General features: G+C 35.5%; 5 protein-coding genes and 1 long non-coding RNA gene across 6 annotated transcripts; 5 read left to right on the top strand and 1 right to left on the bottom strand.

Moving 5' to 3' along the window:
* Positions 1-17,244: 17,244 nt before the first annotated feature.
* On the bottom strand, positions 17,245-18,244 carry LOC139431545 (uncharacterized). The gene is made up of 3 exons (XR_011641627.1): positions 17,475-18,244; positions 17,324-17,421; positions 17,245-17,270 (listed from the first exon to the last, which is right to left on the bottom strand). It is a non-coding gene; the product is annotated as an uncharacterized lncRNA (long non-coding RNA).
* A 147-nt stretch (positions 18,245-18,391) lies between these two features.
* Positions 18,392-20,788, top strand: LOC139431608 (uncharacterized). Its single transcript, XM_071199608.1, has one exon. The coding sequence runs from the start codon at positions 18,392-18,394 to the stop codon at positions 20,786-20,788; it is 2,397 nt and encodes a 798-aa protein (XP_071055709.1).
* A 168-nt stretch (positions 20,789-20,956) lies between these two features.
* LOC139431607 (uncharacterized) lies at positions 20,957-21,736 on the top strand. The gene has a single exon (XM_071199607.1). The coding sequence runs from the start codon at positions 20,957-20,959 to the stop codon at positions 21,734-21,736; it is 780 nt and encodes a 259-aa protein (XP_071055708.1).
* Positions 21,737-26,286: 4,550 nt separating this feature from the next.
* On the top strand, positions 26,287-37,630 carry LOC111421154 (uncharacterized). The gene is made up of 3 exons (XM_071199606.1): positions 26,287-26,410; positions 34,956-35,379; positions 35,425-37,630. The coding sequence occupies exons 1-3, from the start codon at positions 26,287-26,289 to the stop codon at positions 37,628-37,630; spliced, it is 2,754 nt and encodes a 917-aa protein (XP_071055707.1).
* A 1,295-nt stretch (positions 37,631-38,925) lies between these two features.
* On the top strand, positions 38,926-39,723 carry LOC139431606 (uncharacterized). The gene has a single exon (XM_071199605.1). The coding sequence runs from the start codon at positions 38,926-38,928 to the stop codon at positions 39,721-39,723; it is 798 nt and encodes a 265-aa protein (XP_071055706.1).
* An 18,292-nt stretch (positions 39,724-58,015) lies between these two features.
* Positions 58,016-59,639, top strand: LOC139431605 (dynactin subunit 1-like). The gene is made up of 2 exons (XM_071199604.1): positions 58,016-58,021; positions 59,139-59,639. The coding sequence occupies exons 1-2, from the start codon at positions 58,016-58,018 to the stop codon at positions 59,637-59,639; spliced, it is 507 nt and encodes a 168-aa protein (XP_071055705.1).
* The last annotated feature ends 4,615 nt before the right edge of the window (positions 59,640-64,254 follow it).

Here is a 64,254-nt window from a genome sequence, read left to right as displayed (position 1 = left end):
GTATGAACTATTGGCGACTTCAGCTTCCTTGGGGAGCTACGCCCCTCCAAGAATGGCGAAAAATTTTGTTTTAATTATTTTTCTCGACTACTATAAACACCAGGAAAATGAAATTTGGGGAATAAGTTAAGCTCATAATAGGGCACACCTATTCTAAAACTTTTTTGTCTTTCTAATGTTCTTCGAAAATTTAATAATTTTTGATAAAAAGAATAATTAAGCAAACACTAACTGTTAAGCTGTTCGGTTATTAATCGAAATTTGGAATGAATTTTTAATGATAAAACCTTAGAAGGCTTTGCAATTATTTTCAGAAATACTATTATTATTGTTTTATTTCAAATTTTGAAACGTCGAGTGAACGAGCGTTAATGCGATAGAATTTTATTCAAAAATTAATTTACTAAAAAGTTAAAATAATAATAATTACTTGCTCCGCCACGATTTGTAATGCACTGGTTTAGTCGGCGTGGCATGCTATCAATCAAGGGATCTATAGCTGCCTGTGCTATATCAACCCAAGCCTCTTGAATCCGTAGCCGGAGATCTTGTAATTTACCTGGAGGGTGTGGTAAATTACCCAGTCGCCTGCCGATCTCATCCCATACATATTCAATAGGCGACAAATCATGCGACCGAGCACGCCATGGGAGGACGGCAATGTTAGCTTCTTGCCGTATGAGGGCACGCATTATACTGTTGGGAAATGGGATTTGCCAGCTCCTGAAAATATGGAAGCGCAACGGGTTCTAGCACATTGGCAATATAACGAGCGGCGTTTAAGTTATCATCAATAAAGACCAAGGATGAACTGCTACCGTAATATATTGTACCCCATATCATCACTCCTTGTGTGAGTTTTTACGTTCTCCACGCATCCGTCTGACCCTCCAAGAGAGGTATTGATAAAGATTGATACACAAACTTAATTCTTATAGAAATACAAACTCTTCACAGAAATATTACTATTCTTCCAATTGAAACAGGAAAAAGCTATTATACATTCTTCTGAGTAAAAAGAAATTAAGGCTGGAGTACCACAGGGAAGAGTGTTGGGATCAGTCCCACATATGTTGTACACTTGTGATATTTCCCAATTAGAAAATAATTCAATGCCACAATTGCGATGACAATTACCATGTTTGATTTTATTACATTTTTTAATTACTACACATTGCTATAATCGTTTCCAGTACATATTCGTTATATTCGTTATTAAGCGCTTCTGATGAATCTGTTCATCAGATTGCTGCGCCTCGGCCTCAAGCAGCCCAGAGTTTGATTAAAATTAGATATGTTTCATTTTATCCAATTAAGGCGAGGTCACTTGCAAACGGAGAATTATGTCAACCGGATACTGATAATCACATTGCTGTCATCATTTCCTGCACAGATTTTCCGATGAAACTGATCATCACATTGCTGCTTCTCGGCCACAAGTAGCATCGGCCGAGGTTACCCGACATTAAGCCCTTGCCTACTACACCAACGAAATAATTGACTATTATAGTCTGGATGAGTATTAACTAACTAGTCTAATGTGGATTCTATTAATAAAATAAAAAATTGCTTCATTTTTCGCTTTATAACTAAAAAACTTGTTAAAATATAAAATACGTTAAAATTGGTTGTTTAATTTATTATTCCTATAATAAAAATTGGTAATAAACATTTAAACGTGTACCATAATTTTGTGATGAAAATGTTTAAAAGTTTCTTTTCTTCAAAACTGTTAATATCCAATTAAAGAAAACGTACACTTTCTTGCATTCCTTAAAAATAGCAATATTTATTATCACCAAACATATCAAAACAAAAATGTTTACATTTGCAGCCGCTGCGTGCGAGAATTCGCGAACCACAGGAAACTCCACTTTAATTTCCTTCTGAGACATACAAAGTAAAATTAAAACATCTTTTCGTGTTGATACATCTGCTTCGTACCAATTTAAATTATACACAGCATCCGCCACACTACCAGCCTATTTAAAACAAGAAAATCTTTTTATAAAATTATACAGGGTTTACAGAAATTCAACGTCAAGCTTAACGTTGAGTTTCGGAACACCTGTATATAAGATGAGTTATACATACAACTGTAGTAAGTTGCTGTCCGATTGTATGATTACGAAAGAAGCCCTCAAAGTTTATTGCAATTACGAAAAAACTAGCTAAATCTTTTCTCTAAAAACAATTGTATTAATTAAATAAGACAAATTAAATAAAGATTCAAACCAGAACAAATTCAGTGATCCCCACAGATAAACAAATTGCAACAAAAATTTTTGCAGGAATTAGAAAAGAGGTGTAAAAAGTATTTGCGAAGCGGTACATTCTGAAATCATTAACATTTCTCCGTTGATACATTAAAATAAATTTTAAGATTAGAATACCTAAATATTTCATGGTGATACATAACAACACGTTTCAATTTTTTTAAATTTCTTTTCTTATTTCTCGTTAATTTTATACCATCAATTATTTCAATAAGATGTTGTAAACGTGCAACCAATAATTCCCCTGAATAGCTACACAATATTCGTATGCCGAGGATAACATAAATAATAGTACTGATTGTATACATTTGAAATAACATTATTAATGTTATTTGCCAGTGTTTTAATTGATATGGGATGTAATATTCAAACATTAAACAATTTTTAGTATTTTTAAATTTAACGCAATTCGCCTCAAAGCAAATAGAGTACGTAATTAGGTACGCCATAACAAGTCCTTTGTAATGCAACGTTTTAAACATCTTCTTAACGTTTTTATCAATGACTTTGATTCTTTGCGGAACACCAAATTGGCTGAAATCGCTCAATAAATCGGTTGTTTGGATTAAATGATGTCGACACCGCAATAATTGAATATTGAAAGATAGGAATAATATTACCATCGAAGTTAACTCCACGTGAAACAATAATTTTTCAAAATTCGTTTTATAATCTAAAATCATAAAGAGAACAATGATAAGAAATATCTCGAGTAATTTTATGCAACACCCACTTGCAATTTCTATCATAAACGGGTAAATTATCCAAATTACGTTTATAACAATCAAAACTGTTGGTGCAAGACCGCGAAGTCCTTGCGCGGAGGGCCAAAACTGATATTTTCGGAAATATGTTTCTACAACGTAAAAACCGAGCGTTTTCGACATCTTAACCACAACTACTGAAGTAATCAAATCAAACAGGAAGCAAAGTATTGAACGGAATCGTTGGTTGAGCATTAAAAATAGAATTATGAGAATTGATTTGCAATCAACGATGTTTTTAAATGGAAGAAGAAGTCGGAAGTGGATTAAATAGAATTCAAAAAATCGCAATAAAACGGGATTTCAATAAATCTTTAAAAACCTAACGACGACGACTACGTAAAACGCGAGTTATGGAGCATCATCTATGCTAAATTCCTGGAAATAAAGGAAGAATGTCGCACCACCAGACATCTCATTAGAGAAGGGATTGTTAGATTATAAGTTTTAAATGACATAATTTGTTTGAGGCAACGTTTAAAAGATGGCGTTAGCGTATAGATTAATTGTGTGAAGCGACCGGCGTAGGTTAAGTAGAATGCGATATTATCTTGAGTGTGTTTTTATACGATTGTTAATTGGCGTGCGTTTTTTATTTTCAATAAATCATAAAGACTCAACTTATAATTTCTTCAACTCAACAAGTAAACTTCCGTTATTTCCATTTAACTCATCAGGGATTAGCAATAAGCATTTATTATAAAAACACCTCGACGCCGTTTTAAGTTAAGTTACTTTTTATCCGTCACATTGTCATTGTCGTTTGAATAAAAAATTAATAAATTAGTTTAAAGTTTCTTTTTAAAACTTTGGTTTTATTGAAAGAACCTTAACTGGCGCAGTCAGTAGTATTATTTCGTCTCAACAGTGCTCGAAACTAATCGAAGAAAATTGGGACTGGTGAATTTTAATTCTAAGTGACGCGAACCTACACAAGTGAAAGTGATCTGTAACGGAAGCTAACCCAAGATCCCGAAGTGTACTCAAAGAAATACACAACATCCCGGAGAGAGTATCAACTTGTACCAGAGCCAACACCGAAAAGAAAACGAAACGAAGCAACACCGCAACAGAGAAGAATGAAAATTTTAGCGTAAGTTGTTTTAAGATTATTTTTAAGTGATTTTGTGAAGGTTTGGGAAGTTCTCTGGCGCCCAAATGTTCGCCACAGAGACCCCCTGCCAGTGTTTGACCGTGGGTTGGAAAACACGACACTAGAGACCTGAATGGAAATGGCCAGGGAATCTAACGCGTCTCCCATATCGCGTTGTTGGCGGAGTAGGGTCTGTCTGCTGGAGTCCTGGAGCATTCCGCCTAGCCTCTGGGCGTTGTGGATTCTCCTGGCGTTGTTCCTCTCCGGATAGGATGTAGGCTGGTTTTAAGCGGTCGATTGAAACGGTAATTTGTTTCACTTTCTTCTCCATGGTGAACGTCCTGTCGTTCCGGTTGGTGACGGGATATGGGCCCTCGTATGGGACTTCTAACGACGCGTGGTGTTCTCCATCCAAGCGAATCCAAACATGTCTACAGGTGGATAGGTCTCTGAAGACGAAGATCTTTTTACTTCCGTGCCTGGTTCCGTGAATCAGTTGAAGCTGTTGAAAGTGCTTTTTCAATTCTTGGCTGAAGTTCGTCGCACCTTCCTCGTTCCCGCTCGATTCTCTAGGTGGCAAGAATTCGCCCGGGACCCTGAGAGGTTCGCCGTACACTAGTTCCGCTGTCGTTGCCGAGAGATCGTCTCACCAGGCTGACCTGATGCCCAGCAGGACCACGGGTAAGATATCGACCCATTTTACAGTAACTTGGCATCGAATGGCGCCTTTGAGTTGACCGTGGAATCTTTCCACGAGACCGTTGGCAGCGGGGTGGTAAGCGGTCGTCCGAAAATGCTTGGTTCCTAGCGTAGCGTTAAGTTCCATGAAAAGCTGTGACTGGAATTGCCTGCCTTGATCAGTTGTTATTCGCAACGGAGTTCCGAATCGGGATACCCATCCGGTCACGAAAACTTTTGCGATGGCGGATGCCTCTATATTCTCGACGGGGATCACTTCGGGCTAGCGCGAGAAACGGTCCACACACGTTAAAGCGTACCTGTATCCTCTTGACAAAGGCGGTGGACCCACCAGGTCAATGTGGATGTGCTCGAACCTGCCACTGGGTAATGTAAAGTTTCCTTTGGGGGCTGACGTATGTCGGCTCGCTGACAATCAAAACAGTGCCGGTCCCACCTCCTACAATCCGCCTTAATCAACGGCCACACGAAACGTTGAGTTACGAGCTTGACCGTGGCGTTAATTCCGGGGTGTGATAGTTGATGTAGGGAATTGAACGCTGCCCGGCTCAATTCGCTGGTGACGAAAGGTCGGGCATTAGGCATAGAGATATCGAAGTTCACATTTTCGCTGGTTACTGGGATTGTTATCTTCTTTAAGTTGAAAACAGAATCTGATTCCAGGAATTGAGATAGCTAATCGTCGTTTGTTTGAGCCCGTGCTAATGCCTCGAAATCCAATGCGGGTGACAACTCTTCCACTCGCGATAGTGCGTCGGCCAGCACATTGTCTTTTCCCGCCCTCTGTCCAGACGATTGGTGCTTTCCCTTTTAGGTTCCCCTTTAACAAATCGTTCAGGGGCGATTGTAGTTCGGCCGCTGAATCTCCGCAGTTCCTTTGCCGTCTTAGGTCACGGGTGCGGGCACTTGATGGCCTGGATCCTTTCAGGTAAAGGTTTTACCCCTCCGCAGGCGACGCTAAATCCCAGGAAATTTACTTGCGGTTTCCCGAAAACGCACTTCAAAGGGTTTATCAGGATTCCGTATTCCTTTAAGCGCTGAAAAATCTGCTTCAGGTGTTCCAGGTGCTCTTCTTCCGAGGCCGAGGCGATGGGGATATCGTCGATATACACGTAGGCGAAATCCAGACCATGTAGAACTTCGTCCATTAGTCCCTGGCAGGTTTGTGCCGCGTTGCGAAGACCAAAGGACATGAACGTGAATTCGAGAAGCCGTAGGGTGTGCTTATCGCCGTTTTAGGGATATCTTCCTTGGCGACCGAAATTTGGTTGTAGGCACGCACCAGATTGATGGTGGAAAAGTTTTTCTTCCAATGTAGGGACTGCGAGAAGTCCTGCATGTGAGGTATCGGATATTTGTCCGGCACCGTTCTCGCGTTTAATGCGCGGTAATCTCCGCAGGGCCTCTAATGGTCGCCTTTCTTGGAGACCATGTGCAGGGGCGATGACCAACTACTTTTGGATGGACGGATTATCTTCATCTGCAGCATGATATCGAACTCCCTTTTTGGCAGCCTCGTACCTTTGGGGGTTTAGGCGTCGAAATCGGCTCGCGACCGATTGTCCAGGGGTCGTGTGCATATGGTGTTCTACTCCGTGTTTCGGGTTATATTCGGCGAGGAGATTGTGAAAAATGAATCCGCCCGCCACAACCCGGATGTGAGCCCCTTCGCCAGCCGTTTCGCGTCCCTGGACTTTCAGCGATGTTATGCTGTCCACCAGCCGTCAATTGCGCACGTCGACCAGCAAGTCGTAGTGGTCCAGGAAGTCGACTCCGATGATGGGTTTCGACACGTCGGCGACAATAAAGCGACACGTGAAATCGCGGCGAAGTCCTAGGGCGAGAGTAAGGGTCTCGTATCCATAGGTCGCGATCACCGAATCGTTTGCCGCGTAAAGGTTAAAGGATAACCTCGGGCGTCGTCCGATTACTTGTTGAATAATAATGATAAACCTGTTGAATATTGTTTTACAATTTTCCAAAATTCTCATAATCTTTACAAAATCTCCACTCAATAAATTTGATATTACTTCTGGACGTTTTGAACATATCCACATTGACTTTGTAGGCCCCCTTATGCCTTCGCTTGGTTATTCTTTTGTTCTTACAGTCATTGACCGTTTTACAAAGTGGCTAGAAGTTTATCCTCTCAAAAATACGTCAAGTTCTACTGTTGCGACTACTCTGTTGACGCATTACATTTCAAGGTTTGGTATACCACACACGATTACGCACGATCACGGCAGACAACTTGAATCACAACTTTTTGCAAAATTTAATCGATTGTTCAGCTCAAAACAAATCCACACTTCCTGTTACCATCCTCAAAGTAATGGCATCTTAGAGAGATTTCACAGAACTTTGAAAACTGCCATTATTGCTAGGTGTAAAACTGATAGGTGGAAACAAGATCTTCCTATAATATTATTAGGTCTAAGGTCTTCATTGAAAGAACATTTAGGTTGTTCTTCAGCAGAACTGGTTTACGGTCAACCGTTACGTTTACCAGGTGAATTTTTCGTAAAGTCTCACAACTGAACAGATGTTAACCCTTGATCAGCCTACAACAAACATTTTCCAATTTGAAAGCACAATCGGAGTGTTCTAAAGTGGTATGGGTGGTTAAAATGGAATTGTATGGCTCAACGACTGCTGTGGAAACCTGTGAAGCTGGGTAGATCGCAAATTCCTGAATTGATCTGTTTCCATAATCAACAGACAAACGTTCCATGAACAGGGATGTGAATGGAAAATTGGAAATGAATGGAAAATTAAGAAACATTAAAGACCGGAACAATGATCAGCCAATTTACGAACCCTGTTTAAAACCATATTGACAATTCCCTTTCCAATTGAATAACGACCCCTGGCATAGTTATTAGCAGCATTAGAATCAACTTATATATTAAAAATCATTAGAATCAACTTACCTATTAAAAATCATTAGAAACAACTTACATATTGAAAATCATTAGAATCAACTTACATATTAAAAATCATTAGAATCAACCTACATATTGAAAATCATTACAATCAACTTACATATTGAAAATCATTAGAATCAACTTACATATTGACAATCATTTGAATCAACTTACATGTTAAAAATCATTAGAATCAACTTACATATTAAAAATCATTAGAGTCAACTTAGATATTAAAAATCATTAGAGTCAACTTAGATATTAAAAACCATTAGAATCAACATACATACATATTAAAAATCATTAGCATCAACTTACATATTGAAAATCATTAGAATCAACTAATATATTAAAAATCATTAGAATCAACTTACCTATTAAAAATCATTAGAAACAACTTACATATTGAAAATCATTAGAATCAACCTACATATTGAAAATCATTAAAATCAACAGACATACATATTAAAAATCATTACAATCAACTTACATATTGACAATCATTTGAATCAACTTACATGTTAAAAATCATTAGAATCAACTTACATATTAAAAATCATTAGAATCAACTTACATATTGAAAATCATTAGAATCAACTTACATATTGACAATCATTTGAATCAACTTACATGTTAAAAATCATTAGAATCAACTTACATATTAAAAATCATTAGAGTCAACTTAGATATTAAAAATCATTAGGGTCAACTTAGATATTAAAAACCATTAGAATCAACATACATACATATTAAAAATCATTAGCATCAACTTACATATTGAAAATCATTAGAATCAACTAATATATTAAAAATCATTAGAATCAACTTACGTATTAAAAATCATTAGAAACAACTTACATATTGAAAATCATTAGAATCAACTTAGATATTAAAAATCATTAGAGTCAACTTAGATATTAAAAACCATTAGAATCAACATACATACATATTATAAATCAGTAGCATCAACTTACATATTAAAAATCATTAGAATCAACCTACATATTGAAAATCATTAAAATCAACAGACATACATATTAAAAATCATTAGAATCAACTTACATATTGAAAATCATTAGAATCAACTTACATATTGACAATCATTTGAATCAACTTACATGTTAAAAATCATTAGAATCAACTTACATATTAAAAATCATTAAAATCAACATGCATACATATTAAAAATCATTAGAATCAAGGTATGTATAATAATTAAATAAAAATATGTATTTATCATGTCGTCAACGGCGTTTGATATAACACAATTATTAAATATCCATTATTTATATGAATGTTTTAGTACTTTGATGAATTGTCCTGCTATCATTAAAATTCGAGTTACTAAAGAAGGTGATGAATGCCTACAAATTAAACAATTATTAGGGAAACATGAAAATCATGATATGTCATCAGTAAGTAGGTATGATTATGTATATTTTATAGTGTATTCAATGTTTCCATATTATCTAACCATGTTGCTTATACACCCATCACTTTTAGGTGGTGTTTAATCATTTACCATCTAATCGTAAATTAACTTCTGATAAAAAATGTATGGTCGAGGGTTTGTTGCATGTTTGTGGAAATAAAAAGCTGATTCAGCAAGAAATATTGAATATAACTGGAAAATTAAGTACATTAAAAGATTTATCAAATATTTCATATAGTATGAAAAACGTTAGCAACGATTTGATACATGTTGTGAAAGAATTGAAAGACATTCACAGTGAGTATATAGATAACTATTAGAAATATAACGTAGAATAGTAACAATGCAATAAAATTGTTATAAACCACTTTTTTTGCATAATGTAACATATACATCTTACATGATTCTGAAAATCATTTTAAAGTCCTCTACTTTTCAACTGAGTCCATGAGAAGAGCAATGACATTATGGCCAGAATTTGTGTCAATAGATGGTACTTACAAGTTATTAAATATAGGATTTACAGTATTTATAAGGATTGTAGAGGATTCAAATGGTCAAAGTGAAATAGTAGTAGTTGTTATAACAGCGCACGAGGACAAAGAAACATTTTCTTGGTTGTTGAACATCTTTAAAGAAGAGAATTCTGATTGTGAAAATTAAATAAAATGTTTCATGGGTGATAAGGATCTACTACAAAGAAATGTGATAAAAGACAGTTTTCCTCAAGCCTAAGTATATATTTGTTTGTTCCATACTAAAGACAATGAAGAGAGAAGTATCTAAAGAAAAAATGCATATCACAAATCAGGAAAGAATTGACGCTCTAAAACTATTGGAAAGGCTTGCTTACAGCCAAAGTGAAGAAGAATACGAGAAAATGTATCAATTACTGCAGGAGATCGATTCACAATCATTAATTAACTACTACAACAAAAACTGGCATAATATAAGACATGAATAGACTGTTTATAGTATGTGCCACGGTAATTTGTTAAATATAACAAACATGTTAGAATCAATGAATGCTAAAATAAAGCAAGTAGTAACGAAAAACAGCAGTTTCTTGTAATTTGTGAAAGATTTTTTTTATTTTTTTGTATTCTCACGAACATGAAAGAAACAACCGAACAGCTCGATTAATATTAACAAGGCTTATTACGTTGTTTAGTAAAGATAGTTGCGAATTTAAGTATGAAGAATATCTAACACCTTATGCCAGCCGATATATCCAGTTTCAAATTGTAGCCTCAAAAGAAGTAAAAGTGACTTTGAAAGCTTACAAGATACATATACTTAGGTATATGGAGTGGAATTAAATGGAAACAATTCGATGTATTTGCATCAACTTTACATCAATGTTCCTACCCTGTAAACACATTTTTGCTGTTAGAAAATTGGAAAAAAGGAGTTATTTGAGGAGGTTAATTACTAAATTCCAAACGTGGCATTTCTTGAGAACAAATCACTACAAAAAGTAACCTAGTCATCACACCAACAGAAATAAACCATAGCTTTAGCAAATGTTAAACTGTTTATTTTTCCCTTACTGATCCTCCGATAATACATAAACACCACAACAATTTTTCTAGAAAAATACGAATAACTCGAGAACGGCCGAATCAAATTGCAAAAAGTAAAGTTATTCATAAACCTTGAAAACAGAAAAAATATGTAAAAATATACAGGATGTTCCATTTAAAAAAATAAAGTAGATGGCGACTTCCGGCATAACCGGAAGTGCTAGATATCTGAAATATTTTAGTCGAAGAGAACGCAATTGATAATACTTAAATCTATATTTTCAAATTTTTATTTTGGCTAGAATCCTGTATAGTTCTAATCCACGATGACCATCCACATCGTGGATGACCCTGTATTATTTACATTATTTATAACTTATTACGACAAAATTATACCTATTTATTATTGCTGATACAGAAATCTGACAGACAGTTTATTATTACATATGGGAAAAACGGTGAACAACTCAAAAGTATTCATTTTGTGTTATGCGTAAAAACTATAAATTGATAAAGAATGAATTTTTATAATTTTTTTGATAGTGCGACTATTCTCGCCGGGGTGCGATGTAATATGCTCTTTTGTTGAAAGTGAATGATTAAATTATTAACTTAAGATACTAGGAACAAAACCGACAATACTTACACAAGCTTAAAACTTCTAAGTTATTAACGTGTACCGAATAATATTCAGTATACGCACGCTAAACGTGACGTCATAGTTGTGATGACGTTTCGCGTGTATATAATTTTTTAATTTGCGTACACGTTAGCGTGTACCTAGACACAGCGATTATTAAATCCTTGTAAAAAAAAAGTCCCGACCACATTTTAGTATACAATATGATGGTGAAGTAATTCAGGCCGGAACAGCTGATTGATGGAATATTAGTTTGATTTGTCAGCCACTAAACAGCCCTGACTTTAATGTTCTTGATTTAGGCTTTTTTAATGCAATTCAGTCTATACAATATAAAAACTCGATACATAATATAAATGAATTAATTGCTGCTGTTTTGAAGGCATGGGATGATACACCTGCATATAAATTAAACAATGTTTTTATGCAGAAATGTATAGAGTCCTCCATGTTTCATAAAGGAGGTAACAATTACAAAATCACTCATACAGAGAAAGAAAAATTACGGTTTACTGGATAATTACAAAGAAATGTAATTTTTTCAAAAGAAGCTGTTGAAACTGCACGGATGGCATTAAATAGTTTATAATTTTTATTTAAACTATACTATAAAAAATTTTGTTCAATTATAATTTAATACAGTTCTGTTAATAAATTAAAATATAGTAGTACTTATATTTCATTTTTTAAAAGTTTTTAAAAGTTGACACTTATTTTGGAACAAATAAAATATATAAATCGGACACTTATTTTGGAACGGAGGTAGTATTAATTAATTGTTCAAAGTTTTTAATGGTAAATTTAAAAGTAAGGTTAAAGTGTTGATATAGGAATTTATGAAAAAGCTTTGCTATTTTTTCCGTAGATGTGTTAGTGTTACTTATGATGGGTCTAGTGTTGTGATCTGCTTTATGTAATTTTATCAGACTCTTTAGACAGGGAATCAAAGGATTCATTTCAAAAATGTTGTAAGTGTTGATATTAAATTTATTTAGACTGGGTTTATATTTGTTAACTAGTTGTTTCAGTTTATTGTTGAACGTAAAAGTGGGGTTATTGTTAATCTCTGAAATATTGTTTTGTTCGAAAAATTGCAAAGTTTTTGTAATGTAAGCATCTTTATTCAAAATAACTAAGCTGGCGTTTTTGTCACCCACGGTTACCATCAAGTTCTCAACCTCGGATTTTCTGTCTGAGAGAGTTAACATTGATAAAATGAAATTTATGAAAATTAGTAAGAAGATTCGATTTGTTGATATTTTCTATGAGTTTATGGTTATCTCTAGTAAGATCTGTGAAAGACGGATGTGTATTAAGTTGAGCCTCTAGACTGATAGCTAGATCTATGGGTTTGAATTTATTAGGCAAAGAGAATTTGTGGCGTAGATCAAAAGTACTGGTCTCATCTTGAGAGAATTGCGTGTCGCTAAGATTGGTGTATTTAGGGCCGAAGGTGAAATTATCTTTAGAAAAGTTAACAGGTATGGAAATGATTTTTTTTTTATTTTTGTTTTTGGTATACAGCCAAATAGTTATTTTTATTTTTACTAATTACAGTCGTGCCTAATGACGATTTTTAAAAAATCGAAACATATGTAGCACCGAATTGAATATATTATTCTTCATCATAACCACTCTGCCTTTTAATTTATTCAATTTTATATGATGAATCTAGAGAAATCATTAGCTATTTTTAAGATAAATTGGGTTAAATCTTAGTAATTTAACGTAACGAATTCACTGTTGCTCTGTTTACCATTACTAATGGACCATCCTGTATAATTAACAACTTCATCATAAACTGGAGGGGTAGGTGATCGAGGAGGTACAGTCGTGTTCACGGGAAATGCGCACTCAAGGTCAAGCGGCGAGCTTGAGTGCGCATTTCCCTTGAACACGACGGTACATAATTAGGATACAGAGAATAACAAGGACGCCGAACGTATTACAATGATGGCTGTGAAAGCGAATAAGGTTATGTAATAAGATATGTTTGGGGGCGGGGAGAGACGATATTTGGGAGTAATGTAGAAAAAAGGAAGATAATATTTGATTGCTTCATAAAAAGCGTTATAATGTACGGGGTGGCGATACGGGAATGGAAGGAACAAGGGCTGTTAGGATGTGTGCAGATCAGGTGCTGGTGGTTGGTGTTGGGGTTGGCTAGGGAGACTTTAAAGAAGAAATAAACGTGGCTAAGATGTAGCTGGAAACAGGTAAGCTAGCGATGCATTTTGAGTAGATAGTAGAAGGAACGGTGTACTCAACGGAAGAGCTGAATAAGAAAAGAGGAAAGGGGTTTGAGATGTGGAGACAGCTGGAGGGCAGGGATAAGTATGTGGGAACGAAAGAGCGAAGGACTGAGATAAGGGAGAGTAAATATAATCCAGAACACGGAGATTGTAATGGAAGGGCTACCAAAGTACTTTATGGCGGACGAGCATATAATTTTGATCAAATAATCATTACATTATTTGACTTACATTATTTGACCGATGTTCAACCTTTACGGTTCTCACATGGTTTGAGTGTACGTTGCAGCTGATTTTATTAATTATTTCGCCCTTTTCAAAATAATTTAAATTCAAACCCTGAAGAAGCTTTAATAAACAAAGCGAAGTATTGGTGAATGAAAAAATAATTGTTCTTTAGTGTCCTCAATCCTATCCTGGATTAGCGTGTCATTTCGAGTTGCTAACGGGATTGAAGAAACAAAGCTCCTGCTTAAGTAGTAATTTAATTCCTCGTTCCTCCAAATCCTATTGAAGGCTTTAAGAAATTTCTATATAATACTGTCTGTTACCTTCAGCCATGCCTGATACTGTAATCCATCGTCCGCTGCCGCCTTTCCTCTCTGCAAGCGCATCAGTACACTTACCAATACCTTCTTCTCTATCATTCCCACATCTTTTGTCCCCACCTTTTCCCTACTTTCCACTTTCTTCCCTTTTTGGTTGCTCTACATACATACATTTTTATATTTCCCCTTTGATTCCTTGTATTAAGCCTTCACGTTTTACCTTTGCTCTTACATCTTCCACTTTCCCAAATTAAGGAAATATATAGAAAAATATTGTTTAACAGTCATAATTCTCATAGTATAGTTTGTAAATGACTCAAAATTAAGTGGGTGCTCGGAATTGAAACCAGTATGACTCATTTTTATGGTACAGTTTTAACTTTACATAACACGAAATAGTCAAAATTTTTAAATATAACTAACATTTGTAAAACGTCCAACGATAAATGATTATAAGTACGAAGGCTTTCACGGCCGGTGTAAATGATTATATTATTACATCATAAAACGAATGAAAAAAATATTGCAAATGCGGGTTTAATGGATCAATTTCAATTCACTTGACATTGTTTTACTCTCGATGAATATTTCATGTTTATGACCCAAACAACAGCAAAAAGAAAACGCCTTCGATTAAAAATCAATTGTTTTTACTTACTGGAAAGATGTTTGTGAAAATTTCATATTTAACCGACTTTGAGTGGAAAGGGAGGCCTGGAAACATTCTAATTGTTGCAACTATAATTTGCGAAATTTATCCTTTGATAATACTAATTAAAAGTAAGTAATTAGAATATGCAGGTGATGTATATCAAAACATCACTTTAATCATTATAGATTACAAAAGGCGCTTTACAAACCTATTATTTAATTTGGAATTTATTAGTTTAAAGATTGTAGTTTATGATACAACATATCAAAACTATAAGATAATATTATTGTAATTTTCTGGAATCAATTATTAAAGAGAGATTAATAAAGAGATTATTGTTTTAAATTTAGCATAATTTTTCTTCTGCATTCATAATTTGCATGAAAAATGGTTGTGTTGATGCAGTCAAATCGGTTGTTATAAGAATGATAAACAATTCATTCTATTGTTCACTATGTTCAATGAAAAAGTTTGAAATTATAATTATAGTTAAACTAAAACTGGAACTAACACTACAACTATCACAGAAACTAACACTGGACCTAGAACTAGAAACTGTCGGATTAAGCCGTGCGATTATTGAAAAAATGTGTAACGTTTCGAATGCCATGTTGCAAACTTCTTCAGAAACAAGTTCGAAGAAGCACTTCGAACACGAAAGTTTCTAGTTGTAGCTCTAGAGTTTGTTCTAGTGATAGTGCTAGTGTTAGTTCTAGTATTAGTTTAATTAACACCGACCGTGGAAGCCTTCGTACTTATATAATTTTAGTTGACTTAAATTATTCTAATTGTACGATATACAGAGTCTTCTACTTAAGCTGATAGCAAATATTAATTATTTATTGCATAAGTTTTATATTTAATATCAGTATTTCCTGTTACAAAAAATTTTAATTATTAAAATATACCAGGTGTCTCACGTAACTGGTTCGTTAGAAGTTTTTCAGGTTCCACTATTCACAGAGATTTGAAATTTTGATAGGATGGGTTGTTCATATGGAACTTTCGGTCTAAAACATTTTCAAGATGGCCTCCACTCACCGGAAGTAGACCATAACTTCGTTATTTTAAATGGAATGCTGTAGTTTTCATTGCACCTTTAAATTATACGTAAAAAAATATGTTGACTTTGACAAAAGTTATTGGTACCTAGCGTTTCCATTGTAACAACCCTGGCGGGGAAGTGACCAGAAGTCGTTATCAAAATTTTAAATGAAAAAAAAAAACTAAAAATTTAAATGAGCCAATATGAATTACTGCCGGCGCTGCTTCCCCATGGAGGCGTTTCTCCCCTTTTAAACGGAGTTAGGATTAATAAAAAAAATATTTAAAAAAAACAAAAGAAAACATGCTGAAGTAAATTACTAACATAACTATATTGAAAAAATTAACAAAAAGAAAACAAAATATAAAACCAACTGTTTAGGCAACCCAAATAACAAACTAAATTTTATGTAACCATGACAATTTTGTCGATTTCAAATGTTATAAATAAAAACAAGCAGCCATTATTGTATTCGTTATTAAAACGACGCTTTTTTATTCGATCCTCTGAAGAATTCAACTTAGAACCCCAATTCAAGTAAGAACTTTCCAATTTTTCTTTCGAACCAACACCTACAATTATTCCCGACATTTGTCGCGCGAACATTTGGTCCTTCGAGCCGGATTGTCGGTATTACCGGATTGTCGGTATTTTCTCTTTTCCCCGGTTATCGGACACATCTTCGCCAGCGTGCGTTGTTGGGCCCTTCGTTGCCGCGCTTTAATTCCCGGTACCTTGGGGTGATCCGGACGCACGACGCTGTTTCCGAGATTCCTTTTCCCTTAATTTATATTTAATTTCGTTTATTTTGAATTTATTTATTCACCATGACAACGACAACTGATAAATTACAAAAGGCCGTTTTAAAAAGGACTAGTTTGCTTAATAGATTAAATGAAACTCTTACCTACGGCCAAAACTTGATCTCGGAAGAAGATAAATGTATCTTTTCTGCACGGGCAGACCGCGTTGATACTGTTTATGATCAATTTCAAGACATTCACAACCAGATCATGGGTTTTATCTCAGATGGTGACTTCCCACAACATGATGAGGTAAGGAAAGAAGTTGATAAAGCTTATTTTACCATCAAATCGATCCTTATAAAAATTAAATCGTCACCTGCACCTATTCCTATTCCGCAATCATGTCCAAAACTAAACAAAATCATAATTCCTGTTTTTGACGGCAATTACAAAAATTGGCCGACCTTTTTCGATTTATTTAATACAATGATTAATGACAATGATTCATTATCAGCCGTAGCCAAATATCAATATCTTCTCACTTCACTGTCCGGAGAAGCGTTAAATTTAATAAAAGGTCTTCCTGTGACCAATGACAACTATATAATTGCCTATAACTCGTTAAAGGGGAGGTACCAGAATAAACGTCTCTTTATATTTTAACGAGATCGTTGCTCTGAAACCAATACAAGAAGAGTCATCGAAATCTTTTAGGTTTTTAATAGATACCTTGAAAGAAAATATAGACGGTTTTCGGATGCTTAATTTTCCCGTTGATCAATGGGACTTTCTTTTGTTTAATATTCTTCTTCAGAAGTTAAACATTTCTACAAAAACCAAGTTTGAATCCGAACATACCACCTTTGAAATTCCAACGTACCTTCAATTAATTAATTTCCTAGAAAACCAAGCAAAGGCTTTCGATTCAGTGTTACTCACATCTGATAAACTTTCCATGAACAAAAACAAACCTTTTCAAAATTATCGTGGCAAAACATCGGTTAACCTCAAAACTGAAGATGTAAAACTATCTTTTAAATGCATATTATGCCCGGAATCACATTCAATATATCGTTGTTCTAAGTTTCTTGCAAAATCAGCTTCAGAAAGATTATCCATAGCAAGAGATCACAATCTCTGTCGCAACTGCTTAAACAAAAATCACAATACAAGTTCTTGTACATCCAATTATCGCTGTCATTCCTGCGATCAACGTCATCACACATTGCTACATTTTGAAACTAAGAAGCAACCAACTATGCATGTAGGGACGACTGCATGTAATAATGGCAACGTATCCATAGAAGGCGCTAATCATCAGGTCATTTTACCTATCGCGTTCGTACAGATTCGTGATCATTTTGGTCGACTTCATTTGGCAAGAGCTTTATTAGACTCTGGGAGCATGTCTAATTTTATTACCACCAAACTATCGCAAAGACTTCGGTTGCCACGTAAAAGTCATTCATTGGAGATTCATGGATTGAACTCTATGACATCAATTTGTAATAAGGGCATCGTTAATTGCAAGATTCAATCTTGTCAATCCCAAAATTTCTCTTGTGATCTGAAAGCCATTGTTACTCCGTCTATTTGTTCTGCTCAACCTTCATTATCACGTATCATTAATTCATACGATCATCTTAAATGTTTGGATTTTCATCCTGAACATAATACCTCAGTCAAAGATGTTGCTCTACTATTGGGAGCAGAATTAGTTCCTCAAATTTTTACTGGTGGTCGTGTCTGCGGTGGTCAGAACCTATTGCTTTACATTCCGTCTTTGGATGGATATTAATGGGAAAATCTCAATTATCGACATCGACTTCATTATCAACTTGCGTTTCTACGACTGATGATTCTATTGATTCAGTAATTCAACGTTTTTGGGAATTGGAATCAATTTCTGAAAATAAAACAATGTCTTTAGAAGAAGAACAATGTGAAGATCACTACAAGAATACTTATCGACGAGACGTATCCGGAAGATTCATCGTATCTTTACCCTTCAAGAAGGATGAATCTGTTCTGGGAAATTCATACAACATCGCCTTAAAAAGATTTACTTTATTGGAAAATCGCCTACTGAAAAATGTGTCGTTACATAAAAAATACGTTGATTTCATGAGAGATTATCTTGAGACTAATCATATGTCCCTCATTCCTTCTCCAGATATTACGTCTATTAAATATTATATTCCTCATCATTGCATAATTCGTGATGATAATCAATTGTCAAAATTTAGAGTAGTCTTTGATGCCTCTGCGTTATCATCTAATGGCAAATCGTTAAATGATGTTCTGTTGATTGGTCCAAAATTGCAACAGAGTATCGTTAATATTTTAATCAATTTCCGATTTTTTAAATACGCATTCACTTGTGATATTCAGCAGATGTACCGGCAGATTTTAATCTCCCCTTCAGATCGAACATTTCAAAACATTTTATGGCGTTTTTCCCCTGAAGAACCGGTACAGTCATATCAATTAAACACGGTTACTTATGGCGTTTCTTCAGCACCGTTCTTAGCTCTCAGAACAATTCTTGAATTGGCTAATGTGTACTCAAATGACTATCCTAAAGCTTCCCATGTACTGAAACACAACGTTTACGTTGATGACATTGTCACTGGAGCTTCCACTATTAATGAGACACTTACGCTACAACAAGAATTAATAAACCTTCTCAACAAAGGCGGGTTTAAATTAAGAAAATGGGCCAGTAATAACCTTGATGTTCTAACTGCGGTTTCCGAATCCGATTTACAACGACCCATCTCCATGGACTATGATGAAACATGTTCCGTTAAGGTCCTCGGTCTTCAGTGGGATCCTTGCTCCGATCAGTTTTCCTTTTCATATACGTCCCGTGAATCACCTTGCAATAAGAGAACCATCTTATCAGACATTGCTAGGATTTTTGATCCGCTCGGATTTCTAACACCATGCACATTTAAAGCCAAGCATTTCATTCAACAATTATGGTCCCTTCATCTCGATTGGGATGAATCGCCCCCGTCAAGCATCCATTCCGAATGGAAAACCTTTAAACATAATCTTAGTTTATTATCCGATATTCATTTACCTCGTTTGATCATTCCTGATCAACCCGAACACATCCAACTTCACCTTTTCTGTGATGCATCGCAAACGGGTTACTGCGCTGTCGCATACCTTAGATGTTCCACATCCAATCTCATAACGACTTCGTTCGTTTGCGCCAAATCACGTGTGGCCCCTTTAAAGACGATTTCAGTCCCTCGACTGGAACTTTGTGGAGCCACCTTGTTGGCCGATTTATTTTCATCAATCACCAACACACTGTCGAATTTACCTGTCGATTTAGTCGTTGCGTGGACCGATTCACAAGTGGTACTTCACTGGCTTCATTCAGCTCCGTGTAGATGGAAAATCTTCGTAGCCAACAGAGTCTCTCATATACAAAACGCATTACCTCCCTCATCTTGGCGTTATGTGCCTTCTCATGATAATCCAGCCGATTGTGGTTCCCGTGGTTTATGTCCAAGTCAATTGTCATCTTTTAATCTTTGGTGGAATGGTCCATCATGGTTGAAAGAAGATTCCGATCAGTGTCCAGTTAACCCCATTTTCAAATATGAAAATAATGAAGCAATTGCTAAAGAGAGCAAACCTATTTTAGTAAATTGTGGGGAAAATCAAACACATTTTCTGGATCACTTACTTACTAAATTTTCTTCCTTATCAAAAATCCAAAGAATTATTTCGTACATAAGACGGTTTATTCTACTTTCTAAGAAAAACCGCAACGTTAATTTATTCTCATCATTTTCACAATTTGAACTGCAAGATTCACTTTATGTTCTCATAAAACATGTTCAAAATCAACATTTTTCGTGTGTCTTCAATGCTCTTATCAAAAACCAGTTGGTAACAAAACCCTTTCGTAAACTCACACCCTTCATCGATCGTGACGGGTTGCTCAGGGTGGGTGGACGATTAAGACATTCGGATATACCATACGAACATAAACATCCTTTATTACTGCCGTGTGATTCAAGACTAAGTGAATTAATAATCGAAACAATTCATCGTGAATATTTACATCCTGGTCAACGCACCCTTCATGGATTATTGGCTCAAGGTATTGGATCCTGTCTCCGCGAAGAGCAATCCATCGCGTGTTATTTAAATGCATCAGATGTTTCCGGATGAATCCACGGCCACAAGTTCCATTGATGGCCGACCTACCAAAGTACAGAATATCAGAAGTGAAGGCATTCTCAGCAGCGATTTCTCGATTTTGCAGGTCCCATACGTACTACCATGAACCGATCACGGGGATCTCGTTCTGTAAAATCGTATCTGTGTATTTTTCTTTGTATGTCTACTAAAGCTGTTCATCTGGAGTTGGTTACAGATCTTACGACTGATGCTTTCATCGCGGCTCTCCGAAGATTCCTCTCTAGAAGAGGGAATTGCATCAATTTGTATAGTGACCAAGGAACTAATTTTATTGGAGCGAACAACAAGTTAAAAGAGATTGCCGAAGCTACTGGTTCGACTTTCGGCATTCAGTGGCATTTCCACCCTCCAGGAGCACCTCACTTTAACGGATTGGTTGAAGCTGGGGTCAAATCTGTGAAGAGTCATTTATTAAGAGTAATTGGAGAACAAATACTTACCTTCGAAGAAGTGTACACGGTGATAACTCAAATCGAAGCAGTGTTAAACTCAAGACCGTTATGCCCTTTGTCAAGCGATCCCAACGACTTGCTGCCCTTGACACCATCACATTTTTTATGTTTGGAACCGTTAAATGTGGAATTACCTAGTCCAGACTTTACCAAGAGTCCAATAAACCGTCTCGACCGTTGGAATTTGCTGCAGCGTATGGTACAAGATTTTTGGGGCCGTTGGCGGACTGAATATCTACATACCTTGCAGCAACGTATGAAATGGAACAAAATCACTCCTATGATTAAAATGGGAGACATGGTGGTCATTAAGGATGAACACCGTCCCCCATTGCAATGGACGATCGGACGCGTAGTGGAAATACATCCAGCGCAAGATGGCGTTGTACGGGTAGTGGTTGTGAAGACCGCTAACGGAAGATTAATGCGCCCCGTCGCAAAGTTATCTGTATTACCCGTCAATTGAATTTTGTATTTTATTTCTTTTCGCTATTTATTTATTTGTTTTCTTTTTTAATTCATCATTGTATTTTGTATTGTCATTATTATTCAAATATTAATTGTTAAAAAATAATATTTTTTGGTGGGTGGAATGTTTAGGCAACCCAAATAACAAACCAAATTTTATGTAACCATGACAATTTTGTCGATTTCAAATGTTATAAATAAAAACAAGCAGCCATTATTGTATTCGTTATTAAAACGACGCTTTTTTATTCGATCCTCTGAAGAATTCAACTTAGAACCCCAATTCAAGTAAGAACTTTCCAATTTTTCTTTCGAATCAACACCTACAATTATTCCCGACATTTGTCGCGCGAACACCAACTAAAACTCTAAAACATCATCTTTACAGAGACAGGGCCATACCGTCTGTAAGCGAATGGATAGACTTACCCAGGGAAACTTAGAAAGATCGTCTGGACGGAAAGTCCTGGAAATCAAAGGCCAAATCGGAATCCTAAGGAGAGAAAAGCGATCACTTTTAAAACCCCACGCGAACTGTTGGTTTTCGAGTTATTTTGGTTTTAAGCGTTTTTTGGCAAATTTCACCACACTCTTTAAAACCCCATATCTCAGCCCACGTTCTTTCAAAAAAGCTCTAAATTGGCACGATTACTTTTCAGATGCTAACAAATAGATTGTCATATGTTGTATCAGAGTAGCTTATAGAGGATGGTTAAAAATTGAATTACTGTTTCTCCATGTTCAATGGCGACAAAGTAGAAAATTTTAATCTAATAATTTAAGAGGAAATCAGCAGACATATATAAATGACTGAATGGAGAACCTACTTCATAGGATTGTTGGAAGGGGTGGAAGACAGAAGACTGGTAGAGGGAGAGCGAGGGATGCAAGGAGGAGAACAGATAATACTGGAAGAAATGGAGGCAGGATTGAGGGGATTGAAGAGGGGAAGGGCGCCAGGAGAGGATGAGATCCAGAATGAAGCATGGTTGGAGGCGACGGAGACAGTGAAGAAGAAACAAAGGAAGGTAATAAACGACGTATGGATGGAGGAAAGGTTTCCGGACAGGTGGAGGATGGGGATAATATGCCCACTGTATAAAAAGGGGGAGTAAAAGGGTGGTGAGCAATTATAATCACCCTGTTGGATACAACTTTCAAAATTTATGTAAAGATACTGCTGGGGCGGTTGGAAGAGGAAATGGAGAGGGGGGAATTGTTGCTGGATTTGCAGGCGGGATTCAGGAAAGGAAGAGGGGCAATTGACAGTATATACATTCTGAAACACCTCGTAGATAGGGAGTTGAACAAGAAGTTGAACAACTGATAGGGAGGGTGAAGAAGATGTACAGGGAGACGATAGTCAAGGTTAAAGTGGGGGAAGAGTTAAGTGAGGTATTCTGGACGGCAAAGGGATTGAAACAGGGGTGCCCGATTAGTCCCACACAATTGCAATATATACGGCGGACTTGGAAAAGAGTCTTGTGAAGGGGCAAATGGGTGGGGTGGTGATAGGAGGAACAAAAGTGCACGCCTTGGCGTATGCGGACGATTTTGTGGTTGTAGCTAGAGAGGCGGAGGAGATGAAGAAGATGATTAAACGTCGCGAAAACAATGATAATGAAATTCTGCAAAGGGGGGAGAAGAAAGAAGGAGGAATGGAGGTGGCAGGGAAGAGAGATAGAGCAAGTGAAACATTACACGTACCTGGGATGTGGATCCGCGGAAAGTAATAAGGTCAATGGTACAATTTGCTACAACTTTTGTTGTAAAAGTTTTTCTGTATCATGCTCCGGATACCGATTTTTCTTAACACTTCTAATTTTCATATTTTTGAAAAATTCTCCACATTGATGCATCTGGGAGCAAAAATATTACAGACCATTGTGTTAAGGCTACAATTTGCTACAATTTGTGTAGTAAAAGTTTTTCTGTATGACGCTCCGGATACCGATTTTTTTTTAACACTCTTCTAATTTTCATATTTTTGAAAAATCCTCCTCATTGATAAAGGCAATAAAAACATCCAAATACTAATTTATTACTAATTTACGATTCCCGCTGTATTCATTCAGCCGCTGGACGTTTATACAGTATCTTGGAAGAATTTTTTAATACAATTTTCTGTGGGATGAGAACCCTATCACGTCCACGTCTTTTACCCTGGGTAACGCTAACAATAAGAAAGGTTTGATTGTTACATGCATCACTACTTGTAGTGATGAGTTTCCATGATTCGCTACTGTTAGGGATACTTTTAATATTAACCATTTTTCTAGAAATTCGCTTTAAAATTGTTCTCATTTCTTACATTTTTAAAAATTTGTCGCAGTTTTTAACAAAGGTGTACCATTTTTTAAAAAATGCGCACGCCATTCTGGATTCGCCATTTTGAATTCTCGAAAACGGACATCAAATTCGTCATCAGCGACCCCAAAAACCCTTAGATACATGATTTCGCAACAAACGTAAAAATAATTCGTAAAATAATCGGAAAGGGTGAAAACGGCGATCGGACAGATATGACGATATACGTGTCGAATATTTTTTTATACACTACTTGTATGCCAAGTTTCAAGAAAATCGGCGAATGGCACTTCCCTGGTGTTACTTGTTAGTCCAATTGTTAATAATAAGGAAGATACAGATTGTTCAAGTTAATACTTTATTTTTGTTTTTCTTTAATAATTTCCACTGTCAATTAGCATTGTAGTTGCAAGTTAATATTAAATAAATTAATTTGTTCTACGTAAGAAAATGAGAACGCCAATTTACGATTTTAATTTGAATGATTTATTTTATTATTTTATTTGTTTATTGCTTTTTACAGTTATGGTTTTTTTATTTTTTATTAATAAACTTATCACTACGATATTATATTTATTATACTTAGGGCCGGTTGTACAATATACCGATAAACTTCCCGGCAGCGTTATGTGGCAGATAAGTTAGTTTGTACTGTATAACAATGTACGGATATTTTTGTCGGTGAGATTATCGGCAGGATCACTTATCCGCCAGATATTTATGGTTACCAAGATTTTTATATAAAATCTTTGTATGGTTACTGCTGTGGCAATAAAAACAAAAGGGGGGTTTACCTAAATTACAAAAGACAGAACACAAATACGTTGGATAGGTACGGGCTCCAGCTCACTCAATGGAGACGGGGGGTTACGATGTTAATAAAAGGGCGCCACGAACTTATACCGATACCCACCAACTTAATTTCCCTCGAACAGCTAGCTAAGTTCGAAACCAAGTCGAAAGGTTTAAACAAAACACATAAAAAGACAAACTCCTGCAGTTGAGATTTGAAACTATATTGAATAATAAGATAAATGATTAGAAAAGAAATATTGGGTTTCATAAAATATATTGGTTTATGACCAATAAAGAGGATTATTAAATTAAATTGGAATATGATAAACTATTTATAAAAAAACGCAAAAGAAAAACGTGACCGCTCTAAAGATTCTCCAAAAATAGAATCAAAACTATAACCTGAAAAGAAAGAAAATACACTATAATTGAGTCAGCTGAGTCAATAATGTATGGACACTCCTTTGGTGTCAAAAGAAAAATTGAAATCAAAAAAAATCGAGCGAACAGGTGAACAAAACAAATTAACAATAAAATTATTATTATTTTTCTTTTAAATTAAAATCTTTCTTTTTTTTTTAAATTACTAAATCAACAAAAGAATGACTAAACAAAAGTTTTTCGGAAATTAGCCTATCTTTAAATTATATCAGTTGTTGTCGTTGTTGTTGCTGTATGGATGGGTACTTGTCTAGTTAATAGTTAATAGCAAGAGTGATGAATGGTGTACAGCTGATCGCCACGTGAATCGGCGAGAGGGCGAACTATTTATAGTTGAAGATCCAATAAACTGCGCCGAAGCAAACCCACGTTCTTTTAGGTGGCGTCCAAAATGGCGTCTCAAATACGCATCAGAATTATAACAGGATCTCCAAAATTTTTTATCATGTTCGTTTGACCATGAAGAAATTGATTTCTCTTTACTAGAATTTAGAACAGTTGATAAATTATACAGTGATGCTAAAATCTGTTATAGTTTAGGAATGAATCTATGGCAAAAATTTATCATAACTAAGAATCTTTGTAGCTCCTTTAAAGAAACAGGTTTAGGGAAGTTAGTAATAATATTAGCTGTCGATGAAGAAGGACGAATACCCTTTGAAGAAATGTGATGTCCAAGAAAATTTAAAGATTTAACACCAAATATGCATTTAGAAGGTTGAATGTTGATGTTGTAATCATTTAATCGCTTGAATAATTGAGTTAAATGTGAAATATGTTCGGTTTCATTCTTGCTTGCAATGAGAATATCGTTCAAATAAACATAAAGGAAATTGAAACATGACAGGACTTCATTGATGAAACGTTGGATGGAACGTTTGGGATGCATTCCGAAGATTGAAGTCATGGATGTGAGGTAATGGATAACGATCAGGTACTGTGGCAAGATTTAACTGACTATAGTCGCCATAGAGACGCCAATCATTCGAATCTTTCTTGGGCACCATGTGCAATGGAGACGAGACTTGCGAAGAAGATGGTCGACAGATACCAAGCGATACCATGTATTCAAATTCTTTTTTAGCGATAGGAAATTTAATGGGATCTAAACGTCTTGGACGACAAAATGGTAAGTGAGTGTTTGTAATGATTCGATGTTTTGTGGTGTGTTTAATTGGAGATAAAAAGTTAGGCGATGAAGTTAATTTTTGGAAATATTCAATGAGAGAAGTGAATTTAGTTTCGATAGAGAAAAGTTTTGGTATTGGTATGAAAGTATTTGAAATGCTACCTGTTGAGGATAATTTTTTGGTATTATCAATTAAACGACGGTTTTTGATGACGACGATAATATCGAATTTGTTTACAAAATCAGTACCAATAATTGGTTTGTTAACATCTGCAATTGTGAAGATGTGAGGAAAATTTCTTCTCAATTGTAAAGTTAACGTTAATAATTTTTTTCCATATGTAATTATGGGCGTACCATTTGCTGCAGTTAACGTAGAAGAATTTATAAGGAAGCACAGAGATGTCTACACCTGTATCAATAAGAAAGTTGAAACGGGATTGATTGTCGTAAACATACAGGCGAGAACTGATTTCGTTAATAACAGGGTGAGTTTGTCCTTTATATATCTTGTTTGAATTGAATAGTCATTTAATAAATTAAAAATTTATTAAATGACTATTCTCTATCGAAACTTTCCTTAGTTTTTTTGGAACTTGGGAAGATGTTGAGGTACTGGGTTTTTTAAAAGAATTATAAAGAATACATTCTTTCTCGCTGAATGATAGTAACAAATGTACTTTTTGTGAACGAAACTTTTATCTTCTACAATTATTACAAAAATTTGGAGGTATGTTAAGTTCGTTGAAACGATTAGTTAAAGAATTGATACTAGTTTTGAACATTTATGATTATTAATTGCTTGTAATAATTGAAAGTTTGTTGCTGTATTGGAAGAGGATTCATAATCTAGTTTATTGATCTCTACTGGTGGGTAACGTACAGTAGAAAGAGATAGAGAGTCCCAGACTTTATCGGCAATGTTAAGCAAGTCATTTAAATCATCTTTTCCGGAAGATAACAGCTCTATTGAAATGGTTTGAGGTAGTCTTCTTCGCCAAAGTTTTAACAACAGGTTTGGGCTCTCAACTTGTGATCCATCGACTGTCGATAACATATTTCTGTAAAACTCAGATGGTTTCTGATCACCCATCTGAGAACCGGAAAGGAGATCATCTAGGCGCTTTTCTTCACTCAAGAAAGCCTGTTAATGAGAGTGGTTTTCAAAAACAAATATGAGTCGAGATCTGGTGGATCCAGGAAGAATATTATAGAAGAGTGGGATACTCACTAACTGGGATCGAAAACAGAAGAGCGGAAAGAGGTGAAATGTGGAGAGAACTGAGAGATAAGGACAGGGATATACAGAGGCAGGAAAGAAGGTCACAGATACGAGAAGGGAGATACAATGAAAGGTATGGGGAGATAGTGACAGAGGAACTGCCAAAATATTTGTTGATGGAAGGGGATGATAAATTGAAGAGATTGGTTGTCCAGATTCCGCTGCGGTAATAAGGAGAGGGGGAATAGGTATTGGGCGGACGATGTGGAGAGGTGGCGTAGGCTGTGTGGAGAGGATTGGGAGACGCTAGAACACATGCTGAGAGGGTGTAGTGAGCTAAGAGAAGAGGCAATGGACAGGAAGTAGATTTTGGGAGAGGAGGGCAAGGGCAAAAGATGGATGAGGGAGGTGATGGGGGCGAGGAGGGTAGAAGATCTGGAGGTGTATATATATATGTATAGTGTGTCCCCGGATAGGTGAAACGACTCTTATAAAAGGTAAATTTTTTTCGGTATTAATTGTGATTTTTTGGGATTTAGCCCTGCTTGATTAAACAGTAATTTTGAAAAACCAGAGAGTCGTTTCACCTATCCGGGGACACACTATATATATAAAGTAGAATGTATAGTAGAAGGGAAAATTGTAAATATTAAAGACAATAAAATGCTTATTAGATTGCAGTTTAAGTGAGGACATAAAAACCTTGATGTATCATTCTAAAAATTTTTAAATGGGTACTGTCCAACGTATATAAACAAATTTATGTCTAAAAGAAACGTGGCGATATAAATTGTTGATTTGAATAAATCATACGGGAATTGTCATGCTAAAAATCCATTAACCCTTGTGTTACTAACCAATTTTTTCTATGTAGCACTTGAAAGTTGAAAACATACTGAAAGCACACCTGGGGTGCGGTTAGTAACACAAGGGTTAAACTAAATCAATTTTTATGATTACATTTATAATGCTGTTTTTACCCGTAAGTTAAGAAGCTTTTGCATTCAGTTCTGTTTGTTATTCCAGTCGGGTTGTGTACAAAATGAAGACAACACCCGGTTTTTACCTTTTAGAACAACATTTTCGGAAACATCAATATTGGCCCGTATCGAATGGATTTCGAGGACTCGCACCAACAATTCTAATTATTTTTAATGCAACGTGGGCAATTACCTATTTATAACAGAAATTATTAGTAAGTATTTTTCTTTTAATGCCACGAAATAGGATTAAACATATTCATTATAGATTATAAAACGAATTTTGCAAAATCTTTATTTCACATGGAATTCATGATTATGAGTGCGATAGCTGTAACTGGTAACATTCTACTATTTCGAAATCGATATCGTTTACTTGAAACGATTGATATTTTGAGCGATTTTAAGAAATTCAATATCCCGGATAGAACTAAATTTGTCGATAACATATTAAAGAATTCACTAAAATCAACAAATTATGTGAGATTTCTTTATCCGTTTCTTTTTGGCTTCTTTATTATATTTGACGATGACTGTTCGATTTCAAAAAGTTTTAAACATTGTTTAGCATTTCATTATTATGTCCCCTTTAATTTGAAACATTGGAATATAACATTAATGATGTTATTTGAAACATATGTTGTCGGCGTTATACTAAATATCATGCTTTCTGGAGAAAGTTTGTATTGGTATTCCATAGAATTATTGATTTTGCATCTAAAAAACCTAAACGAAGTTATTGGTAATACAAATTTGACTAAAAATAAGAAGAGAAATGTCGAAAAATTGCGATTAATTATCTTGTATCAACAACAAGTATTCAGGTGGGTTAACACCTCAACATGATTGTTATATTTTTCTTGATTAATCGTTTTAGAATGTTTCAATGCCTCAATAACTTCTTTGTAAACTTTCTCGTCCCAACGAAAATAGTTATGGTACTTTTATTAATTATATCGACAACTCTGTTTGTTTCGGTTTGTATTTTAAATAGTGTAATATGTATATCAATTAATTAATCTAATTATATTTTTAGAAAAAGAACTTGATAGCTTTATCTTTTTCAATGTTGTGTTTCTTGCTGGTATTATTACTTCATTCAGCTGGACAAAGGGTTACTACTTGGGTATGTATAATAATATAAATCTTAATAGTGAGATAATTTTGTTAATTCTTTGTTATTATAACTATTTAGGCTGGAAATGTGGCAATATCAATTTATAATTTGAACTGGTACGAACGGGCGTTTCAACAAGAAAAGATATCTTAATATTGTTTTGTTTGAGTCAAAAAGCACTCCTTATTGAAGTCCCTTTCTTCGGGCAAGCATCCCATGCAGCAGCAGCTACAGTAAGTAATTTATGTGGCTAAATATTTTTAAATTATAAAATTAAATCTTTTTTTAAAGGACTGCCAAATGATTTGTTTTTTGTAATTGGGTATTAAAAATTCCAAAGTAATACACACTTGAAAAGTACTTATTATAACTGTTACTACATTTAAATAAGGTGCCTAGTGTAGAAAAAGTAGTAATGAAATATACATAATAATAAATAATTTTAATTTTAAAACTGGATTTAATTTAACCCATGAATCACGCCTAAACTCCCAAAAATTACCCAAGAACAATTTAGATATGACTATGATGTGTGTTCAATTGAAACTTAAAGATTCTAGTTTATGATGTGACTTAAAAACTATGTTACGCGCTGAAAACCTTCGAAAATGATTCAAAAAGAGTGAGAAAACAATATGTATAGATAGTAAAAGGGCGCCACCAAGCTCTACCTTTTTCACATCTAAAATGGTAACTTTAATACGTTGAACTTGGAAACGTAAACAAATATTTAAACAGGTAATGTAATAACTAACAAATGAAATGGGGAGAACTATGTGAAGAACTACTGCAATAATACAAAAAATTGGTGATAATTCAATATAATAAACCAGTTTAGAAAAAATAACATAATACATTCAAAGTTATAATAAATTTAAGTGACTTCTTTTGAGACACAATATCTCGTAGAGAGAGAGAAATTAAATCAAACGTTGATTAATATTTAATTTACAATCACATGAAGGTTATGAACATGTTTAAAAAATGTCTTACCTCTATTCTCGCAAAAAAAGAAAATGATGTTAATAAAATTGATATTGAGAATGAATGATAATTAACACTGAACGTAAGACATAGATAGCTTAGATAGATCTTTGACTTCAATCAGGGGCTCTATTGGTCCACAAAGTCAACCAAAATCTTGCGAGTCAAGATCACAAATAAAATGAAATAACCTCAAAAATTACTAGATTTAGTTTAGCAAGTACAGAGACTTGCGTGTTTGCATGTTACAGGTGCGCTGCGGAGTACCCCCACTGCAGCCATGGAAAACATGCTGAACCTAACGCCACTTCATTTGTTCATCGAAGAGGTGGCATTGGTGACCATGATTCGACTGCGAGCAGCAGGAATTCTAATGGGTGAGAGAAATAGTAAAAATACCAATCTCTGGAATGAAATGGTGGACTACTCATCAATTCTGAATTGTGTAGCGGACTCCACACCCCTACAACACAGTTTTACGAAGAAATATCTCACCCACCCAAGTTCCACAGAAATAGAGGTAAAAAACAGCCTTAAAATCTACACTGATGGTTCACAGTGACGGGAAGGAGCTGGAGCCGGAGTCTTCTCGTAAGATCTCCGATTCCACGTATCTGAACCTCTAGGTAAAAGTACCACCGTCATACAGGCGGAGTTAATCGCCATACAACTTGCCGCTGACGTAATTGTCAGATCCAACTTGGTAGGTAAGACTTTTACAATTTATACTGACAGTAGACAAGCTATTTTGGCCCTGAGTAGAATAACAATAACCTCAGGACTTGTTATGGGTTGTCATCTGACATTGGAGAAGGCCGCAGTGCATAACTGTGTTATACTTCAATGGATAAAAGGACACTCGACTTGTTCAGGTAACAAGCACGCTGATAGACTTGCCAAAAGGGCTGCCAAGCGAGCGCCATGTTCGCCTGAACCGATAATCGCTCTGTCCTTATCAACTCAGATTGAGATAATTAAAGATTTTACCGACAAAAAGTGTATGAACTGGTAGGATAGAGTTAAGGGCTGCCATCTGTCTAAGGAAGTATTACATTGTTATGGATCAAACAATTGTGGAGAGTGATTCTCTTGTTTTCTAGTTTAAATATTTTCTTGGATTTTGGTGTATTAGTGCACTTCATAAGTTTGTCTCACATTTCAAATTTTCTATTTTATTCCCCCTCTTAGCGCCACCTAGTGGTTGTTTTTTGGTATATTTGGTGTCTTGCGGGGAAGACGGTTGGTCAGCCTTGTTCTTTCCAGTTTTTTGTGGTATTAAAAACTTGCGTGACTTATTGCGTCTTAACGTTTAACGTAGAATTTTTAATATTGTAAGTAATACTTAATATTAATAATATCATAATTAACCTTTTAAAAAGTTTTTAGTATTATTTGATCTCTAATTTGTCACTTTTCGTGAATTTGGAGAGGTTTAGTTGTTAAAAAAGATGTCTAGCGTTCAATTTTTGCGACCTCATGTTTAATTTTGGTTCAGTTCCATGTGCAAACCACTTTTGTAAGTAGTTAGATTCATTTTGTACGAATCTTTATAACTTTTGTTGTCTCAATATTGTAGTTACCCTGAAGAAGGAAAAATAAAATTTGAGCCTTTTTCAATTATCTAGCCTTGTTGTGTTGGTCGTGTATCCCAATAAATTACTTTAGTTTATTACTTTATCCTTCAGCAGAGGCAGCCTTGTCTTTCGTAAGACTTGGTAGAAACGCTCTGCGAACTGTAACGAGACTCGTCACGGGTCACTGTAAGGTAAACAAGCATCTTTGTAACCTTAAGCTTGCTGTTAGTCCTCTCTGCCGCCTCTGTAAAGGGAGCGAGGAGACGGTCCGACACATCTTGTGTGAATGCCCCACTCTACAAGAACTCAGAATGAGAGATTTCGGAGAGGAATGGCCGACCACAGATGGCATCAGGAACATACCTTTGAGCTGTATCCTAGCCTTCGGAAATTCCTTAGGCTGGTTGATGTAGCCGGAGAGAGTGCAGGTGGATACCTTCCGCTTTCCTACATACATACCAGATTTAGTTACGATTATCTCTCTCTAATATTTAATTTGAATATTTAACACAAATTCATTAACATTAGTTATCTCAATAATTGAAATGATTTAGGAAAAATTTACCAATGTATATGTGCCCTAAAAATGGAAGAATTTTTTTTAACCGATGTAAAAATGCCAAAAAAAATACGTTAAAAATAAAAAGAAAGTGCGGAAAAGTGGAAAAATGACCGAAAAATGAATTTGAAATTTCGACGTGACGTCACATTTTGCTTACTTACGACGTATTTAACACAATTGTACAGATAACACAGGTCCGAGAAAATTATTTTTCCACATCCACGCACACAACACGAATAAAGTAAATAAAATTTAAATCATTTTCTCAAATTTAATGAAAGAATTAACAACTCCTAACCAAAGCCTACTAGAATATAATAAGTATTTCTAGTAGGCTTTGCTCTTAACGTTTTTTTTCAACAAGACCATACCAATATTTGACCCACACCCATTTAACGTATTTCAACCGAAATATGCGTTGTAAAAAACCTGTTAATTCTTTTATAAATTTTGTGAAAATTATTTGATTTTGAATTTTATCAGATTAATGTTATATGATTGGCAGTAAAAAGAAGTAAACGATTGATTATACCGTTGGTGATGCCGAGATATGTGGTTAGCATGACCGATGACGTCACAAAACGTGATGTCACAGCGAAACTTTAAAGTGATTTTTCGGTAAGTTTGACACTTTTCCGACATTTTTTTTTTATTTTGTAACGTATTATTCACGCAATTTCACATCGGTTAAAAAAAATCGTCGATTTTTAAGGATCTTGACGGATCTTTAATTATGCCAAAAAGATTATATTAATAGTTGACATTTATATAAAAAAAAATTATCAAAATAGAATAACTTAAAAGAAAAACTTATCTCACGATGAAATATAGTCCGTTGTGGAAAACCAATTAAAAGGTTAAGTTAGGGTAGCGACATCAGCTGACTGTACCAGATTGTTCTTCGAACTACGATACAAGGCGACCTTTCATACAGGACACTCAAGGTCAACCAGAAAATCCAACGAAGGGACTAATTAAGAAATAATCTCCAAAGACAAAAAGTCCTTACGAAATCTCAATTAAAAGATGAACTTGTAACACGCCCCCTCTACCTGAAAGAAGTTTACCCAGAAAACTTAAAAACTGAAAACTAAAACGTATCCAACCCAACAGTTGAAAAAAAAAACAACTCAAATTCAGACACCAACTACTTGATCCACCTCAGCCCTTAGCCATCAAGTCTTCGGCAAATCGGCCGGAAGGAAAAAAAATAAAAATAAAAGAAAATAATAAACAATAGATAATAGTCATCAACACAGGTACCATGAACGTGCAAGCGATGATCACCTCAACCTCTGAGATCCGTAATGACAGCTATTACCATCATAAAACAGAACAACAATGGCTAAACGCCCACGGTAATTTTTTTTCGTGGTACTAGCTCAGAAAAATAACATGAAGCAATGAAGTTAGACTAAGGGATATTGTTTAAAGTTCATAGATTTTGTATTTTGAATTCATTTATTTTGTTTCTTACGTTTGCCGAAAATATTAAAACAAGTTTTATTTTTTGTATTATTCGTACGAACCACGTAGAAAATCAGTCAGTCTCGTTGTTGTAGTTATTAAGTTGATTTAATTATTGTTTAGTGCAGCGTGGAACCAAACCATTTAATTTCATAATATAATATATTGATAGTAAGTTATCTTTAATTCATTCTCAAACGAACTCGTAATTTCTAAACCTCAAAACATTTGGTCCTTCGAGCCGGATCGCTCGCGTGCGGTAAAACGTTTCGGACATTTTAACAAAACGTTTCTCAATTTTCGTGAAATAATATTAAACAATTATCGGGTTCGTAAATCAACTCATTCTTTAATCTCCGATTCTCAAATTTATCTCAAATAATCGTTAAAATTCGTTTAAATCAGATAGAAAATGTCTGAAGTTAGAATTACTCTAGATCGACAGATCGAACTTTACGGTCTAATTTCGCGTGCAATGACAAATTTGAAAAAACTAGGCGATGCAAATGTGACGATCGGTCGAATCGTCACATTTGCATCGTCATTTGCATTTGAGTCGTTTAAATTTATTAAATTCAAATTGGGCTAAATTCCAGCAAATTCATTAAACTGTAACTGGTAATCGCGATGAATTTCAAGATCACGTTTATTTTAAAGACGATATATATGCTGAGTGCGAAGAACAATACGTAAATATTCAAGGAGACATGTTCGATCTTATAGATAAGTTATCCGCTCCCTCTGACAACTTAGCAAATAATTCTTTAAATAATACAACACGTGCAATAAATTCTCATTCTCCTAAATTACCAAGAATAGATTTACCAACATTCTCTGGAGACTATCTACAATGGAAACATTTTCATGACTTATTCGATTCTATGGTTAAATCTAATTCAGAACTCTCTTTGGTCGAAAAATTACATTATTTAAAAATGAGTGTAACGGAAGAACCCGCCCAACTTTTAAAAAACATCGCGATTTGTGAAGATAATTTTGCTCGAGCATGGGATATTCTTATAGATCGTTACGAAAATAAACGAATTCTGATTGATTCTCATTTGTCAGTTCTTTTGTCGACTTGATCAATTAAACATGAATCGTCCAGCGAGCTTAAGCGTTTGATAAGTGAGATTAAAGAGAATCTTGGTGCACTTGAAGCATTAGATTGTCCTACAAATCAGTGGGATAATATACTCGTTTTTTTGATTGTACGAAGACTTGATCCTGAAACCCTCAAAGATTGGGAAAAATCTATTGGGAGTAAGAAATCCCCAGCAACGTTTAAAGAGTTAGAAAGCTTTCTTTTTGGAAGAATTCATAGTCTTGAGGCGATTGAACAGCTCACTTCTACAAAACGAAACATTCCAATTAAGCCTATTGGTAACGTTAAATCTCACAACGTTTCAACGCCAACTCACAATCAGTCATGTTCGTTATGCCACTCTAATCACTACATCTCATCTTGTCAACAATTTATGAACAAATCTCCGCTAAGACGACGAGAATTTGTGATATCCAAAAACCTATGTTTTAATTGTCTTGGACCTCATCTTATGAAGAATTGTCGCTCATCCAAGCGTTGTCGTATTTGTCAACGACAACATCATACTTCATTACATGGTTCTAACGCTCAATCTCAAACAGTAACTTCTCAAACTACTTCATCTGACAATTCTAATAATTCCATACCTCATATAACAGTTATTCAAAACTCCTCTCATATGGCAGTCTCACATCTAACAACTAAATCTACAATATTACTCGCGACCGCTCTTGTAAACATTGCAGCTTTCAATGGAAAACCATGTTTAATTCGAGCTTTAATAGACCAAGGCTCTGAAGTTTCTTTTATTTCCGAATCTTTATGCCAACTTCTACAGTTACCTCGACGTTCAAAATCTGTTCCTATTCATGGTGTTGGAGGACAAGCAACAAATATTTCACATGGAAATGTTGATTGTTATCTTAGCTCTCGAACTAAACCTTACATGCAATATCGACTTAATGCACTTGTATTACCTCAAATCACGGCTTACGTACCTCCACAAGTTATATGCAATGATCTTCAAAATGAATTAAAAGATATTACACTTGTTGATCCACATTTTATGTCATCTACAACAATTGACGTCATCCTAGGTGTTGACATTTATTCCCAAATTATGAAAAGCGGAATTCGTCGATTAAACAACGGTTCAATACTCCTTCAAAATACCACTCTTGGTTGGATACTATCGGGATCAATCCATTCAGAAAATGTAAAAGACAAAATTTATTCATTCCAATGTTCTCCTGAAAACAATCTTTATGAATTAATGCACCTCTTTTGGAACCAAGAAGAATCTCAAATCGTTAAAAAACCTTTACTGACTAAAGAAGAGCAGGATTGTGAAGATTATTTTAAACTTACTCATACCAGGGATTCTAAAGGAAGATTTATAGTTCGATTGCCATTTAGAAATACTTCAATTAATATTGGTGATTCTTATGCAATGGCAGAAAAGGCGTTGCTTCGTATGGAATCTCGTTTTCTAAAAAATCCAAATTTTCAAAGTCAATATTCCAGATTCATGGAAGAGTATCTTTCTCTTGGTCACATGATTGAATGTTCAAAAGAAATCTCTTCAGTAGGCCAACAATTCTTTCTTCCTCATCATGGAGTGATAAAAGAAAGCAGTACATCCACTAAGTTAAGGGTTGTTTTTAACGGCTCTCAGAAATCTACCTCAGGAATGTCTCTTAATGATTACCTTTTGCCTGGACCCAAACTTCAGAATGATCTTGTCGATGTTTTAATGCGATGGAGACAACATCCTGTTGCTTTTGCTGCTGATATTGAGAAAATGTATCGCCAGATAAAGGTTCACTCTGATCATTTGCCATTTCAACAGATATTATGGCGAACTAACCCATCTGATCCAATAAAAATATATCAATTGAGCACTGTTACATATGGCTTAACTTGCGCTCCATACCTTGCTATACGTTGTTTACATCAGTTGGCTGAAGAACACTCTAAAACTTTACCATTTGCGTCCGATATTATTTTGAATGATATATATGTAGACGACATCTTATCGGGTGCTAATGATACAATACATGCTAGAGAAAAAATTCACCAATTAAACGGGATTCTTATGGCGGGTGGTTTTCTTGCCAAGAAATGGTCATCTAATTCACAAGAAATAATTAGCTCGCTAACTGAAGAATATATTGCAACTTCTGATTCACGATCATTTGAAAATAATTTGATGTATCGAACCTTAGGTTTAATATGGAAAAGTAATGACGATAGTTTCATTTTCAGTTGAAAAACATTTTCAGTTGAATGTAATACGTTCACAAAGAGAAGCATATTATCAGTTGTTGCACAAATGTTTGACCCTCTGGGATGGCTGGCACCCATCGTAATTACTGCGAAGCTATTTATGCAAGAACTTTGGCTAAAAAAGATCGATTGGGATGAAAAATTACCAGACGAATTTGTGAAGCGATGGTGTACATTTATAAAACAATTTCATTCAGTCTCTGAAATTGCTGTACCTCGTTGGCTCGGATTATCTAATCATGTTAGTGTTATTGAAATTCACGGGTTTAGTGATGCTTCCCAGCAAGCTTTGGCCGCGGTCGTATATTTACGCGTAATATCAAATAATAACAGTCACTATCGTATCGGCTAAAACTAAGGTTGCACCACTTAAACGAATAACAATTCCGCGACTTGAACTTTGTGCCGCGTTAATGCTTGTAAAGTTGGTGCATCGTGTTCAAAAAACATTAAAATTGAGTGATCATATTCACCTTTGGACCGATTCTACTATTGTACTTCATTGGATTACCAATCACCCGTCACGATGGAAGGAATTTGTATCCAATCGAGTAGCTGAGATCCAGGAACTATCCTCTGCTCAATGGGATCACGTTGTTTCTGAAGAAAATCCTGCTGATTTGTGGTGTGTTACCTTCCGAGCTTCCAAATCTTCGGTTTTGGTGGAGAGGACCTGAATGGCTTAATCTACCGAATCTATCCTGGCCACAATCTATACCAAGTTGTTCTGAATCCGAAAATTTCGAAGAGCGAAACAGTCATACGTCAGTAATTACATCAACACTAACCTGTTGGGACCTCATAGAGCGCTATTCCTCTCTCACAAGATTATTACGCGTCACTGCCTGGTGTTTAAGGTTTGTAAAACAATGTAATAATAAATGTTTGGATTCAGTTTCAGCGGTATTGTCTACTTCCGAAATTAATGATGCTTTACTGGTTTTGGTAAAACATGTTCAAAAAATATATTTTGCACCTGAAATTTCCATATTGATGTCTACTCAATCACTGCCTCGATCAAATCGTCTCCATCGTCTAATACCATTCATCGATGGTAACGGATTTTTGCGACTTAGTGGAACGCTTCAATTTACTAATTTCAATTGGAACGAGAAGCATCCTCTTATTCTTCCAAAGATGTCATCATTCACCACACTGGTTATCAGATATCATTTACTCAATCTTCATGGCGGTACACAAGTAACTCTGGCTTCTCTGCGTCGGCAGTTTTGGATTTTGGGTGGGCGTTTACCAGTCCGATCTTTTATTGACAAATGCATGGTGTGTGCTCGTCAGAGAACAATTACTGGTCAACAATTAATGGGCCAACTCCCAAAATCACGTATTATTCCATCTCGTTCATTTTTGAACACTGCTGTCGATTATGCTGGGCCCTTTTCATTGCGTACACTGCGTGGACGTGGCGGTAAGATTTACAAGGGCTATCTGATCATTTTTGTTTGTCTCAGCACATCAGCTATTCATCTTGAAGTCGCCACAGATTATACTTCTTCGGGGTTTATCGCAGCATATAAGCGTTTTGTTGGAAGAAGAGGAATCGCTGCTACAATCACAAGTGATTGTGGGACAAACCTTGTTGGTGCTGACCGAGAACTCCGCAACCTCTTCAATTCAGCATCTGAACAATGGAAATCTATTGCAAATCTATTGGCGAACGATGGAACTCAATGGATTTTCAACCCTCCTGGAGCACCTCATTTTGGCGGAAAATGGGAGGCAGGCGTTAAGTCCGTCAAATATCATCTCAAGCGAGTTATCGGGGATGGATCTCTATCCTTCAAAGAATTTACGACATTATTAATTGAAATTGAAGCTATTTTAAATTCACGACCGTTGTGTCCAATATCTGATGACCCAAACGGTATTGACGTTCTAACACCTGGACATTTTTTAATTGGAACTGCTCTCACATCCATCCCGGAACCATCTACACTTGATATCAATATATCAAGACTATCAAGGTCAACATCAGAGTCAACATCGGATACATCACTACTTCCAGATGAGTGTAGATCATTCAGGGAATTATTATCGGCCTTCAGATCTTTAGCATGATACGTTCCTAGAGATTTACCACTTGCATCCATCAACTCATACGTCCAGGGAGACACTACAGATTTAATACGATAAGGACCCACGAACTTAGGAGCCGATTTAGCGTTAAAGTATTTCGAAGCATCAGACAGTATAAAATTTCGTTTCCAAACAGAATCATTCACTTTATATTTCACCACGCGTTTCCTTAGACTATACCTATTTTGAGTACGAGTTATAGACTGTTTCTTTTTATTTAGGATGGTTTTCGGAAGAAGTTCATAAGAATCTGGTGATAGTTGGGTACTACTAGATCGGTCAGGATTGATAAAGGAATCCTCTTTTAAATCGATAGGGTTTTTAAATAGGTCACCATATTACACATGTTCTCTAACACAGAAGGTAAAGAAAGGAGAACATCCTATAACATCGTGTTTCGCAGTTCTAATTGCACAACCAATCTTCGCGAGATTAACATCCCAAAGACGCTGATTTTCTTTAACATAAGATGAAATCATTGTTTTTAATACCCTATTTTTTATTCTTTCTGCAGGATTTGCTCTAGGATGATACTAGCCGTATAAAGAATACTGGTTCTATACTGGTTACATAGTTTGGTAAAGATTTTACTTCCAAATTGTATATCATTGTCCGTGATAAGATACTGAGGAGCATCGAACAGTAAGAAAATATTATTCTCCATAATTTCAACCACCTTATCTGCAGTGACACTACGTAGAGGAAAGAAACAAGCAAACTTAGTGAAGCAATCGGCAATCACCAAGATAAAACTATTGCCCTTAGAACATCTAGGCAAGGGACCAACGATATTACAACAAAGAACCTGCCATGGGTAAGAAGGAATAACACGAGGAGCATAGAAACCAGCACTTTTGTTCAATTTTATGAGCAGCGCAAACAGTACACCGTCTAATATATTTGGAGACATCCGCACGAAGTGATGGCCAATAAATGTATTGATTAATTAGAGCAATCATGGTTTTCGGAAATAATACATTTCCTCTGGGACTTGGGTATGAGCATCCGCCAGTCTCCCAGAAGAAAGTTCGAAAGATCGGTATGTCTCACTCGTTTATAAACAAACTCACCCTGAACAAACCAAGAAGGACACTTCCTAGGAGCATTCGATATTTTCGACCACAAATCAAGATACCATGGATCCGAAATAGGAAGAGCGATAGTACTATTCGACGACGCAACATTAACCGAATTCAAAGTAGGCACCGAACGAGAAAGTAGATCCGGCACAACATGATCCTTTCCTTTTCTGTGAGTGATAGTACGTAAACTTATATTGCTGAAGCTTGATTGCCCACCGAGCCAAACGACCAGAGGGATTCTGAAGTCTATTCAACCACACGAGTAAATAGTGGTCCGTAACAACAGTAAAATGAGAACCCTCGATATAAGGACGAAATTTTTCAATAGCTCACAATACAGCTAAACACTCTTTTTCAGTTGTAGAATAACTTCGCTCGGCTTTATTCAATGAACGACTAATATAGCTGATAACCTGTTCACCACCCTCAGCTTCCTGACTCAAGACCGCACCAACACCAAAATCAGAGGCATCAGTTTGGACAGAAAAAGGAAGAGAAAAATCAGGACATGAGAGAATCGGAGCTGAAATCAGTTGTTGCTTCAGTAAGGAAAACGATTTCTCACATTCGTAAGACCTCAAGAAAGCAGTACTTTTCTTAGTTAAGTTAGTTAGGACTCCTCTAACTACACTAAAATTGTCGAAAAGTTCGGTATGAAACGTCTATACCAACCCGTCATTCATTTAGGAGCCTGTAAATTAAGAATCGCTGAAACCTTATCCGGGTCAACCAACAATCCACTATTATTCACCACATAGCCCAGATATTTTAATTCAGGTCTACAGAAATGACATATCTCCTTCTTGAGAGTTAAATTAGCACCAGCCAGGCGAACAAAGATCTCCGATAAAACCTCAACATGTTTTTCAAAAGTCGGTGTACATCTCCACGATACAACATGCAACAAGCCATGTATTTACCATGACGAGGATCGCATTTTACCATTTGATTGGCAGGTTGATAACAGGCATTAGTGACTTCACCTACAGAAAGTTGTTCATGGTAGGCTTTTTCAGTAGAAATAACAGGTGCATATGTAACAAGAGGGAAATGAATGCGAGGATATTTAACCAAATTTGTTTGGAATTCGGTAAGGTCGATATTGAGAGCACCATCGAAACGTAAAGAGCCGGTGATGGAAGAAACGATTTGGGCGATCAAACGATTCAAGTTGGTGTATGAAGGGCGTTCGATATCCAAATTACGTCTTCAGATATCATAGATGTCTTCATTATCGACCATAAGTATAACTGGTACATCTTCTACATTGATTGATTTTATTATCACCTCAGTTAATGATGTTACTGACTCTGGTGTTGTTGATATACACAATGTTGCAGATCGTCACATGGTATATGTGTTCTTGAATCTCGCTTCTGTGGATGGTGGTGTGCCGCGACTGGTGTCATTCCGTGATTTTCACAGTTTTAATGTTGATGCTTTCTCTTCCGATCTTAGTGCTATTCCCTGGCATCATGTAACTCAATTAAGCAGTATTAGTGACAAAGTTGACTTTATAAATTTTCATATTCTTTCGCTGTTTGATGTGCATGCCCCGGTGCGTACTGTTATTCTGCGTCGTAAACATAAGCCATGGATAACAGAAAATATTAAGTTGCTGTTTAAATTGAGGAATAAGGCATATTCTAAATATAGATCCCAGCCAAATGAAAGCAATTTTAATTACTATAAACAATTGCGTAATTATGCAAATGGTGCCATTAGGAGGGAGAAAAGGGCATACATTGATCACTTCTTTCAGGGCAGGCATGCGCAAGACATGTGGAGTTTTTAAGCTTTGGTGCTTTTGCATCCATGGGTGCTATCCCTGCGAGAAATCGTGTTTCTAAATATTTTAATATTTTAGAACCATTTTCAAAAAATCATAACTCATCGATTTTAAAATACCAAAATGAATCTTTTGCCAATTTATAACGCAAAGAACCTACTTTTTAACAAAATAAAAGATTTGAGCGCAATTTGATTAGTTTTTGAGTTAACACGTTTCAAATTAAATCGTCCTTGTAAACATTTTTGAGGTAATACATTTCTTCAGAAATTTACTTATTGTTCAGATTAAAAAATGTAGATGATAAATCAATAGTCATAATTCAAATTTTAATATTGGTACACGTATCCACATACACGTAGACTAGAAGCTAAGCTTTCTTTCCTTTTAGTTCAACATCATTCAAGATGTCGAAAACACTCGGTTTTTACCTTCTCGAAAAGTATTTGCGCAAATGCAACTCTTGGCCCACCTCGCGCGGATTTAATAAATTGGGAGCATTCATATTGATCGTAATCAACTTAATTTGGAGCTTTTATCCATTTTTTATAAAACTTACAAGTGAGTGTGTTACAACAACAATAATTAAGTATACATTAATATGGTTATTTTAACGAATTTAGATTACAAGAAGGACTTTCTTAATATATTATTTTATCTGGAATTTCTTGCTATGTCTACAATTATTCTGATTAATACCATTCAAGCTTTGCGAAAACGATATGAGTTGCTCGAAATGATTACCACATTAAGTGATATTAAACAACTCGTTCACCATAAAAGATTTAAATTTATTGAAGAAAATATGAAAATTATTTTGAAATTGCTTCGCTTCGGTGGATTTCTTTTCGGATATCTTATGGCGTACTATGTTATGATACGAAATGATTGTGACAACGTCGTTAATACTAAAGTCTGCTTCATAGTGGAATATTATGTACCATTTGAATTGAAGCAGTGGGAAATAACCTTAATAATATTATTCCAAATTTATGTCATAAGCAGTGGATTGCATATCACAATTTTTGCATCAATAATGTATGCCTATTCGGTTGAATTATTAATCGTACGAATTGAAAACGTTAAAATCATGATTAACAACACACATTTAACAAGAAATAAGAAAGAAAATTTTAAGAGTTTGCGACCTATCGTCTTGTATCATCAAGATATTTTCAGGTATACTAATCTTGGAGTTTATTTTACAACCTTTACGACATCATTTATGATTTTAGAAAGTTTAAATGCGTTTACAATTTCTATGCGGGCTTTATTGCGTCTACAAAATTTTGTTTTATACTTTGGATAACAATCTCAGTCACCGCATTTCTTTTGGTTTGAGGTCTCGTATGATATAATCATTTAATTGCTAATAAACTAATTTTTATAGGAAAAGAATTTAATAAGTTGCTTTATGATGCTATCATCATCAATAGGACTATATACAGCTCACGCAATTGGACAGAGATTTACCACAGCGGTATGAACTAATGTGTTATTCACCTAAAATGTTAATAAAGTGATATTTGTTAATAGGCTGGTAGCGTTGCTGAAGATGTTTATAACTTGAACTGATTTGAAGCGGACGTTTCAACACGAAAAGATGTTTTGATATTGTTGTGTATGAGCCAAAAACCTCTCATTATGGATATTCCTCTATTCGGCGAAGTGTCACACGCAGCAGCAGCTAAAGTAAATATTTAATAATTTCTAATTGATATACATACTTAAGAATTAAAATTAATTATTAAATGTTGTTTAATTAAGGAGTACAAGAAGGTATATGTTTTCTATAATTGGATTTTACAAGTCATGAAGAAGAGAATCGCTTAAAATTAATATATTTTTATATCAATATTTAGTCCACTTATTTTTTTATTTCTATGCAAAGAATTTATATTAACATTCACTTTAAAGCAACAATAAATTTTTCGGTTATCTACTTTGTTTATTTTTTCTATGATGATGTCGATTGAGATCTATGATCTGAACATATTTATAATCCTACATAAAACTTTTTGTATTATCCTAAAATGCATTCATCTTGCTCCAATTTCAGATATAAATCGTTTCTTGACTCTTAGAAATGCAGTTGATATGACTTTTTAAAGTTTAACAAACATTTTCGGTTTTTGCTAGAATTAATCATTGACACTTTTCGATTTTACAAACAAACTTTATTATGATACGTATTACTTATTAGGCATAAAAATAAAGATCAAAATTTAAGCTTTAATTGAAGATAAACGTGGTTTCTTAATTCCTATAATCAAATTCGGTATGATTTTTTAAACTTTAACAAATATTTTTGATTCTTGCTGTAATTCAACATTGACATTTTGCGATTTTACAAACAAACTTTATCATCAAACGTATTAATAAACAAGTTTGTCCACGACTACCTTATAATATATACCTTATAATGAGTTTTCTAAAACAAAATGGTAGTCATTTTTCACGGAGTGAATAATAGTGGTGAATAATAATCATTATTCACGGTTAGCCATCTTGACCAAACTAATAATAATTATTTGAAACGTTAAAAGTTCAAAAAACGTCATTTCAATTTTTTAGGAGTGTCTAAATGTTTGACATTAAAAAACCTAAACAAATTTCTTTTTTCGTATGATTTAAGCATAAATTAATTAATTTTCGTAAAGAAAACGACTCAGGTTAATTATGCCACTCGCTACGCTCGTGACATAAACTTAACCTTCATGAATAATAGCCCTCATTATATGTTCATATAATAATATATTATTATTATTAATATTATAACTATTATTTCCACTTCAATGAATTTATATCACTTATATTATAAAAAATCTTCTCTGCGTGTCGTCTTCTCATATCTGCTTCTCAATTTCTAATGTGCATCTCCCTGGCGTTCCCTTCCCGCTGGCTAAATAGCTCCAAGTTGCCTTGAGGGGGACAAAGGAGGTACTTATAAAGATCTTAAACTTTTGAAACCAAATGTAGAACCGCGGTCTTTGTGGTTCAAACAGGGTTAGAAAAGGTGGAGTTTCAGATAAACAGGTATAAAATTGGCTAGATGTAATACAAGAACACGTGCGCAAGTGTAAATACTTTCATAAAATGCTTCAATTGTTTCGAAAAGCGAAAAGACACTAAAAATCACAATAAAAAACTAAATCGAAATCAGCAATACATAGTGATATTGTCATGCTTAACTTAGAATCTAAGGGTTGAGGAAAATTTAAAACTATATTTGTGTATTAATATATATATGGAAATGTCTGAAGTTATTAAAGTCGGTGATATCGTTTATCAGATTGCCATTACCGTTATTTTTAAATTTGTTTTTATAGTTAAGTATAAAAAGTTCTTCGTATAGGTCGAGTTCTTTGGACTTGTTTATACTTTCAATTAATTTAATATTACTTATGTTAGATGTGTGTTGGTTGTTTTGTAGGTGTTTATAGAAGGTATAGGATGTTCTATTAAGGTGTTCATGAGCTCTTATTTTTAAGTTTCTACCTGTTTGTCCTATATAGAAGTCATCACAACTGCTACAAGACATTTTGTATATGCCACTTAACTTTAACATGTCGAATTTATGCTTGTTATTGTTGTGTAGTAGCATTATTTTATTATTACTTTATTGTATTAATTAATTATTAATTTTAGTATAATGAACCCTTGTTTTTCTTTCATTTTCTTAGAAATATGCCTCGCGATCCGAACTATTTTCTTTGTTCGGATTCTTAAGAAATAAATGCAGATATCGCATTTACAATCACGTACGATGTTTCGATCCTAGATCGTGTGATACCATTTCAGCAATTTGGTATTCTCTTTTTCATTGCTCAGTTGTGACATACAATTTCATTTTCTATTGGTCAAATACGTCTTCGAATCATCGTACCACTATTGTCTATAAATAAGGAAAGATCGCGAGGAGAGATCACTTTTTATTTAACCTCTTTAATTCATACTTGTTCGACGTTTATTCACAACGTTATTTATAAATTGATTGATTAGTTTCTTACCTGAATTGAAGGCCGGGATGATGTTAAATTTGGATAGGTTTTTTTCCTATTTTAAATGAAATAAATAAATTTGAAATAAATCTTTCCTGTTTTCTGAAACCCCACCTTTTCTAACCCTGTTTGAACCACAAAGACCCCAGTTCTACATTTGGTTTCAAAAGTTTAAGATCTTTACCCTACAACAAAGAATATTAATTTTTGGTCGTATTAAACGTTTTCCTACACCTCAAATTTATCGAGAATGTTTAACATCTTTTTTAATACCTAAACAAATTGACGGTAAATATGTTTTCTAATAATGTTTTAATAGTATTGATTAATAGTATTTTAATAGTGTTGATTTTAACTTTTAAATTTTAATATGTCCTGTGAAATAAGTTTTGTTCAATGTATTATAATGTTTAATTAAGACACTCACCTAGTTTGAATGTTTTATGTTTTGTAGTCGTGCCTGAGGACGAATAATTTCTATTCGAAATACGATAAATTCGTATAGCACTACAAGCACCGAAAACATAAATAAATAAACATTTTCATCATCTAAATAGAAGAAACTTTATTTTCTACCACCCTAATAACAGAATATGTTATGAAATAGGCGATAAGAAATGCAGCATAACGAATCGTTTTAAATAAAATTTTAAAATTTCTTTTGAAGTGTTTAACTCTTTGAACTTCCACCTGGTTAAAATCACTCAATAAATTGAACATTTTAAAGAATCGGTGTCGATTTCGCAATAGTTGAACGTTAGTAGATATTAATAATCCTCCCATTGTAATAAATTCCATGTGAAATAAAAATTTCGCATAATTAATCTTGTAATCTGAAATAGTTAAAATGTAAATAAAGGTATACGTATACCCCGTTCATTTTTTACTTATAAATGTTGATATAAATGGGCAGATTCCACAAATTATATTTATACCAATCAAAATTATCGGTCCAAAACCGCGTAGTCCTTGCTGTGTTGGCAAAGATTGGTATTTTAGCAAATATTCTTGTAAAAGGTAAAACCCGAATGTTTTCGACATATTTAAAGCGAGCGAACTAAAACGATTGAATGAAACGGTTAAGTTTTTATATTTAATATCATTCAGAAAGCTATTAGAGTTTAAAAATTTATTCATATCGGTTTGTGCTTAATAACGCTTGATGATCTATCTTATCAATTCATCGCGTGCTCTATTAAATATAAATTGTTTTTATAAATTATTTTTATCACTTCTTTTATTACTTCTAATGCGATTTGCTGGCGGAATTGCAAAGTTGTACAAAATGTGCTATCGTTTCTACATTAATTTCTCCTCTTATTTGATTGCTACGTTTTTTTATTTAATGTTTCTAAGTTAATCTACTACAGTTACATAATAAAATACTTAACCTATGATAATTACTTTATTATAATAGAGACTTGTGATTCGATTTTAAATAATCTTTCATAAACTTGATACGTGTTTTAAATTGAAGCTTAAATATTCTACCTTATGACATGATGCTAATACACTGTTGGAAATAATTCACGAGCACACTTATATAATCTGAACGCATGAAGATAAATCTATAATATTTGAGGAGCATAAAGGTTTACTGTAGACGAGTTTATTCAGCGAGTTTCGAGTTTTTCTGTCGTGTTATTGTTGACTGAGCCGCCCTTCCAAGTGAAAGATTCCTTCGCTATGGAGACCGAATGGGTGGGATACACCGGTTGTTTTTAGTGTGGTGTGAGGGACCAATTTGTTGTTGCACTCTGTGCGCAATGGAAGGGCGATCGCATTACTTAAGCGAGGAATGGTTGTGGGTATGCACATTGAGGGTGTATCGTTCCGTGAAATTGCACGTTATCTCGAGCGGTCGTTATCTGCAGTGCAATGGGCATGTCGAAAATGGTCTGCGCTAGGACATACACACACCCAGCCGGGGCCGGGACCACAGCACGCGAGTATCGCGCCCTTCTGCTCAGCGCTTTAGAGTGGTGTACGTCCTCCTCAAGGCAACTTGGAGCTATTTGGCCAGCGAGAAGGGAAGGCGCACTTATCGCGCGCGTCGTGCGATACAGCGGATTCCACTAACACCCGAGCACCGCCGCATACGTCACCAGTGGGTCGACGCTAGACATTGGTAAGTTGCCGAGTGGAGGGACAATTTATTTTACGACTAACCAAGATTTGAATTGAGTACCGGTCACGCGCGAATTTTGGTTCGTCGGAGACGTGATGAGCCAACCGCCAACCGGACATCATGGGTTACACATGGTGGACGTACACGTCTGCCTCATATGCAGCAGACAATGGCGGGTCAACGATACGTAGATGAGGTGCTACGACCCGTTGTGCTTCCCTACGTTTGACGACGCCCACTTCTGTTATACATGCACAACAACGGCCGACCGCACATCATGCGTGTTGTACAGACCTTTGTAGAAGAACACCGTATACGAATGCTTCCATGGCCAGCTCGTTCTTCGGAAATGAATCCGATCGAACATATTTGGGACATAATTGGTCAAAGACTTCAACGTTATCCGGCTCCCCCGGTTAACGTTGAGGAGCTATGCAGGCGTCATGGTTGGCCATCCCTCCCGCTACAATACAGCGTCTTATCGACTCTATGCCACGTTGTGTAGCGATGGTACGCGCTGTTCACGAGGGATACTCTCGCTATTGATATATCCCCTCCCAGCAGAGTTGCGCCGCTCTCCATGTGAGGGTAAATTAACCCACTTTAGTACTTCCATACCAAATTTCATAGCGCTAGACACACGTGTTCAGACTATACAGGGTGTGTTCGTGAATTATTTGCAACAGTGTAATAACATATTATTTAACTATAAGATAATATTATTGAAATTTTTATGTAAAAATCATGAAGGAAGAAATTGCCAAATTTATAAATTAAAAATGATTTTTAAAAATACTTATCCCCTGTATTTTTAAGAATCATGATTAAAGTCTTCTAAATTAAAGCTTAAAGATTCTAGTTTATGATAAGATATAAAAATTATAAGATGTTATTATTGAAAATTCTAGGAATAAATTATTAAAGAAGAAATTGACAAATTCGCCTGCATCTGATGCATCTATCGAAACGTGCGATTGATATTTGACGAAGATGACGTGGACGAAATCGTGGTAGTAAGGGCGGAGGCACTGAATGGTCTCAGCCCGAGAAAATATTCAGGCAACGACGGAATTCAGACCAGAGTGGAGGAACTGAAGGTTATACCAGACGTCTAGTTCGGATTTCGAACCCAACAGATCACCGTTCTGCAGTCTCACGTTCTCACGTCTCCGACGGATTCATTCGCTTTGAATACACTAGAGCAGATTTTCTATACGTTAGGCTGTTATTCAAGATGCACCAGGAGGTTGATGCATCCTCTCGGCCACAGCTATGCTACAACTAGTTTGGTCGTTCAACAAGATGAATAAGATGCCTCTACGACAACCCTGAACAATTGACCATCTTCGACGAAGTCATTCTCTGGCGCCACATAACCAAGTAGTAGAGCCATATACAAGCCAACACAGTTCGTGCGCGACAGATAAGGTCATAACTCACTTATTTGTATACCTACATGCCTCAAAACCGTATACCTTTTTGTGTATAATAACTTATTATACACAGAAAGGATATATCGATATATCTTTTAACTGTGTTAAGAAATAGTCGAGACCGGCGCGGGAAAAATCTTAGACGCTTATAGAAAGTTACTTAAAAACGCGGGTGTTAGAAAAAAACTGTCAAAAAGGAAAAATCTTACTGTTCTTGTAGAATAAGTAGAAGTATCTCTTCGAATAGCAAATAAAAGCCGAAGTGCTTCTATCGAACGTGTGTATTAACACGATTGAATCTACTTTTTAACGAAAATTACACGGAACGATTTATTATGCTTTTTGATGTCAACTACAACAACTCGTGAGAACAACTGAATAACAATAACGAATAAAATACGGAACGGCCGACTAATTAACTTAAATTATAAAAACTTTGAACAAACTGAACTTTTTTTTTAGATATATCGAAGACATTAACAGTTCATTGAGAAACGTCGAAGGATAAGCTTAGTAATTGTTTTCATCTAGGTGAACACGTTGAAACACAAGACACATTTTTAATAACTTTCTCAAAATTACATGACATTCTCAAGTTAATTGACCTCCTCCACTCTTCATCGAATCTCCTCCGACCCCCAAAAGAATCGCCGATTCAAGAACCTCCTCCTAGAACGCAGGTTCGAGGAGGAGGTTCTTGAATCGGCGAATCTATACTACTTGGTTCGTTTATTTACGAATATACACTGTAGGAAATAATTCACGAGCACACCCTACCGTTACTTAAGCGAGTTTGAGCGAGGAATGTTTGTGGGTATGCACTTGAGGGTGTATCGTTCTGTGAAATTGCGCGTCGTCTCGAGCGGTCGTTATCGGCAGTGCAACGGGCATGGTGAGAATGGTCTGAGGTAGGACATAGGTACCTTCAGCCGCGGCCGGGACGGCCCTGCGCGTCCCCAGCACACGAGGATCACGCTCTTGTGCTCAGCGCTTTAGCGTCGTGTGTGTCCTCCTCAAGGCAACTTGGAGCTGTTTGGCCACTGGCAGGGGAAGGTGCACTCACTACGCGAACTGTACGGCGACGTTTGGTAGATAGTGGACTGGCGCGCGCGTCATGCGGTACAGCGGATTCCAGTAACATCCGATCACCGCAGCATATGTCACGAGTGGGTCGACGCTAGGCATTAGTAGATTGCCGAGTAGAGGGACATTTTGTTTTCCGACGAATCAAGATTCGAATTGAGCACCGGTGATGCGCGAATTTTATCGTCTACTCGAGCAGTGTGTGCAAGAACGCCCTATCCACTGACAACCGAGCATTATGGTATCGGGTGCGATTACATATGGCGGAGGTACACGTCTGCTGCGTGTATAGCAGACCATGACGGGTCAACGAAGCGTAGATGAGGTGCTACGGTCCGTTGTGCTTCTCTACGTTCGGCGGCTCCCAGGTCTGCTATACATGCACGACAACGTACGACAGCACATCGGGCGTTTTTTGTGCAGACCTTTGTGGAAGAGCACCGTATACGAATGCTTCCATGGATAGCTCGGTTTCCGCATCTGAATCCGATCGAATATGTTTGGGACATGACTGGTCGGAGACTTCTACGTTATCCGGCTTCCTCGGCTAACGTTGAGGAGCTATGGAGGCGAGTTGAGGTGGCATGGTTGGCCATCCCTCTCGCTACAATATAGCGACTTATAGACTCCATGCCACGTCGTGTAGCGATGGTACGCGAAGCTCACGGGGGATACTCTCGCTATTGATGTTTCTCCTCCTAGCAGAGTTGTGCCGTTCTCCATGTGAGAGTAAGTTACACTACTTCCATTCCAAATTTTATTGCGCTAGACACACGCGTTCAGATTATACAGGGTGTGCTCGTGAATTATTTCCAACAGTGTATTAAGGCCGATTACTTATTTGATCGTAGATCGAACCGATATTTTCGGATTTAAGGGTTAACTTCACGCTTCGTCCATTACAACTTTTGGTAAGGTTTTTTCTTTTATAAAATACACAAGTTTAATGTTCGTATACTTTATTCCCTAGACTTCTTGTGACAGAAGAAAGTGTTGCCGTGAGATTTCGTAAGGACTTCTTTTTTTCTCTTTGGAGAGTATTTCTTAATTAGTCCCTTCGTTGGGTTTTCTGGTTGACCTTGAGTTTCCTGCGTCAAGGTTATTGTGCGTCGCATTTCGCAGTACCATCAACTAACGTTGTCATCCGAACCTTAACCTAACCTCTTATTTGGTTTTACACCAAGGTCTATAGAACATAAGGTTACCCAATACCGATTCTCCTCCTCTGAGAGGCAAGGTGGGTCAGTGACGTAGCTGGTTCTATGAACAACACAACACGATGCGATGTTTCAATATTTTATATAGACTGTACCACAGTATAGGCACGTATAGGCTATCTTTTATTCTAACTGTATCGAACCAGTGACGTCAATTTGCGGGGTAATAATCGATACTACAGAGGCATAGGGAATGAGGTAACCTTATGTTCTATAAACCTTGGTTTTACACGACGAACTACTTCGACAACGAATTGGAATGAAATTGATTCTGGATAACTGACGAATTCATACCACGGATTTCTATATCATTTTGAGATAAGTTTTCTTCTTAACGTTTCTATTTTAATAATTTTTTTTGTTATAAATAATTTAACTTAAATTTTTGCTGATCTTAATTATTAATAATTAATTTAACTGAATTAATGTTTTAAATATTCAAATAATATTCAATAATAGTATATATTCAAATTAAATATCAGAGAGAGATAATCATAACTAAATCTGTGAATTTTTGAGGTTATTTCATTTTATTTGTGATTTTGACTCTCCAGATTTTGGTTGTTTTTGTTGACCAATAGAGTCCCTGATTGAAGTCAAAGATAGCTATCTATGTCTTACGTTCACTATTAAATATCATTCATTTTAAACTTTGAAATTTTATTAATATCATTATCCTTATTTTTTTTTGTGAGAATAGAAGTAAGACACTCTTTAACCTTTAGAGGGCCGGGATTTTAGGTAACATATTGTCTGAAGAAAATCGATACAAAATGTACTTCATATGATATATTTATCATATACAAAGTACTGATAACATAGACCACCACTTAAGTGGTGGGCCCGGACCGCAAAGGTAAGAAAAAATTTTCAAGTTTTCAAATTTGAACAGAAAGATTTCTAAAGGGTTTGGAGATCACTGAATAAGATGGAATTATCATTTTTTATTAATTATGACATTTTATACATGGTGGCCCAATTAACTGGCAAAATACCAACGCAAATAAAAATTTTTTTTTACAGAATTCTTTACTTTTTTATCATAGATTCAGATTTTTCAATAAAAAATATAGCGTCCTATATAAAAAAATGGTCGTGACCTTCGTATGACTTTGAAAATAATGTCAATGTCAAAAAATAATACCATCGTTTTATTTCCACCTTCGTACAGAACAACTGTCATTTGAATCATTTTCATGTAAAATGTAAGATATAGGTAATAAACCTTTTTGTCTCATAGTTTGTATATAATATAATATTGTATTATGTAGAATGTTTCCTAATAATGCTCTTTTTTAGCGTTATTCTGAGCAAACGCCGTAATATTAGACTTATTTTTTGTATATTTTAATTTTTTTTTGATTACCTGATTATAGTATATAAATGTGTTATGGTAATTTAGTTTTTGTATGATATATTTCGAAACATGGTGCGACACATAAACTTTTATGACATACGTTACATTGGTACGCAGTTCGGCGCCTTTGTTTAGACATTGCGCATAATACACAATTACGTTGCAAAGATTTTCGTTGTGAGGTTTCATCTACAATTTTTGTGGGAAAATGGCGCCCCTGTAGTCGAAGATCGACGCCAGATGATGAAGGCGACGGTTCATTAGAATCTAATTTCAATAAATCCCTTACTATACATAAACGAAAGTTGGAAAAGGACGCTTTTTGCTTAGTTTTGATCATGAATAGTACATGCGCATTCATCAATATCAAATCAAGCAGATGGAAAAATAGTTTTCGGTACCACTTCATTGATTTTCTCACCGTCTCCGTCAAAGATAGCTGTCTGTCGATATTGTCAATAGCCCCATATTTTTATTGTAGTCATGAATACAACGTGGTTTTATAATGTCTTGCTGAGTTTTATAGTTTTTTTTACCAGTTGCACAAAATTCGACTTCATGAACTGTTGTTATGACAAAAACTTCTTTTTTATCCATCCATTTTAGTACCATCCAGACGTCGGTGTGGGCAACTTCTACTTCACCACGGTTTAGCTTGGATTTCAAAACGGGCATTCCTTTTCGATTTTTTTTTACAGTTCCGCAAACCCCTGTATCTCGGCTGTGCAGAAATTCTGCAAGCTGTGGTGATGAGTACCAGTTATCAATAAATAAAATATGACCCTTATTATGATATGGTTTCATGAAATGAGCTACGATATCCCCCGAAACTCTTAAGTTAAATTTATCATAATCTGTGTCTGAGCCAGTATACACAATAAAATCAAGTAAAAATCCGGTTTCACAGTCCACCAGTTCAAACAATTTGATACCAAAACGTTTTCTTTTGAGAGGTAAGTACTGCTTGAACTTTAGTCGTCCTTTCCACAAGAGTAAGCTTTCATCTATACAAAGATTTCTTCCTGCATTGATGGTATTAGAAAACTTATTTTTTAGATAGTCAATTACTGGTTTTACTTTTTTCAAAGGATGATTTATTACATCTTCATTATTAGCAAAATGAAGATATCGCAGAATTTGTAGATATCTATTTCGCGACATATAGTCCCCAAATATTGGAGTTAGCAGAAGAGGATCTTTGCTCCAATAGTCTTTCAATGCATTTTTTCGAACGTGTCCCATATTAATTGATAATGCAAAAAAAATACGTAATTCATTATCGGTCACGGGGCTCCACGGCTTCATATCCACACGATTCTTTTCGGGATTCTGGTCTTGATAAATATTGGTTTGTACTCTTATGGTATCTAGGAGAAACGAGTCAAAAAAGAATTCAAAATAATCTAATGGAGCCTTTTATTGAAATATTTTCAATAATGCAAGCTTGTCCAGTAAAGTCTTTTATTGAGGGGTAGTACCAATTGTCATAAACCACATCAACATTAGGTTCATCGGATTGATCATCTGCTGTATCAATAGCTTCAACTTTAGATTCCTCTGTCATATCCAAATCAACTTGTTCATCAACCTCCGATTCACCACTACTCCAAGTTTCATTTTCGATATTCATTGCTATATGTATAAAATTAATTTCAATTTGAGAGTATTTATGTTGCAGCTAATGCGAAATTTATATAGAAAATAAAAAATATATTTATGAAGAAAAGAAAGAAATAATGAATTTATACAGAAAATATATAAAATTATAAAAATAAAATTATATAATGTATATACAAATTTATATAGAAAATAAAAAATATATTTATGAAGAAAAGAAAGAAATAATTAATTTATACAGAAAATATATAAAATTATAAAAATAAAATTATATAATGTATATACAAATTTATATAGAAAATAAAAATATTTTTATCAAGAAAAGAAAAAATGTTGAAACCAGTTCAAAAATAAGAATAACACGTGAAGAACAGGTCGAAGTCTGATAATATGGGTCGTGATAGCCGTGGGTATATGCCTTAGCCGAGTCCAAATAAACGTGCAGCGCAACGAGGTGAGGTTGCGCTCACTATAGAGATACACTTGCTAGCTAAGCTTATAAAATATTTTTACAAGTGTTCGAAGAAGTCTTTAGTTGCATATGCATATTATCAGCGTATAAAACTTGAATACAATTATTTGTTTTCCACCACCACTTAAGTGGTGGTCCCGGTCCTCTAAAGGTTAAGAATCGATTGCAAATACGACCCAGATTAATCTGCGCTTGCCATCGACCAAAGCGGAACCCATCAAATCGGAGTTAGCGTGGTCGGTGGCAAAAATAATTGTTTAATATGGTCATTTCTACAAGTAACGAAACACTTGGAAGAGTTAGTCATAGTTGCTTGAGTTGTGTAAAAAATTTTAAGACACAAATGAATCCATAAACAGCCAAAAATTATTGAATTAATGAAGATATCAACGTCAATATTACCAAATAAAATCTTTGTTAATAAAATATTTATGTAGATAAAAGTAGGGTTCGCTTGTAATTATGTATTTAGATTTTTAGAAGGACAATAAACGATGGAAACGTGTTTCATTTAAAATTTCTGAATCATTATAAATAGCTTTCAAAAAATTATCACTCATCGATTTTTTAAGATACCAAAAACAATCCTAGATAATTACAGTTTTTTTAAAAATGCACGCTGACTTTTTGGTCAGTTTAACACGTGATTAATTCGTCGAAAATCCATTTTAACTGGTTTCAAACTCACACGCATCAAAGAAGGTAAATCAGACTTTGGCGTTTGTCAATAAGTCATTAAACATTTGTTTTCCATGGCACACTAGGTTAATATCGATATGATATGTATATGATATGTATATGAGCACTTTTCAAAAAACCCTAATTATTTCCCAAACTATTAATGTTAGGTATAGGACATATGCAGTATAAAAGATGTAAAATGAGACGCCAAAGACGACTAAGTAATAAAATATGGGGGATGTTATTTAAAAAAATTAAGTTATGGTACTTCCAAATTGCAAAAAGTTAACGTGCCATAGTAAAGTGACCAAACGATCTAGACAGCCGTTCTCGGCACCAAAACATACTCCATCATGTTGCTTAAGCACGTTCTGAATCTTTGATTGATGTCTCAAAAATCGAGTGTTCTCTGATTTTTTGAAGAAATGTCTTCTGGAACAGATTTTTCTAGAAAAATTCGAATAACTCAAGAACGGATGAATCAAATTGCAAAAAGTAAAGTTATTTATAATCCTTGAAAACAGACAAATCCAAATATGTAAAAATATACAGGGTGTATATTTGGTGTTCCATTTACAAAAATAAAGGAGGCGACTTCCGGTATAACCGGAGGTGCTAGAAATGTGAAAATATTTTAGTCGAAGAGAACGTAATTGATAATACTTAAGTCTGAATTCTCAAATTTTTATTTCGGCCAGAACCCCAGAAACGTCTAATGACCGGTCTCGCTGCGACACTCTGTATATATAGAATGTTCAGACATTGGCAGATAATCTACACGTAGCGACATTCTTCGTTCGATTCTAAAGAGAAAATCTTAATTGTAAAATGTTGTACCATGCGTCTTTATACGTCTTCATGAGGTCCTCAAAGGTCGGATAGTTTGTCCATAAATAATCATTCATATTCAATATCTATTGATAAATAAACTGTAATTTAGAATGAATTTTGAAAACTAGTTTTTTTTGTTATTCTCTTTAACTTTAAAATTCGTTTTTAACATTTTTTCATTATCATATCGTCATGAAAAACACATTTGGCAACATAGTAGAACAACATTTTGAGATTAAGATTTTCGATTCAGAGTCAGTTGTAGAATGTCGCCACGTGTAGATTATCCGCCAATTTCTGAACACGATGTATATATTAATATAGCCATTAAAAAAAATTCAAGTGTTATTACTCATTTGTTTTCTGAATTAAAAACAATTGAATGCAGTCTTATTATGGAAAATAAAATATTAAACAACTTTTGTATAAAACGTTTTTTTATAAAGTCAACATTTACCGAGATATATACTACGACGATACTAAGACGATCTTAATTTATTAGATTAGTTATTAGTTAATTTATTATTTATATACTAGATGTCCCATTAAAGGAACGGAGTGGCTATCTCGACGACGGTAAGGCATGGAGGTATGGGAAAAAATAGTTATAGGCAAAGTGGGCAAGAGAAATAGCTGGAAATTATTTTGAACTTCGTAATTCAGTCGCTAGAGGGCGCAACTGCCATAGAGAAACATAAAATTCCCGCAATCTCAGAAAGTTAGACGAGAGCGTTTGGTTTAATACAAATAAGGTAGAGGGCGTTGTCTGTAGCGATCACATATTTTTGTGATTTTTATGATACTATTTACTTCACAGACCCTTAGTCACCATAAAATTTGTTAAATATTAGTGAAAACCACATCTCGATATCGCCATCCGTTCTCGAATTATAGAAGAAAATGACAAAACTCGAGTGCCGTCAATCGGATCCAGTTACCTCATCGAAAAAAAAACAAATCACATATCCATAGCAACTGTAAACATGTTTAAACATTTACAATTTAAACAATTTACTAACGAAGAAGCGTATGATAGAGCGTACGATAATTTATTTTCAATGTTTCGAATATGATGCAACTGCATGGCAAAAATGTGCAATGCAATTACGACAAGGAAAGGCATTTTTCTCTAGAAATGTTTTTAAGATTGGCTTAGCGATTACGGGAAACTGGCAACGTGTAGCCCGTTCAGACATCTCTATGAATTCGTAAATCACATTGGTGCGCAATGTAATCCCACATAATCTGGGAACCCAGAAAACAATTATCCACAAGATTCCTCAACAGAATAATATGCATCTCTACCACATTGTTTTTCATCAGGCCTTAACAGATACCGAATATGATAACAGACTGAACTAGTATCAATGACTTTTAAATATGATTCGGGCAAACCAAACCTTTTATCACAAATGCTATGAATGCATGAATCATCTTTCAACAAGCTGGTGTAAACTTGCATAATATACATTCTTGGTTCGAGCAAAACCCACATCTCTTTCACCCCTTTTAGATTTTTATCTATGGGGTAGACTAAACAACCTGACTTTTCAAGAAAAACCAATAACCAGGGAAAATATGACAAAACACTAAATGCCATTAGAAACGTGTCCAGAGCCAAGACTTAAATAGCATTTTGTTTTCGTTGAAACTAGATTAAATAAATGCATCGAGGTTTATTTTGTTTATGTTGAAATTATTTTTAGGTTGACGCCGCTTTGGGTGCGGAAGAAATGGTGATTATTTTAGCCGACCAAAAATTAACTCTTGAAGAAAAAGTAGTAAAACTTGAAGAAGAAATCGCCGATTTAGAAATATTACAAGACATGAACGATCAATTAGTCGAAAGTAATGCTGAATTAGAGATGGATCTTCGCGAAGAACTCGACATGGCTCACGCTAGTACAAGAGAAGCAAAAAGGGAAAGAGATGCAGCTATGGAAACGATTGCTGATCGAGAATCAACAATTAACAAGTTTAGGGAGTTAGTACACAAACTACAAGAACAATCTTTAGATCTTCAACATCGCTTAGAAAAAGAAACTAGTAAACCAATAACAACTCTTCCTGAAATCTTAGATTTCAAAAAGATATTTATTGAAACTAAAGCTCATACTAAAGCTATGGAATCGCTGCAGATAATGCCCTCTAGCTTATTAGTTTTAAACCAATCGGTCCTACTGAAAATATCTTTTAAAAGAGCATAATACATAAAAAATATATAATATTCTCATTATGGTGTCTCTGATGATGACGCAAGCCGAAGCCGGTCAGGCAGTAAATAAAAAAGACCAGAAAACGTATTGCTTTTATTTAATTTATATTACAGAAAATAACTGTTCAACATGGATCAAACTCCCTCATCAGTTATGATGAGGGAGTTATAACCATATATACTACGGTTATATACTCCATCATCATTAATGAGAGTTCTGGACCGGAAGTGAATCCTTAATTCTGCAACTTTTGCGCATGCACGCAGGAAGTGACGGAAAATTTGAATTTTGGCGGGAAATTTGAAATTCATGTGGCGCCATCTGGTGGTGTGTAGTGAAACTAAAAAAGATGCCATCTGGTGGTGTGTAGTGAAGGGGTGGTTTACCTGATGAGCGATAGATGGCGTTGGGAAATTTGACATTCAAAATTAATGTGGCGGCATCTGGTGATGTGTAGTGAAACTAAAAAGGCGCCATCTCTTGATGTGTAGTGAAGGGGTGGTTTACCGGATGGGCCATAGATGGCGCAGCTTAAAATTTACCTGCTGACTATTTTATTGCGCCACCTAGTGGTTGGTAGTGGAACTAAACCCAAGAGGGTTCTGCACGGGGAAACGCCACCCATTTTCCAAAGTTTTTACGAAGTCGATGAGATGCGCTGGATTCAATTTTCCAACATCTTTTGATCCTTTGAATATTAAGCTCATACCTCCTAGTTCAGTAATTTCACCATCTGTAATCACCTCAGTAGTATAGCTATGTGCGTTCTGGCTCAAAATCCCATAAGATTTAACATAGGGGTCCAAATTCACATTTTATCACCACCACTACCTCCTTTCGAGGTCCTGGCCACGCCCGCATTTTAAATTCAACCAATCAGATCGTAGCATTCTCCAAGAACCCTCTTTTTGGCGGGAAATTTGAATGAGACTATCTAGATCGACGGGCCTTATCACGATGACGTCATCGTCGACACATCGAGGCCTTGATACATCCGAATTACCGGCTGGATGCTAGGGTGCGGGGTACGGGCGGACAGAGTGCGGGTGCGCGTGGGCAGGGTAGCTCAATCAGAGCATAGCATTCTCCGAGAACCCTCTTTTAGGCTGGGAATTTGAATGAGGCTACCGCCTTATCACGATGACGTTATCGTCGATACATCGAGGCCTTGACACATCCGGACACGAAGCGTTTGGCTTTAAGGTTATAAAATGGTGAATATCTCGTTAACGATGCTTGAAATCGAAAAATTCCCCCCTACAACCTCCTGTCGCCTATAACAAGCACGAACAACATGGCACGGGTGAAAACTGCCAAAAGGGCCTTATTTAGTTATCGAGCTGATGACGTCGTGCTGCCAGATCGTGTGGTGTTTGGTGGTGAACATTTACTTTTTATGTCTTTTTTTGTGTCTTTTTATGTGTCATATTGCTGCAGCTTCACAATGGAATGTTTTCGGATATTTTCCATCGTCTTGCCAAATACGGCATTGTTTATTAAATTTTTCTCGAAGTCATTAATCGCCACGGTTCTAAATTTAATGTTTAAATCTATATATGATTTCAACCAAGCCGACTGTTTAAATTCCAAAGCACGATAAATTTTTGTTAAAATTAAACCATTTTCAATCGCTTGTTGTAAATTACGATAAGGCAATACGTATCGCTCTTTATTATATAAAGTGCCCATTAATTTGGTTTGTTTTGAATTTGGCGGTGTGCGATGTTTCGGGTAAAATGGAAGGTCACAATGTGAATCATGAATGGATTCAGGGTACTCGAGATCAACTTCTAAAATGTAACCTTCAGGGTTATCCTCAGGTACATTGAAGTTGATGTTGTTTCCCTCAACCCACTTAAATCCGCCATAGGGTATATTCGACACTTTCAAAGCACTGTATATGTAATTGTTCTGATTCTGGATTTGATACACAGAAACACACACTTTTCTTTAATTTAAAATCATTTATTGTGAACAAAACGCTTATGGACGTTCGCCATCTTTACTTCGACAAGAATATACACGAATGCACCTGTTTTTAGTTGTTTCCTTAAAAACTACCGTACGCATGCGTCTCGATATTCACAGCGGCCCTCAACATTTCGGCCAGCTCAAAATAAGTACAGTTTATTTTGAAAAATACAAAAATACAAACAAAACCATTAAACACAAAATACAAACAACCAATAAAACATTAACTCTACAAATTTATTGTTGAATAAAGTTACTGAGTCGGTAACTTGCATAATTTCCTTGTTGAACGCTTCAGTATCCCCTTTTCGGTCTTGATCGTAGCCACTCGAACAGCTTCAACCTTTCCTGGGTGGACGTCGATGATGACTCCAAGTGGCCATTGCAGGGGTGGGAAGTTTTCATTTTTTACTAATACCACGTTACCTGGTTTGGCTTGACAGATTGCTTCTTGTCGCCATTTGGTTCGGCCTTGCAAATGACCAATATAATCACGGACCCATAATTTCCAAAACTGTTGCGCAATATGTTGTGTCTTCTTCCAACGTGATAATAGGTTGGTATTGCAGTCCAACATGTTTCTTTCAGGTAAAGCTTGTAGTTGACCGCCAATCAAAAAATGCCCAGGAGTGAGAGGAGTGGGATCATTAGGGTTATCACTTATCGGGTAAAGTGGATGGGAATTCATGCATGCCTCTACCTGTGCCAAAATGGTATTAAATTCATCCAAATTTAAGTGACAATTTCCAATCACTCTTTTCAAATGCGACTTCATTATTTTAACAGCAGATTCCCACAAGCCAACAAAATGAGGGGAACCTGGAAGAGAAAAATGCCAGGTTATGCCAATTCTCGTCAATTTTTCTGTGATATTGTCAGTATTAAATCTCAAAAATTTGTACAACCTTGAGAGTTCATTTCTAGCACCCACGAAATTTGTTGCGTTGTCAGAATATATTTCTAAACACAGACCTCTCCTTGCAGTAAATCTTTTCAACGCTGCCAAAAAAGCATCCATTGTGAGGTCTGACAAAAACTCAAGGTGCACGGCTTTGACGGAAAAACATACAAATGTGCATACATAAACCTTGATCAACTTTGTGCCACGTGTTAGTCTATCTTTTAACAAAAATGGTCCAGCAAAATCTAGGCCGGTTATCGCAAATGGTTGACTAGGACTTGCCCTGTCACGCGGTAAATCTCCCATCTTACATTCATAAGTTCGTGGAAGAGTTTTGAAACAAGTATTACACTCCTTGATTGTTCTTTTTGCTAAAGACTTGCCTCCAATAGGCCAAAACTTTTCTCTGATTGTTGAAAGAAGCGTTTGCGCACCACAATGTAATAATCGTTCGTGTTCGTACTTGAATAAGAGATGCGTGAATTTATGCTGGCGTGGCAATATACACGGATGTTTCTTTTCATAAGCATAGCTCGTATTTGTTAACCTGCCACCTACTCGTAAGATGTCATTTTTGTCTAAGAGCGGACGTAATGGTAAAAGTGCACTTTTATTAGATATCTTACCTTTACTCTTCAGGTCTCGTCTTTCACTTTCAAAACATTCTTTCTGCACTATCTTTACTATATAATCGACTGATCTTTTTACTTCAGTAACGTCTAATTTTCCCGTGTCCTTGTGATTTGTATGTTTTGTACTGTTAATAAATCGTAATACGTAAGCCAATACATTCACAAGAGTGTTGAAACTGGAAAATCTTTCAAAAATGTCTATCCCTTCCTGTTCTGTCACAACCACATTCACTCTTTTCGTTTCCCGTTCCATACCTTTCTGATCTACAACGAATATCTCCTTTGGCCATTTGTTTTCTTCGTACTTTAATCAAGAAGGTCCTTCAAACCACAATGTAGACGAACTAAGTTCATCAGCAGTAACTCCTCGTGAGATAATGTCTGCTGGATTATCACCTGACTTCACGTGATGCCAGTTCTCTGTATTTGAATTGGATTGGATTACTGACACCCTATTAGCGACGAATGTCTTCAACTGAGTACTAGTTTTAGTAATCCAGTGAAGGACCACCGTAGAATCTGTCCAATAAATTTCTCTTTTAATTTTCAACGACATTGATTCTTTTACCTTTCTCAGCAGCTTTACTAAGATTGTAGCTGCAGATAATTCAAGTCTTGGCAATGTTAATTGTTTAATTGACGCGATTTTCGACTTGGCACATAACAGACGTACGTTAAAATTTCCACTTGAATTCTTTGTACGAACATACACACGCACCGTATGCTCTCTCACTGGCATCAGAAAAGCCATGTACAATTTCAGTCGGATTATCTCCCAAAACACGTCTTGGTATACGTATGGCTTCGATGTTTGGAAGCTGTTGTTTGATGAGTAACCAATTTTCAAGTATGTCTGTAACTGGAACTTCATCCCACTCGGCACCGCTCTGCCATAACCTCTGCATAATGATTTTTGCAGATATAATTATTTAGCCTAACAAACCCAAGGGATCGAAAAGGCGCGATATGGTCGAAAGTATTACTCTTTTCTTCGCTACTGCGCTTTCGTTCTCAATTTTAACCTTATATTGAAAGCAATCCTCCTTCGGATTCCAAAAAATGCCTAATACCCTTTCTGACTCACTGACTTGAATGTCTTTCA

Source organism: Onthophagus taurus, chromosome 10, assembly GCF_036711975.1.
Source record: "Onthophagus taurus isolate NC chromosome 10, IU_Otau_3.0, whole genome shotgun sequence".
Taxonomy (NCBI): domain Eukaryota; kingdom Metazoa; phylum Arthropoda; class Insecta; order Coleoptera; family Scarabaeidae; genus Onthophagus; species Onthophagus taurus.
The sequence above is the reverse complement of the archived record's forward strand: the minus strand, read 5'-3'. Positions and strand labels throughout refer to the sequence as shown.

Bases quoted from the DNA above. Each gene is read 5' to 3' on its own strand.
- LOC139431608 (XM_071199608.1), top strand. From the start codon at position 18,392: ATGGGAAAATCTCAATTATCGACATCGACTTCATTATCAACTTGCGTT.
- LOC139431606 (XM_071199605.1), top strand. From the start codon at position 38,926: ATGGTGTGTGCTCGTCAGAGAACAATTACTGGTCAACAATTAATGGGC.
- LOC139431607 (XM_071199607.1), top strand. From the start codon at position 20,957: ATGTCTACTAAAGCTGTTCATCTGGAGTTGGTTACAGATCTTACGACT.
- LOC111421154 (XM_071199606.1), top strand. From the start codon at position 26,287: ATGTGCAATGGAGACGAGACTTGCGAAGAAGATGGTCGACAGATACCA. The intron at 26,411-34,955 runs GTAAGTGAGTGT...ATGAATTTCAAG, and splicing joins ACGTCTTGGACGACAAAATG to ATCACGTTTATTTTAAAGAC. The intron at 35,380-35,424 runs GTCAGTTCTTTT...TGAATCGTCCAG, and splicing joins ATTCTGATTGATTCTCATTT to CGAGCTTAAGCGTTTGATAA.